We start from the raw sequence: 72,089 nt of genomic DNA, 5'->3' as shown, positions 1-72,089 counted from the left end.
GCTCTCGGCGCGGCGTGGTCAACGTGGTCAATGACCGACTTCCATCGGAAGAGTACTGTACGTGGAGAGGCTGACAGCTGGGTCCAGGCGGCCGCAAGGAAGTGCCTCCTTATTACGCACAAAATAATTATTCCTCCACCTGACAGCAGGGACCCATCGGACGGGCCACCTTATTTCGCGAAAAAAACGTTTCCCCCCTGACTGCTGGGACCAACCGGACGGGCCAGCGTATTTCACGAAAAAAACGTTCCCCGCGTTGTCAGCTCGGACCCACCGGAAGTGCCACCTTATTACGCACAAAAAAATGAATACTCCCCCTGCTAGCTGGGACCCACCATGGTGGGAGGCTGACTTGTGGGCCTACTAAGTTGACTGGGACGGGGGCCTTTGTCAACTTTAGTCAATATGAACGATTATAGCTCTAGTGACCGTACGATGGCCATCCAACGACCGTACTGCTTCTTCAACCTCTGGTGTTCTTGCTCCAGCCGCCCAAAGCAGCGCCGGTCGTGCCGCATGCTCCTGCCTCCCGTGGCCGGCTGTGCTGCCGCGGAGGCCTCACCGCCCCTACTATTCCCACCGCTGGCCAGGCCCTGCGGCGACGGCAGCCTCACACCGCAGCCGAACCAGTGAACCCTCGTACTCCTCTCCGCGCGGGCTTCCACTGCCGCGTCTTCCCCGGCTCCCGTCGTCCCCTTCCTAGGCCTCGCCGTCGTCCACCGCCGTGGTGCTCTCGGCGCGGCGTGGTCAATGTGGTCAACGACCGACTTCCATCGGAAGAGTACTGTATGTGGAGAGGCTGACAGCTGGGTCCACGGCAGCCGCAAGGAAGTGCCTCCTTATTACGCGGAAAATAATTATTCCTCCACCTGACAGCAGGGACCCACCGGACGGGTCACCAGTATTTCACGAAAAAAGGTTTCCCCCTGACTGCTGGGGCCCACAGGACGGGCCGCCATATTTCGCAAAAAAAACGTCGTCCCCCCCCCCCCGCTGTCAGCTCGGACCCACCGGAAGTGCCTCCTTATTACGCACAAAAAAATGAATACCCCCTGCTAGCTGGGACCAACCTTGGTGGGAGGCTGACTTGTGGGCCTACTAAGTTGACTGGGACGGAGGCCTTTGTCAACTTTAGTCAATATATGAACGATTCTAGCTCAAGTGACTGTACGATGTCCATCCAACGGCCATAGTGCTTCTTCAACCTCTGGTCTTCTTGCTCCAGCCGCCCAAAGCAGCGCCGGTCGTGCCGCCTGCTCCTGCCGCCCGTGGCCGGCTGTGATGTCACGGAGGCCTCACCGCTCCCTACTACTCCCACCGCTGGCCAGGCCATCCCTCTACGCACCCACACCCCCTGTTATTCTGCGGCAACGGCAGCCTCACACCGCAGCCGGACGAGTGAACCCTCATACTCCTCTACGCGTGGGCATCCACTGTCGCGTCTTCCCCGGCTCCGCGTCGTCCCCTTCCTAGGCCTCGTCGTCGTCCACCGCCCTGGTGCTCTCGGCGCGGCGTGGTCAAGGAATGGCTTCCACCGGACGTGGACTGTACGTGGAGAGGCTGACAGCTGGGTCCACGACCGCAGCAAGGAGGTGCCTCCTTATTACGCGCAAAATAATTATTCCTCCACCTGACAGCGGGGACCCACCGTATGGGCCATCGTATTTAGCGAAAAAAAGTTTCCCCCTATCTGCTGGGACCCACCAATTACATCTTCGCACGCAAGAAAGTGCGTCCGAAAAAAAATGATTCACCCCCCTGACTGCTGGGACCCACCAGCTACATCTTCGCACGCAAGGAAGTGCCTGACAGTCGGGACCCACCTGGTCGAAGCGTACGTAGCGTTGTCATTCTGGTCGCGAACGTGTACGTACATATATACTGGTGGATGTAGAGGCGCGCACGTGTCGTAGTAGAGGCGCGCACGTAGCATGTACACGTACGTACAACGGCGAGGGAGCAAGAAAGATAATACGTCCACGTACGTACATACGGGCAGGGTCTCTAACGCCTATCGCACATACGTACATGGCTGGGTCGAAACGGAGAAACAGCGTCGTCTCGTGTTCATGGGGAGCCAACCGGCTGGGTCGGAACGGAATGCGTGGTCGTGTTCATCGGGAGGGCTTGGATGGAACAGGCGATGGAAATGAGGCCTGGCGTACCGCACAATGGAGGAAACGGCCTTCTGTTCGACCGGCCATGTTCGAAACGGGGTCCTGTTGATCGGGAGGGGCCTGGCGTACCTCAAAACGGAGGAAACAGACCTCCTATGGTCGAAACGGGGTCCTATTGATCGGGAGGGGTGTGGCGTACAGCAAAACGGATGAAACGAACTTGTGTTGGAGCGCTACGGTCGAAACGGGGGGTAGGGGTGTGGCATACCGCAAAACGGGACTCCACGGGATACTGTTCATCTCCACCGTCGACCTCCTCCAGCCAACACGGGCTACCGTCGACCTCCTCCAGCCTCCACGGGCTCCTGTTCATCCAGCCTCCACCGCGCGCTACTCCACCGGCTACTGTTCAACCACCCCTCCACGGGCACCCCTCCACCGTCTACTGTTCATCCAGCCCTCCACATCACGGGGTCCTGTTCAGCCACCCCTCCACGGCCACCCCTCCACCGTCTACTGTTCATCCAGCCCTCCACACCACGGGTTCTTGTTCATCCAGAGGCAACGCCACCGCTCACTGTTCATCCAACCCCCCCCCCCCCCGCAATGCTCACTGTCATGCTTTTATGTCAATATTTATTGCATTATGGGTTGTTATTTCACGTTATGTCACAATACTTATGGCTATTCTCTCTTATTTTACAAGGTTTACATGAAGAGGGAGAATGCCGGCGGCTAGAATTCTGGGCTGGAAAAGGAGAAAATATTGAAGGACTATTCTGCGCAACTCCAAAAGTCCTGAAACCCCACGGAATACCTTAAAATAAATAAAGAAAAATCGTCGCCAAGATGAAGGCCAGGGGGCCCACACCCTGCTCACGAGGGTTAGGGGCGCGCCCCCTACCTCGTGGGCCCCCTGGTGGCTCTCCGACGTCCATCTTCTCCCATATGAAGTCTTTCGATGAGAAAAAAATAGAAGAGAACCTTTTGGGACGAGACGCCGCCGCCACGAGGCGGAACCTTGGTGGAACCAATCTAGGGCTCCGGCAGAGCTGTTCTGCCGGGGACACTTCCCTCCGGGAGGGAGAAATCATCACCATCATCATCACCAACGCTCCTCTCATCGGGAGAGGGCAATCTCCATCAACATCTTCACCAGCACCATCTCATCTCCAAACCCTAGTTCATCTCTTGTATCCAATTCTTGTCTCCAAGTCCGGGATTGGTGCTAGTAGGTTGCTAGTAGTGTTGATTACTCCTTGTAGTTGATGCTAGTTGGTTTAATTGGTGGAAGATCATATGTTCAGATCCTTTATGCACATTATTACCCCTCTGATCATGAACATGAATATGCTTTGTGAGTAGTTACGTTTGTTCCTGAGGACAAGAGAGAAGTCTTGCTATTAGTAGTCATGTGAATTTGGTATTCGTTCGATATTTTGATAAGATGTATGTTGTCTAACCTCTAGTGGTGTTATGTGAACGTCGACTACATAACACTTCACCATTATTTGGGCCTAGAGGAAGGCATTGGGAAGTAATAAGTAGATGATGGGTTGCTAGAGTGACAGAAGCTTAAACCCTAGTTTATGCGTTGCTTCGTAAGGGGCTAATTTGGATCCATATATTTCATGTTGTGGTTAGGTTTACCTTAATACTTTTGTTGTAGTTGCGGATGCTTGCAATAAAGGTTAATCATAAGTGGGATGCTTTTCCAAGTAAGGGCAGTACCCAAGCACCGGTCCACCCACATATCAAATTATCAAAGTACCGAACACGAATCATATAAGCGTGATGAAAACTAGCTTGACGATATTCCCATGTGTCCTCGGGAGCGCTTTTCCTATTATAAGAGTTTGTCCGGGCTTGTCCTTTGCTACAAAAAGGATTGGGCCACCTTGCTGCACTTTATTTACTTTTGTTACTTGTTGCTCGTTACCATTTATCCTATCACAAAACTATCTGTTACCACTTATTTCAGTACTTGCAAAGAATACCTTGCTGAAAACCGCTTATCATTTCCTTTTGCTCCTCGTTGGGTTCGACACTCTTACTTATCGAAAGGACTACGATAGATCCCCTATACTTGTGGGTCATCAAGACTCTTTTCTGGCGCCGTTGTCGGGGAGTGAAGTGCCTTTGGTAGGTGGAATTTGGTAAGGAAAAATGTATTTAGTGTGCTGAAATTTTCTGTCACTTGTTACTATGGAAAGTAATTGCCTGAGGGGCTTGTTCGGGGTATCTTCACCCCGTCCAGTTGAGCCAAGAGTTGCTCCTCAACCTACTAAACCTACTGAACCTATCGAAAATGAAACTTCTTTTGAAATTCCTTCGGGTATGATGGAAAAACTGCTAGCTAACACTTTTGCAGGTGATGGAACAAAGCATCCTGACGAACATCTATGCTATGTGGATGATATTTGTGGACTATTTAAGATTGCAGGTATACCCGATGATGTTGTTAAGAAGAAGGCTTTCCCTTTATCTTTGGAGGGAGATGCATTGACATGGTATAGGCTATGTGATGATACGAGATCATGGAACTATAAAAGAGTGAAATTGGAATTTCATCAAAAGTATTACCCTATGCATCTTGTTCATCGTGATCGCAATTATATATATATATATATATATATATATATATATATATATATATAATATTTGGCCTCACGAAGGAGAAAGCATTGCTCAAGCTTGGGGGAGGCTTAAATCAATGTTATATTCATGCCCCAATCTTGAGCTCTCAAAATTGACAATTCTCCAGAATTTTTATGCTTGGCTTTCTGATAATAATCGCACCATGCTCGATACTTCTTGTGTTGGCTCTTTTATGATGAAGCCTATTGAATTTGGATGGAATTTATTGGATAGAATTAAACGCAATTCTGAAGATTGGGACCTCGACGAAGGTAAGGAGTCAGGTATGACACCTAAGTTTGATTGTGTTAAATCTTTTATGGATACCGATATTTTCTGTAAGTTTAGCACTAAATATGGACTTGACTCTGAGATAGTAGCTTCTTTCTGTGAATCTTTTGCTACTTATGTTGATCTCCCCAAGGAGAAGTGGTTTAAATATCATCCTCCCATAGAAGTAAAAGTAGCTGCACCTATTAAAGTTGAAGAAAAGACTGTCACTTACAATGATCCTATTGTTCCCACTTCTTATGTTGAGAAACCACCTTTCCCTATTAGAATGAAGGATCATACTAAAGCTTCAACTGTTGTTCGTAAAAGCAATACTAGGACTTATACACCTCCTGAGCAAGTCAAAGTAGAACCCAATATTGCTATTGTTAAAGATCTCTTGTCTAATAATATTGATGGGCATGTTATTCAATTCTCTGGTGAAACTGCTAGAATTGCTAAACCTTGTGATAGAGATAAACATAGACCGGTGGTAGGCGTGCCCGTTATTTCTGTTAAAATAGGAGATCATTATTATCATGGCCTATGTGATATGGGTGCTAGTGCTAGTGTTATACCCATTGGCTTATACAAAGAAATTATGCATGAGATTGCACCGGCTGAGTTAGAAGAAATTGATGTCACAATTAAACTTGCCAATAGAGATACTATTTCACCTATGGGAATTGTTAGAGATGTTGAAGTCTTGTGTGGGAAAACCAAATATCCCGCTGATTTTCTTGTTCTTGGTTCTCCACAAGATAGCTTTTGTCCCATTATATTTGGTAGACCCTTCTTGCGTACTGTTAATGCTACAATAGATTGCAAAAAGAATGTTATTACTGTTGGCTTGGATGATATGGTTCATGAGTTTAATTTCTCTAAATTTAGTAAACAACATCGTGAGGAAGAATTGCCTAGTAAGGATGAAATTATTGGTCTTGCTTCTATTGCTGTACCTCCTAGTGATCCTTTAGAACACTATTTGCTAGACCATGAAAATGATATGTTCATGAATGAAAGAAGGGAAATAGATGAAGTATTCTTTAAATAGGAACCTATTCTGCAACACAATTTGCCTGTTGAAATCCTAGGGGATCCTCCTCCACCCAAGGGTGATCCCGTGTTTGAGCTTAATCATTGCTTGACAATCTTAAATATGCTTATCTTGATGAAAAGAAAATATATCCTGTCATTATTAGCGCTAACCTTTCAGAGCATGAAGAAGAAAGATTATTGAAAACTCTGAAGAAGCACCATGCTGCTATTGGATATACTCTGGATGATCTTAAGGGCATCAGTCCCACTCTATGTCAACATAAAATAAATTTGGAAGCTGATGCCAAACCAGTTCGTGATCCTCAACGATGTTTGAATCCTAAAATGATAGAACTGGTAAGAAAGGAAATACTCAAGCTTCTGGAGGCAGGTATAATTTATCCCGTTGCTGATAGTCAGTGGGTAAGCCCTGTCCATTGTGTCCCTAAGAAGGGAGGTATTACTGTTGTCCCTAATGATAAAGATGAATTGATTCCGCAAAGAATTATCACAGGTTATAGGATGGTAATTGATTTCTGCAAATTAAATAAGGCTACTAAGAAACATCATTACCCCTTACCTTTTATTGATCAAATGCTAGAAAGACTATGCAAACATACACATTATTGCTTTCTAGATGGTTATTCTGGTTTTTCTCAAATACCTGTGTCGGCTAAAGATCAATCAAAGACTACTTTTACATGCCCTTTTGGTACTTTTTCTTATAGATGTATGCCTTTTGGTTTATGTAATGCACCTGCTACCTTTCAAAGATGCATGATGGCTATATTCTCTGACTTTTGTGAGAAAATTTGTGAGGTTTTCATGGATGACTTTTCCGTCTATAGTTCCTCTTTTGATGATTTCTTGAGCAATCTTGCTCGAGTTTTGCAGAGATGTGTAGAAACTAATCTTGTCTTGAATTGGGAAAAGTGCCACTTTATGGTGAATGAAGGTATAGTCTTGGGGCACAAAGTTTCTGAAAGAGGTATTGAAGTTGATAAAGCCAAGGTTGATGCTATTGAAAAGATGCCATGTCCCAAGGACATCAAAGGTATAAGAAGTTTCCTTGGCCATGCCGGATTTTATATGAGGTTCATTACGGACTTCTCAAAAATCTCTCGGCCTCTGACTAATTTATTACAAAAAGATGTACCATTTGTCTTTGATGATGATTGTGTAGAAGCATTTGAAATACTTAAGAAAGCATTAGTTTGTGCACCTGTTGTTCAGCCACCTGATTGGAATTTACCCTTTAAAATTATGTGTGATGCTAGTGATTATGCTGTAGGTGTTGTTCTAGGGCAAAGAGTTGATAAGAAATTGAATGTTATCCATTATGCTAGTAAGACTGTAGACAATGCTCAAAGAAATTATGCTACTACCGAAAAGGAACTTTTAGCGGTTGTATTTGCTTGTGATAAATTCAGACCCTATATTGTTGATTCTAGAGTAACTATTCACACAGATCATGCTGCTATTAAATATCTTATGGAAAAGAAAGATGCAAAACCTAGACTCATTAGATGGGTTCAACTGCTCCAAGAATTTGATTTACATATTGTTGATAGAAAAGGAGCTGAGAACCCCGTTGCAGACAACTTGTCTAGGCTAGAGAATGTTCTTGATGACCCACTACCTATTGATGATAGCTTTCCTGATGAACAATTAAATGTCATAAGTACTTCTCGTAGCACTCCGTGGTATGCTGATTATGCTAATTATATTGTTGCTAAATTTATACCACCTAGCTTCACATACCAACAAAAGAAAAAGTTTTTCTATGACTTGCGACATTACTTTTGGGATGACCCACATCTTTATAAAGAAGGAGTAGATGGTGTTATTAGACGTTGTGTACCTAAGCATGAACAGGAACAGATCCTACACAAGTGTCACTCCGAGGCTTATGGAGGACACCACGCTCGAGATAGAACTGCACATAAGGTATTGCAATCCGGTTTTTATTAGCCTACTCTCTTCAAGGATGCCCGTAAGTTTGTTTTGTCTTGCGATGAATGTCAAAGAATTGGTAATATCAGTCGACGTCAAGAAATGCCTATGATTTATTAACTTGTTATTGAACCATTTGATGTTTGAGGCTTTGATTATATGGGACCCTTCCCTGCTTCTAATGGATACACTCATATTTTAGTTGCTGTTGATTACGTTACTAAGTGGGTAGAAGCTATTCCAACTAGTAGTGCTGATCATAACACTTCTATTAAAATGCTTAAGGAAGTTATTTTTCCGAGGTTTGGAGTCCCTAGATACTTAATGACTGATGGTGGTTCACACTTTATTCATGGTGCTTTCCGTAAGATGCTTGCTAAATATGATGTTAATCATAGAATTGCATCTCCATATCACCCGCAGTCTAGTGGTCAAGTAGAATTGAGCAATAGAGAGCTCAAATTAATTTTGCAAAAAACTGTCAATAGGTCTAGGAAGAATTGGTCCAAGAAACTTAATGATGCACTATGGGCCTATAGAACTGCATACAAAAATCCTATGGGTATGTCTCCGTATAAAATGGTTTATGGAAAAGCATGTCATTTACCTCTCGAACTAGAACATAAGGCATATTGGGCTATTAAAGAGCTCAACTATGATTTCAAACTTGCCGGTGAGAAGAGGTTATTTGATATTAGCTCACTTGATGAATGGAAAACCCAAGCTTATGAAAATGCCAAGTTGTTTAAAGAAAAAGTTAAAAGGTGGCATGACAAAAGGATACAAAAGGGTGAGTTTAATGTAGGTGGTTATGTATTGCTATACAACTCTCATTTAAGATTTTTTGCAGGAAAACTTCTCTCCAAATGGGAAGGTCCTTACGTTATCGAGGAGGTCTATCGTTCCGGTGCCATAAAAATCAACAACTTCGCAGGCACAAATCCGAAGGTGGTAAACGGTCAAAGGATCAAACATTATATCTCAGGTAATCCTATAAATGTTGAAACTAATATTATTGAAACCGTAACCCCGGAGGAGTACATAAGGGACACTATCTAGAACGTTCCAGACTCCGAAAAGGAATAGGTATGTGGTACAGTAAGTAAACCGACTCCAAAACAATTTTTAAGGCAATATTTCTCCGTTTTGGAATATTTAGAAAAATAGAAAAATAAGTAGCAGTCCGGGGAGGACACGAGGCCTCCACGAGGGTGGAGGGCGTGCCCTACCCCCCTGGGCGCACCCCCCTACCTCGTGAGCACCTCGTCTGCCCTCCGGACACTGTTTCCTTGCACGATACGTATTTTGGTCGGTAAAAATTCATTATATATACTCCCGAAGGTTTTGACTCTCGTATCACGCAAATCTCCCCTGTTCTTGTTTCGAGCTGTTTTTCTGACAGGTCTAGATCATCATGATGACCCCAAGTGCTTCCAAGGACAAGTTCATCGAGAAGGTTATCAACCCTTACCTCGCGGAGGTGCTGCAACACCCCCAAACCATTGAGATGCGTGATGGGTTGTTGCACATCCGCGATGTTGAGGGACCAAAGGGAACCGGAAGCGTGGAGTTGAGGCTCGAAGCAATGGAGCAACAAGTTTTCAAGTGCCAGGGGATGGTGGAGCGTGGAATCAACGCTACCCACAAGATGCTCGCGGAGTTCACCAACAACTATGAGCCGGATGCCAAGAAGACCGAGGAAGCCATCTATAAGCTACATGAGAAGATCGAGCACCTCCAAGCCCAAATCTATGATCTGCAAAACCAAAACTATGAGTATGAATATATATTCAAAAGGATGAGTTTGGCTGCATATTTTAGGATTCCGGAGACTTGATCATCCTTCTATGATGGTGAGCCTATGCCATGGAAGGTGGACGACAAGCTTGCATCATCATCAACACCTCCACCGCCAACAACAAGGAAGGAGACATAATCACCTGGGTATGGGCACTCCCCTTGGCAACTACCAAGCTTGGGGGAGGTGCCCTGGTATCGTATCACCATCACAACTCTTATCTTTACCGTTTTTCTTAGTTCGATCCTATTAGTAGTATATTGATTTAGTAGAATAAAGTCATGGCATGATCTAATTTTGAGTTTTGCTTTATGATCCTTCTTTGTAATCGAGTTCGTGAGCTATATAATAAAGATTAGTGTTGATTCAAGGGCTTGAGTATTTTGCCATGATCTTGGGTGATTAGAAGAAAAAGAATCAAAGAGTTCGTATTGATCTTAGTGAAAGTAATGACTCCACATAGAAAGAGTATGATGATTAAAAGTTGTTGGGAGTTGGCAAATATAGCTTTGGTCATTGTTGCAATTAATAGGAAGTAATAAGGAAAGAGGGGTTTCACATATAGATATATTATCATTGACATCTTTTATGATTGGGAGCACTCATTAAAATATGACATGCTAAAGAGTTGAGGTTGGACAAGGAAGACAACATAATGAGTTATGTTTTCTTATATCTGAGATAAAGTATGTTGTCATGGTTCCTCTACTGTGTTAAGCTTGCCTTTCCCCATCATGCTAGCCAAATTCTCAGCACTAAGTAGAAATACTACTTGTGCTTCCAAATACCCTTAAACCAGTTTTGCCATGAGAGTCCACCATATCTACCTATGGATTGAGTAAGATCCTTCAAGTAAGTTGTCATCGGTGCAAGCAATAAAAATTTCTCTCTAAATATGCATGATTTATTAGTGCGGAGAAAATAAACTTTGTACGAACTTGTTGTGGACGCAATAAAAGCGACGGACTGCATAATAAAGGTTCACATACAAGGGGCAATATAAAGTGATGTTCTTTTGCATTAAGATTTTGTGCACCAACCCTAAACGCGCATGACAACCTCTGCTTCCCTCTGCAAAGGGCCTATCTTTTATTATTATCCTCTACCTTATGCAAGAGTCACAGTGATCTTCACCTTTCCATTTTTATTTTATCCTTTGGCAAGCTCAGCATGTTGGAAAGAACATGATATATATATATATATATAATTGGATGTGGGGGAGCATGAATTATTATTGTTGACATTACCCTTGAGGTAAAAGGTTGTGGGGCAAAACTATAAGCCCCTATCTTTCTCTCTGTCCGATTAAAACTCCGTAACCACAAGTATCGCGTGAGTGTTAGCAATTATGAAGGACTAAGTGATAGTTGAGTATGTGGACTTGCTTTTAAGCTCTGACATAGACTCTTTCCGATGTTATGATAAATTGCAATTGCTTCAATGACTGAGGGTATAATTTGTTGGTGCCTGATACGTCCATTTTGCATCATGATTTTATGTCAATATTTATTGCATTATGGGCTGTTATTTCACGTTATGTCACAATACTTATGGCTATTCTCTCTTATTTTACAAGGTTTATATGAAGAGGGAGAATGCCGGCAGCTGGAATACTAGGATGGAAAAGGAGCTAATATTGAAGGACTATTCTGTGCAACTCCAAAAGTCCTGAACCTCCAGGGAATATCTTAGAATAAATAAAGAAAAATCATCGCCAAAGATGAATGCCAGGGGGCCCACACCCTGCTCCCGACGGTGGGGCGCGCGCCCCCTTGGGCGCGTCCCCCTACCTCGTGGGCCCCTTGGTGGCTCTCCGACATCCATCTTCTCCCATATGAAGTCTTTTGATAAGAAAAAAAAAAGAGGAGAACCTTTCGGGACGAGACTCCGCCGCCATGAGGCGGAACCTTGGCGGAACCAATCTAGGGCTCCGGCAGAGCTGTTCTGTCGGGGACACTTCCCTCTGGGAGGGGGGAATCATCACCATCGTCATCACCAACGCTCCTCTCATCGGGAGAGGGTAATCTCCATCAACATCTTCACCAGCACCATCTCATCTCCAAACCCTAGTTCATCTCTTGTATCCAATTCTTGTCTCCAAGTCCGGGATTGGTGCTAGTAGGTTGCTAGTAGTGTTGATTACTCCTTGTAGTTGATGCTAGTTAGTTTATTTGGTGGAAGATCATATGTTCAGATCCTATATGCACATTATTACCCCTCTGATTATGAATATAAATATGCTTTGTGAGTAGTTACGTTTGTTCCCGGGGACAAGGGATAAGTCTTGCTATTAGTAGTCATGTGAATTTGGTATTCGTTCGATATTTTGATAAGATGTATGTTGTTTAACCTCTAGTGGTGTTATGTGAACGTCGACTACATAACACTTCACAATTATTTGGGCCTAGAGGAAGGCATTGGGAAGTAATAAGTAGATGATGGGTTGCTAGAGTGACAGAAGCTTAAACCCTAGTTTATGCGTTGCTTCGTAAGGGGCTGATTTGGATCCATATGTTTCATGCTATGGTTAGGTTTACCTTAATACTTTTGTTGTAGTTGTGGATGCTTGCAATAGAGGTTAATCATAAGTGGGATGCTTGTCCAAGTAAGGGCAGTACCCAAGCACCGGTCCACCCACATATCAAATTATCAAAGTACCGAACGCGAATCATATGAGCGTGATGAAAACTAGCTTGACGATATTCCCATGTGTCCTCGGGAGCGCTTTTCCTATTATAAGAGTTTGTCCAGGCTTGTCCTTTGCTACAAAAAGGATTGGGCCACCTTGCTGCACTTTATTTACTCTTGTTACTTGTTGCTCGTTACCATTTATCTTATCACAAAACTATGTGTTACCACTTATTTCAGTACTTACAGAGAATACCTTGCTGAAAACCGCCTATCATTTCCTTCTGCTCCTCGTTGGGTTCGACACTCTTACTTATCGAAAGGACTACGATAGATCCCCTATACTTGTGGGTCATCAAGACTCTTTTCTGGCGCCGTTGCCGGGGAGTGAAGTGCCTTTGGTAGGTGGAATTTGGTAAGAAAAATTTTATTTAGTGTGCTGAAATTTTCGGTCACTTGTTACCATGGAAAGTAATTGTTTGAGGGGCTTGTTCGGGGTATCTTCACCCCGTCCAGTTGAGCCAAGAGTTGCTCCTCAACCTACTGAACCTACTGAATCTATTGAAAATGAAACTGCTTTTCAGATTCCTTCAGGTATGATGGAAAAACTGCTAGCTAACACTTTGCAGGAGATGGAACAAAGCATCCTGACAAACATCTACGCTTTGTGGATGGTATTTGTGGACTATTTAAGCTTGCAGGTATACCCGATGATGCCGTTAAGAGGAAGGCTTTCCCTTTATCTTTAGAGGGAGACGCATTAACATGGTATAGGCTATGTGATGATACGAGATCATGGAACTATAAAAGATTGAAATTGGAATTTCATCAAAAGTATTACCCTATGCATCTTGTTCATCGTGATCGCAATTATATATATAATTTTTGGCCTCGCGAAGGAGAAAGCATCGCTCAAGCTTGGGGGAGGCTTAAATCAATGTTATATTCATGCCCCAATCATGAGCTCTCAAAATTGACAATTCTCCAGAATTTTTATGCTCGGCTTTCTGCTAATAATCGCACCATGCTCGATAGTTCTTGTGCTGGCTCTTTTATGATGAAGTCTATTGAATTTGGTTGGAATTTATTGGATAGAATTAAATGCAACTCTGAAGATTAGGACCTCGACGAAGGTAAGGAGTCAGGTATGACACCTACGTTTGATTGTGTTAAATCTTTTATGGATACCGATATTTTCCGTAAGTTTAGCACTAAATATGGACTTGACTCTGAGATAGTAGCTTCTTTTTGTGAATCTTTTGCTACTTATGTTGATCTCCCCAAGGAGAAGTGGTTTAAATATCATCCTCCCATAGAAGTAAAAGTAGTTGCACCTATTAAAGTTGAAGAAAAGATTGTCACTTATAATGATCCTATTGTTCCTACTTCTTATGTTGAGAAACCCCCTTTCCCTATTAAAATGAAGGATCATGCTAAAGCTTCAACTGTTGTTCATAAAAGCAATATTAGGACCTATACACCTCCTGAGCAAGTCAAAGTAGAACCCAATATTGCTATTGTTAAAGATCTCTTGTCTAATAATATTGATGGGCATGTTATTCAATTCACTGGTGAAACTGCTAGAATTGCTAAACCCTGTGATAGAGATAAACATAGACCTGTGGTAGGCGTGCTTGTTATTTCTGTTAAAATAGGAGATCATTGTTATCATGGCTTATGTGATATGGGTGCTAGTGCTAGTGTTATACCCTTTGACTTATACAAAGAAATTATGCATGAGATTGCACCTTCTGAGTTAGAAGATATTGATGTTACAATCAAACTTGCCAATAGAGATACCATATCTCCAATGGGAATTGTTAGAGATGTTGAAGTCTTGTGTGGGAAAACCAAATATCCCGCTGATTTTCTTGTTCTTGGTTCTCCACAAGATAGCTTTTGTCCCATTATATTTGGTAGACCCTTCTTCCGTACTGTTGATGCTAAGATAGACTGCAAAAAGAATGTTGTTACTGTTGGCTTGGATGATATGGTCCATGAGTTTAATTTCTCTAAATTTAGTAAACAACATCGTGAGGAAGAATTGCCTAGTAAGGATGAAATTATTGGTCTTGCTTCTATTGCTGTACCTCCTAGTGATCCTTTAGAACACTATTTGCTAGACCATGAAAATGATATGTTCATGAATGAAAGAAGGGAAATATATGAAGTATTCTTTAAACAGGAACCTATTCTGCAACACAATTTGCCTGTTGAAATCCTAGGGGATCCTTCTCCACCCAAGGGTGATCCCGTGTTTGAGCTTAAACCGTTGCTTGATAATCTTAAATATGCTTATCTTGATGAAAAGAAAATATATCCTATTATTATTAGCGCTAACCTTTCAGAGCATAAAGAAGAAAGATTATTGAAGACTCTAAAGAAGCATCGTGCCGCTATTGGATATACTCTGGATGATCTTAAGGGCATGAGTCCCACTCTATGTCAACATAAAATAAATTTGGAAGCTGATGCCAAACCAGTTTGTGATCCTCAACGATGTTTGAATCCTAAAATGAAAGAAGTGGTAAGAAAAGAAATACTCAAGCTTCTGGAGGCAGGTATAATTTATCCCGTTGCTGATAGTCGGTGGGTAAGTCATGTCCATTGTGTCCCTAAGAAGGAAGGTATCACTGTTGTCCCTAATGATAAAGATGAATTGATTCCGCAAAGAATTATCACAGGTTATAGGATGGTAATTGATTTCCGCAAATTGAATAAGGCTACTAAGAAAGATCATTACCCCTTACCTTTTATTGATCAAATGCTAGAAAGATTATGCAAACATACACATTATTGCTTTCTAGATGGTTATTTTGGTTTTTCTCAAATACCTGTGTCGGCTAAAGATCAATCAAAGACTACTTTTACATGCCCTTTTGGTACTTTTGCTTATAGACGTATGCCTTTTGGTTTATGTAATGCACCTGCTACCTTTCAAAGATGCATGATGGCTATATTCTCTGACTTTTGTGAGAAAATTTGTGAGGTTTTCATGGATGACTTTTCCGTCTATGGTTCCTCTTTTGATGATTGCTTGAGCAATCTTGCTCGAGTTTTGCAGAGATGTGAAGAAACTAATCTTGTCTTGAATTGGGAAAAGTGCCACTTTATGGTTAATGAAGGTATTGTCTTGGGGCACAAAGTTTCTGAAAGAGGTATTGAAGTTGATAAAGCCAAGGTTGATGCTATTGAAAAGATGCCTTGTCCCAAGGACATCAAAGGTATAAGAAGTTTCATTGGTCACGCCGGATTTTATAGGAGGTTCATCAAGGACTTCTCAAAAATCTCTTGGCCTCTGACTAATTTATTATAAAAAGATGTACCATTTGTCTTTGATGATGATTGTGTAGAAGCGTTTGAAATACTTAAGAAAGCATTAGTCTCTGCACCTGTAGTTCAGCCACCTGATTGGAATTTACCCTTTGAAATTATGTGTGATGCCAGTGATTATGCTGTAGGTGCTGTTCTAGGGCAAAGAGTTGATAAGAAATTGAATGTTATCCATTATGCTAGTAAGACTCTAGACAATGCTCAAAGAAATTATGCTACTACCGAAAAGGAACTTTTAGTGGTTGTATTTGCTTGTGATAAATTTAGACCCTATATTGTTGATTCTAGAGTAACTATCCATACAGATCATGCTGCTATTAAATATCTTGTAGAAAAGAAAGATGCAAAACCTAGACTCACTAGATGGGTTCTCTTGCTTCAAGAATTTGATTTACATATTGTTGATAGAAAGGGAGCTGAGAACCCCGTTGCAGACAACTTGTCTAGGCTAGAGAATGTTCTTGATGACCCACTACCTATTGATCATAGCTTTCCTGATGAGCAATTAAATGTCATAAGTACTTCTCGTAGCACCCCATGATATGCTGATTATGCTAATTATATTGTTGCTAAATTAATACCACCTAGCTTCACATACCAACAAAAGAAAAAGTTTTTCTATGACTTGCGACATTACTTTTGGGATGACCCACATCTTTATAAAGAAGGAGTAGATGGTGCTATTAGACGTTGTGTACCTGAGCATGAACAGGAACATATCCTACGCAAGTGTCACTCCGAAGTTTATGGAGGACACCACGCTGGAGATAGAACTGCACATAAGGTATTGCAATCCGGTTTTTATTGGCCTACTCTCTTCAAGGATGCCCGTAAGTTTGTTTTATCTTGCGATGAATGTCAAAGAATTGGCAATATTAGTAGACGTCAAGAAATGCCTATGAATTATTCACTTGTTATTGAGCCATTTGATGTTTGGGGCTTTGATTATATGGGACCTTTTCTTGCCTCTAATGGTTACACTCATATTCTAGTTGTTGTTGATTACGTTACTAAGTGGGTAGAAGCTATTCCAACTAGTAGTGCTGATCATAACACTTTTATTAAAATGCTTAAGGAAGTTATTTTTTCGAGGTTTGGAGTCCCTAGATACTTAATGACTGATGGTGGTTCACACTTTATTCATGGTGCTTTCCGTAAGATGCTTGCTAAATACGACGTTAATCATAGGATTGCATCTCCATATCACCCGCAGTCTAGTGGTCAGGTAGAATTGAGCAATAGAGAGCTCAAATTAATTTTGCAAAAGACTGGCAATAGGTCCAGGAAGAATTGGTCCAAAAAACTTGATGATGCATTATGGGCCTATAGAACTGCATATAAAAATCCTATGGGTATGTCTCCATATAAAATGGTTTATGGAAAAGCATGTCATTTACCTCTCGAACTAGAACATAAGGCATATTGGGCTATTAAGGAGCTCAACTATGATTTCAAACTTGCCGATGAGAAGAGGTTATTTGATATTAGCTCACTTGATGAATGGAGAAACCAAGCTTATGAAAATGCCAAGTTGTTTAAGGAAAAAGTTAAAAGGTGGCATGACAAAAGGATACAAAAGCGTGAGTTTAATGTAGGTGATTATGTATTGCTATACAACTCTCGTTTAAGATTTTTTGCAGGAAAACTTCGCTCCAAATGGGAAGGTCCTTACGTTATCGAGGAGGTCTATCGTTCCGGTGCCATAAAAATCAACAACTTCGCAGGCACAAATCCGAAGGTGGTAAACGGTCAAAGGATCAAACATTATATTTTAGGTAATCCCATAAATGTTGAAACTAATATTATTGAAATCGTAACCCCGGAGGAATACATAAAGAACACTTTCCAGAACATTCCAGAGTCCGAAAAGGAATAGGTATGTGGTACGGTGAGTAAACCAACTCCAAATCAATTTTTAAGGCAATATTTCTCTGTTTTGGAATATTTAGAAAAATAGAAAAATAAGTAGCAGTCCGGGGAGGACACGAGGCCTCCACAAGGGTGGAGGGCGCGCCCTACCCCCCTGGGCGCGCCCCCTACCTCGTGAGCACCTCGTGTGCCCTCCGGACTCCGTTTCCTTGCACGATACGTATTTTGGTCGGTAAATATTCATTATATATGCTCCCGGAGGTTTCGACTCTTGTATCACGCAAATCTCCCATGTTTTTGTTCCGAGCCATTGCTGCTGCAGACTAGAGCAAGATGTCTTCCCAAGATTCGGAGGGAGAGAGCTACATGGCTGATTATATTGCAAATCCCAAGGTATATGGGGACGTTGAGCATTATGGCTGGACCACGGAGGAAGAAGAAGACTATGATCCAAAGAGGAAGGAGGAAATGAGTCCCGACGAAGAGGACTATCCCCTACCTCAACCTGGTGACATGCATGTGGAGTTCAAGAAGTCAAGCCTCCATAAGGTCAAATCTATCCCACCTGGTTTTTTGCAGGACAACAAGGCAGCACTATGGAAAAAGATAATGAAACTTGAGCTCGAGAATGAGGATCTGAGGTATGAAAATTTTAGCCTCAGACGCAAGCTAGAGAAGAAAAATGCGACAACTTCATCATCAACAACACCTCCACCGCCAACAACAAAGAAGGAGACATAATCACATGGGTATGGGCACTCCCCTTGGCAACTGCCAAGCTTGGGGGAGGTGCCCTGGTATCGTATCACCATCACAACTCCTATCTTTACCATTTTTTTCTCTTAGTTCGATCCTACTAGTAGTATTTTCATTTAGTAGAATAAAGTCATGGCATGATCTAGTTTTGAGTTTTGCTTTATGACCCTTCTTTGTACTCAAGTCCGTGAGCTATATAATAAAGATTAGTGTTGAGTCAAGGGCTTGAGTATTTTTCCATGATCTTGGGTGATTAGAAGAAAAAGAATAAAAAGTGTCAAGAGTTCATATTGATCTTATTGATAGTAATGATTTCACATAGAAAGAGTATGATGATTTAAAAGTTGTTGGGAGTTGGCAAATATAGCTTTGGTCATCGTTGCAATTAATAGGAAGTAGTAAGGAAAGAGAGGTATCACATATAGATATATTATCATTGACATCTTTTATGATTGGGAGCACTCATTAAAATATGACATGCTAAAGAGTTGATGTTGGACAAGGAAGACAACATAATGAGTTATGTTTTCTTACATCTGAGATAAAGTATGTTGTCATGATTCCTCTACCGTGTTGATCTTGCCTTTCCCCCTCACGCTAGCCAAATTCTCAGCACTAAGTAGAAATACTACTTGTGCTTCCAAATACCCTTAAACCAGTTTTGTCATGAGAGTCCACCATATCTACCTATGGATTGAGTAAGATCCTTCAAGTAAGTTGTCATTGGTGCAAGCAATAAAAATTGCTCTCTAAATATGCATGACTTATTAGTGTAGAGAAATAAGCTTTGTACGAACTTGTTGTGGACGCAATAAAAGCGACAGACTGCATAATAAAGGTTCACGTGCAATGGGCAATATAAAGTGACGTTCTTTTGCATTAAGATTTTGTGCATAAACCCTAAACGCGCATGACAACCTCTGCTTCCCTCTGCGAAGGGCCTATCTTTTATTATTATCCTCTACTTTATGCAAGAGTCACGGTGATCTTCACCTTACTTTTTTCATTTTATCCTTTGGCAAGCTCAACATGTTGGAAAGAACATGATATATATATATATATATATATATATATATATATATAATTGGATGTGGGGGAGCGTGAATTATTATTGTTGACATTACCCTTGAGGTAAAAGGTTGTGGGGCAAAAACCATAAGCCCCTATCTTTCTCTGTGTCCGATTAAAACTCCGTAACCACAAAGTATCGCGTGAGTGCTAGCAATTATGAAGGACTAAGTGACAGTTGAGTATGTGGACTTGCTTTTAAGCTCTGACATAGGCTCTTTTCCGATGATATGATAAATTGCAATTCCTTCAATGACTGAGATTATAATTGTTGGTGCCCAATAAAGTTTCTGATTCATATTTTGGCTTTGTGAAAAGATCATCACTAGAACATAAGTAATCTTATGACCAAATTTATATATGTTGCTGTTATGAAGTAATCATGATGCCTTCATGTCCATATTTTATTTTTATCGACACCTCTACCTCTAAACATGAGGACATATTTATTGTTATCGGCTTTTCGCTTGAGGACAAGCGAGGTCTAAGCTTGGGGGAGTTGATACGTCCATTTTGCATCATGCTTTTATGTAAATATTTATTGCATTATGGGCTGTTATTTCACGTTATGTCACAATACTTATGGCTATTCTCTCTTATTTTACAAGGTTTACATGAAGAGGGAGAATGCCGGTGACTAGAATTCTGGGCTGGCAAAGGAGCAAATATTGAAGGACTATTCTGCGCAACTCCAAAAGTCTTGAAACCCCACGGAATACCTTAAAATAAAGAAAGAAAAATCGTCGCCAAAGATGAAGGCCAGGGGGCCCACACCCTGCTCACGAGGGTGGGGGGGGGGCGCGCCCCCCTACCTCGTGGGCCCCCTGGTGGCTTTCCGACATCCATCTTCTCCCATATGAAGTCTTACGATGAGAAAAAAATAGAAGAGAACCTTTCGGGACGAGACTCCGCCGCCACGAGGCGGAACCTTGGCGGAACCAATCTAGGGCTCCGGCAGAGCTGTTCTGCCGGGGACACTTCCCTCCGGGAGGGGGAAATCATCATCACCAACGCTCCTCTCATCGGGAGAGGGCAATCTCCATCAACATATTCACCAGCACCATCTCATCTCCAAACCCTAGTTCATCTCTTGTATCCAATTCTTGTCTCCAGGTCCGGGATTGGTGCTAGTAGGTTGCTAGTAGTGTTGATTACTCCTTGTAGTTGATGCTAGTTGGTTTAATTGGTGGAAGATCATATGTTCAGATCCTTTATGCACATTATTACCCCTCTGATCATGAACATGAATATGCTTTGTGAGTAGTTACGTTTGTTCCTGGGGACAAGGGAGAAGTCTTGCTATTAGTAGTCATGTGGATTTGGTATTCGTTCGATATTTTGATAAGATGTATGTTGTCTAACCTCTAGTGGTGTTATGTGAATGTCGACTACATAACACTTCACAATTATTTGGGCCTAGAGGAAGGCATTGGGAAGTAATAAGTAGATGATGGGTTGCTAGAGTGACAGAAGCTTAAACCCTAGTTTATGCGTTGCTTCGTAAGGGGCTGATTTGGATCCATATGTTTCATGCTGTGGTTAGGTTTAACTTAATACTTTTGTTGTAGTTGTGGATGCTTGCAATAGAGGTTACTCATAAGTGGGATGCTTATCCAAGTAAGGGCATTACCCAAGCACCGGTCCACCCACATATCAAATTATCAAAGTACCGAACGCGAATCATATGAGCGTGATGAAAACTAGCTTGACGATATTCCCATGTGTCCTCGGGAGCGCTTTTCCTATTATAAGAGTTTGTCCAGGCTTTTCCTTTGCTACAAAAAGGATTGGGCCACCTTGCTGCACTTTATTTACTTTTGTTACTTATTGCTCGTTACCATTTATCCTATCACAAAACTATCTGTTACCACTTATTTCAGTACTTGCAGAGAATACCTTGCTGAAACCCGCTTATCATTTCCTTCTGCTCCACATTGGGTTCGACAATCTTACTTATCGAAAGGACTACGATAGATCCCCTATACTTGTGGGTCATCACTGCGTCTCCGGCCCGCCCAGGACGAAAAGCCCATTTTCTGTCATGATTTTTTGTCATAGAAGTAGGAGCCCACCACATCTATGATGATACCGGGTTTTGTCACAATTATCGTCATAGAAGTGTCATATGTATGGCAGAAAAAAATTTCGTTCGCCCCAAAATGTCATGGATGTGTCTTTTTTTTGTAGTGCTAGTTGGAGTAGGAGAAGAAGGAAGAGGGAGAGGGAGAGAAGGAAAGGGGGCCCGGCCCCCTTCCCAATTCAGATTAGGCTTGGGGTAGCGCGCCCCCACCTAGGTCGGCTCCTCCTCTCTTCCACCATGGCCCATTAAGGCCCATTAACTCCTCGGGGGGTTCCGGTAACCTCCCGATACTCCAGAAAAATGCCAGAACCACCCGGAACCTTTCCGGTGTCCAAACATAGCCTTCCAATATATCAATCTTTATGTCTCGACCATTTTGAGACTCCTCGTCATGTCCATGATCACATCCGAGACTCCGAACAACCTTCGGTACATCATACTGTTAATAACAACCGTCATTGAGCGTTAAGCATGCGGACCCTATGGGTTCGAGAACTATGTAGACATGACTGAGACACGTCTCCGGTCAATAACCAATAGCGGAACCTGGATGCTCATATTGGTTCCTACATATTCTACGAAGATCTTTATCGGTCAAACCGCATAACAACATACGATGTTCCCTTTGTCATCGGTATGTTACTTGCCCGAGATTTGATCGTCGGTATCATCATACCTAGTTCAATCTCGTTACCGACAAGTCTCTTTACTCGTTCCGTAATACTTCATCCTGCAACTAACTCATTAGTTACAATGCTTACAAGGCTTATAGTGATGAGTATTACCTAGAGGGCCCAAAGATACCTCTCCGAAACACGAAGTGACAAATCCTAATCTCGATCTATGCTAACCCAACAAACACCTTCAGAGACACCTGTAGAGCACCTTTATAATCACCCATTTACATTGTGACATTTGGTAGCACTCAAAGTGTTCCTCCAGTATTCGGGAGTTGCATAATCTCATAGTCTGAGGAACTTGTATAAGTTATGAAGAAAGCAGTAGCAAAGAAACTGTTACGATCATAATGCTAAGCTAACGGATGGGTCATGTCCATCACATCATTCTCCTAATGATGTGATACCGTTCATCAAATGACAACACATGTCTATGGTTAGGAAACATAACCATCTTTGATTAACGAGCTAGTCAAGTAGAGGCATACTAGGGACTATATGTTTTGTCTATGTATTCACACATGTACTAAGTTTTCGGTCAATACAATTCTAGCATGAATAATAAACATTTATCATGAATTAAGGAAATAAATAATAACTTTATTATTGCCTCTAGGGCATATTTCCTCCAGTCTCCCACTTGCACTAGAGTCAATAATCTAGATTACATAGTAATGATTCTAACACCCATGGAGCTTTGGTGATGATCATGTTTTGCTCGTGGAAGAGGCTTAGTCAACGGGTCTGCAACATTCAGATCCTTGTGTATCTTGCAAATCTCTATGTCCCCCTCCAACACTTGATGACAGATGGAATTGAAGCGTCTCTTGATGTGCTTGGTTCTCTTGTGAAATCTGGATTCCTTTGCCAAGGCAATTGCACCAGTATTGTCACAAAAGATTTTCATTGGACTCGATGCAGTAGGTATGACACCTAGATCAGATATGAAGTCCTTCATCCCAACTCCTTCATTTGTTCCTTCCGAAGCAGCAATGTACTCCACTTCACATGTAGATCTCGCCATGATGCTCTGCTTGGAACTGCACCAACTGACAGCTCCTCCATTCAATAAAAATACGTATCCGGTTTGCGACTTAGGGTCATCCGGATCAGTGTCAAAGCTTGCATCGACCTAACCGTTTACGACGAGCTCTTTTTCACCTCCATAAACGGGAAGCATATCCTTAGTCCTTTTCAGGTATTTCAGGATGTTCTTGACCGCTGTCTAGTGCTCCACTCCAGGATTACTTTGGTACCTCCCTGCTATGCTTATAGCAAGGCACACATTAGGTCTGGTACACAGCATTGCATACATGATAGAACCTATGGCTGAAGCATATGGAATGACTTTCATTTTCTCTCTATCTTCTGAAGTGGTCGGGCATTGAGTCTGACTCAACTTCACACCTTGTAATACATGCAAGAACCTTTCCTTTGACTGATCCATTTTGAACTTCTTCAAATCTTTATCAAGGTATGTGCTTGGTGAAAGTCCAATTAAGCGTCTTGATCTATCTCTATAGATCTTGATGCATAATATGTAAGCACCTTCTCCAAGGTCTTTCATAGGAAAACTCTTATTCAGGTATCCCTTTATGCTATCCAGAAATTCTATATCATTTCCAATCAACAATATGTCATCCACATATAATATCAAAAATGCTACATAGCTCCCACTCACTTTCTTGTAAATACAGGCTTCTTCAAAAGTATGTATAAAACCATGTGGTTTGATCACACTATCAAAACGTTTATTCCAACTCCGAGAGGATTGCACCAGTCCATAAATGGATCGCTGGGGCTTGCACACTTTGTTAGCGCCTTTTGGATCGACAAAACCTTCTGGTTGCATCATATACAACTCTTCTTACAGAAATCCATTCAGGAATGCAGTTTTGACATCCATCTGCCAAATTTCATAATCATAAAATGCGGCAATTGCTAACATGATTCGAACAGACTTGAGCATCGCTACGGGTGAGAAAGTCTCATCGTAGTCAACTCCTTAAACTTGTCGAAAACCTTTCGCAACAAGTTGAGCTTTGTAGACAGTAACATTACCGTCTGTGTCGGTCTTCTTCTTAAAGATCCATTTATTTTCTATGGCTTGCCGATCATCGGGCAAGTCCACCAAAGTCCACACTTTGTTCTCATACATGGATCCCATCTCAGATTTCATGGCCTCAAGCCATTTCACGGAATCTGGGCTCATCATCGCTTCCTCATAGTTCGTAGGTTCATCATGGTCTAGTAACATGACTTCCATAACAGGATTACCGTAGCACTCTGGTGTGGATCTTACTCTGGAAGACCTACGAGGTTCGGTAGTGACTTGATCTAAAGTTTCATGATCATCATCATGAACTTCCTCACTAATTGGTGTATGAATCACTGGAACTGATTTCTGCGATGAACTACTTTTCAATAAGGGAGAAGGTACAATTACCTCACCAAGTTCTACTTTCCTCCCACTCACTTCTTTTGAGAGAAACTCCTTCTCTAGAAAGGATCCATTCTTAGCAACAAAGATTTTTCCTTCGGATCTGTGATAGAAGGTGTACCCAACAGTTTCCTTTGGGTATCCTATGAAGACGCACTTCTCCGATTTGGGTTCGAGCTTATCAGGTTGAAGCTTTTTCACATAAGCATCACAACCCCAAACTTTAAGAAACGACAACTTTGGTTTCTTGCCAAACCACAGTTCATAAGGCATCGTCTCAACGGATTTTGATGGTGCCCTATTTAAAGTGAATGCAACTGTCTCCAAAGCATAACCCCAAAACGATAGCGGTAAATCAGTAAGAGACATCATAGATCGCACCATATCCAATAAAGTATGGTTACGACGTTCGGACACACCATTTCGCCTTGGTGTTCCAAGTGGCGTTAGTTGTGAAACTATCCCATGTTGTTTCAAATGAAGACCAAACTCGTAACTCAAATATTCTCCTCCACGATCAGATCGTAGAAACTTTATTTTCTTGTTACGATGATTTTCCACTTCACTCTAAAATTCTTTGAACTTTTCAAATGTTTCACACTTATGCTTCATTAAGTAGATATAACCATATCTGCTCAAATCATTTGTGAAGATAAGAAAATAATGATACCCACCACAAGCCTCAATACTCATTGGACCGCATACATCGGTATGTATTATTTCCAACAAGTCAGTAGCTCGTTCCATTGTTCTGGAGAATGGGGTTTTAGTCATCTTGCCCGTAAGGCACGGTTCGCAAGCACCAAGTGATTCATAATCAAGTGATTCCAAAAGTCCATCAGCATGGAGTTTCTTCATGCGCTTTACACCGATATGACCCAAACGGCAGTGCCACAAATAAGTTGCACTATCATTATTGAACTTATATCTTTTGGTTTCAATACTATGAATATGTGTATCACTACTATCGAGATTCAATAAAAATAGACCACTCATCAAGGGTGTATGACCATAAAAGATATTACTCATATAAATAGAACAACCATTATTCTCTGATTTAAATGAATAACTATCTCACATCAAACAAGATCCAGATATAATGTTCATGCTCAACGCTGGTACTAAATAACAATTATTCAGGTCTAAAACTTGTCCCGAAGGTAGATGTAGAGGTAGCATGCCGACCTCGATCACATCAACTTTGGAACCGTTTCCCACGCGCATCGTCACCTCGTCCTTAGCCGATCTTCGCTTAATACGTATCCCCTGTTTTGAGTTGCAAATATGAGCAATAGAACCAGTATCAAATACCCAGGCGCTACTGCGAGCATTAGTTAAGTACACATCAATAACATGTATATCAAATATACCTTTCACTTTGCCATCCTTCTTATCCGCCAAATACTTGGGGCAGTTCCGCTTCCAGTGACCAGTCCCTTTGCAGTAGAAGCACTCAGTTTCAGGCTTAGGTCCAGACTTGGGTTTCTTCTCTTGAGCAGCAACCTTTTTGGCGTTCTTCTTGAAGTTCCCCTTCTTCGCTTTACCCTTTTTCTTGAAACTGGTGGTCTTGTTGACCATCAACACTTGATGCTCCTTTTTGATTTCTACCTCCGCAGCCTTTAGCATTGCGAAGAGCTCGGGAATAGTCTTGTTCATCCCTTGCATATTATAGTTCATCACGAAGCCTTTATAGCTTGGTGGCAGTGATTGAAGAACTCTGTCAATGACACTATCATCAGGAAGATTGACTCCCAGTTGAGTCAAGTGGTTATGGTACCCAGACATTCTGAGTATATGTTCACTGACAGAACTATTCTCCTCCATCTTGCAGCTGTAAAACTTGTTGGAGACTTCATATCTCTCAACTCAGGCATTTGCTTGAAATGTTAACTTCAACTCTTCGAACATCTCATATGCTCCATGACGTTCAAAATGTCTTTGAAGTCCCGATTCTAAGCCGTAAAGCATGTCACGCTGAACTATCGAGTAGTCATCAACACGCGTCTGCCAGGCATTCACAATGTCTGCAGTTGCGGGCGCGGGTGGTACACCTAACGGTGCTTCCAGGACGTAATTCTTCTGTGCAGCAATGAGGATAATCCTCAAGTTACGGACCCAGTCCATGTAGTTGCTACCATCATCTTTCAACTTAGCTTTCTCTAGGAACGCATTAAAATTCAAAGGAACGGTAGCACGGGCCATTGATCTACAATAACATAGACATGCAAAATACTATCAGGTACTAAGTTTATGATAAATTAAAGTTCAATTAATCATATTACTTAAGAACTCCCACTTAGATAGACATCCTTCTAATCATCTAAGTGATCACGTGATCCAAATCAACTAAACCATGTCCGATCATCACGTGAGATGGAGTAGTTTTCAATGGTGAACATCACTATGTTGATCATATCTACTATATGATTCACGTTCGACCTTTTGGTCTCAGTGTTCCGAGGCCATATCTGCATATGCTAGGCTCGTCAAGTTTAACCCGAGTATTCTGTGTGTGCAAAACTGGCTTGCACCTGTTGTATGTGAACGTAGAGCTTATCACACCCGATCATCACATGGTATCTCGGCACGACGAACTGTAGCAATGGTGCATACTCAGGGAGAACACTTGTACCTTGAAATTTAGTAAGGGATCATCTTATAATGCTACCGCCATACTAAGCAAAATAAGATGCATAAAAGATAAACATCACATGCAATCAAAATATGTGACATGATATGGCCATCATCATCTTGTGCTCATGATCTCCATCACCAAAGCATCGTCATGATCTCCAACGTCACCGGCACGACACCTCGATCTCCATCGTAGCATCGTTGTCGTCTTACTACGACTATCGCTATCGCTTAGTGATAAAGTAAAACAATTACATGGCGATTGCATTGCATACAATAAAGCGACAACCATATGGCTCCTGCCAGTTGCAGATAACTTTGTTACAAAACATGATCATCTCATACAACAATTTATATCACATCATGCCTTGACCATATCACATCACAGCAAGCCCTGCAAAAACAAGTTAGACGTCCTCTACTTTGTTGTTGCATGTTTTACATGGCTGCTACGGGATTCTAGCAAGAACCGTTCTTACCTATGCATCAAAACCACAATGATTTTTTGTCAAGTGTGTTGTTTTAACCTTCAACAAGGACCGGGCGTAGCCACACTCGATTCAACTAAAGTTGGAGAAACAGAAACTCACTAGACACCTGTGTGCGAAGCACGTCGGTAGAACCAGTCTCGTGTAAGCGTGCACGTAATATCGGTCTGAGCCGCTTCATCCAACAATGCCGCCAAATCAAAGTATGACATGTTAGTAAGCAGTACGGCTATTATCGCCCACAACTTTTTGTGTTCTACTCGTGCATATAACATCTACGCATAGACCTGGCTCGGATGCCACTTTTTGGGAACACAGTAATTTCAAAAAAAAATCCTACGATCACGGATACGTCTCCAACGTATCTATAAATTTTTATTGTTCCATGCTATTATATTACCCGTTTTGGATGTTTATGGGCTTTACTTTACACTTTTATATCATTTTTGGGACTAACCTACTAACCGGAGGCCCAGCCCGAATTGCTGTTTTTTTTGCCTATTTCAGTGTTTCGAAGAAAAGGAGGTAACTCACTTATGAAGCTCAAGTCCACCCGTGCTTGCTGGCTCCGGTGGGGTGCGTTGCCTCATACCAAATTGCATGGCCACTCGATGTGGTAGATGCCACTCGACATCATAAATGCATATGAGAGGGCACCTGATCCGCCAAAGATGTGAGTCCCTAGTGCACATCTGGTTCAGTGTGAAACCCCTATTTGCCTCATAAGGCCTCCAGTTAACCTGTCAAAGAGCTATTAGTTCGACTAATGCATTTGATGGAAGCTCAGAGAAAATATTGAATCGGTATACCTGACGATTTGTGAGGCTGTCCATCTCGTTGATGAAATTCTTGTACAAGGACTTGTTCTTGCTTCCAAAAATTCTAACCCGGTCCCAAGAGAATGCCACGGTGGGGAGTCGAAAAACATCATCATCTTCATTAAGGCCTACCCACACGTGCGGTGAAGGATGCTTTTCAGGACGCCCAACCGGCAAACGCTCCCACATCCAGACCGAGAGGCCCCAAATACACCCACCCATGCATGGCTTCGAGGTGGTTTTCCTACATGTGACGTCGAGCTGCAACCCAAAAATAAAACTGGTTAAATGTACTAACATAAGAGTAGGAGGAGTGCTCTTTGTAGGAATTCATGAAGATACTACCATGCTTAATGGATATTTGCATAACTTGTTACCTGACGGTATAAGTAGGCGAGCCCAGCAGACCCCCATCTGTACTTCTCGTCCCAGTCGGCCAAGAAGTCAAGAAACATCCAAGGAGCAACGTCTCCAGAGTAGTCTCCAAAGACCACCTGTGATAGGAGGTGCCACACGTACGCTCGAGCATACTGCTCCACGGTCTCCTCATTAGCTTCTGCAGGGCATCCCGACCTATGATGCTGGAGCCAAGGGAATGGGACACCGTTTGTCCTGTTGTCAGTCCTTCCCTGGGCACTAAGAGAGGCCGAGCAGTCACCGATGAGAGCGGTAACCCTTGCATGCCAGTTCTTGCTGTCCACTCGTCCAGTGAGAGCCTTGCCGTCAATGGGAAGCCCGGTGATCACGGCAAAGTCCTCCAACGTCACCGTCAGCTCGCCACAAGGGAGATGGAAGCTGTGTGTCTCCGGCCGCCAACGATCGACGAGGGCGGTGAGAGCTGAATGGCACATCGAAGGCGGCACGCGCTTGAACTGAAGAACAAACGGTAGCAGCCCGGCATGCTCAAAGTACGGCTCGTAGCGCACGTCATATTGCATCTGGTTTTTCGTCGTGTGGCTCCTAAAGCGCACGACAACAAGTTTCTATAACAATTGAGAAAATATGTCAGAAGCTTCCTTCATTCAAAAAATAGCATTGAAATGACAAAAATAATTGTTTGTCAAAATTATTACCTCTCCACGCTCGATAGCACGAGCACGATGATCCTTGTCAAAAGCAAGGTCAAGCCCCATATACAAACGCCCATTGTCCTCATCCTCAGCCATATATATAATTTTTTTCACTTATTAGACACCATCGTCTATACATATGAATTAAAAAAACTAAAACCATACATCTTCAATTATAAACTGCAAAATATGAAAATACCATACAATTAATATGCATTCTCCATCACAACACAAAGCATCTATATGAAAATCACACATTTTCACACTATGCATTAACCACCTACCAATTTTGCAAAACATTCATCCTCACAATTCTGCAATACATTAACCATCTACGAATTTTGCAATGCCTTCATCCTCACAATCTTGCATTCACCATACAGAAAAAATTCTTATACAATTCATATATACATAATAAAAAAGAATGGACCAACATATATGCATTCACCAACATATCCTCACATATCTTGCAATGGTTTTACCCACACATCCTTACATAAGCCTACTATACTAAATCATATACTACTAAACAACTAAAACATCATTAAAAAAATCAACATCAAAACCTAGGTTACACCTAGTGCCAAAAATAGCTTCAAAAATAAAAAAGCATTGCGATAACTGATTGTAGGGAATGGAGGAGCTTACCGGCCTCTTCGATTTGCCCCAAAGATTCACGAAAACGGTGGAGGGAAGAGGGAGATCGAGGGAGGGGATCGGGAGGAGGAGAGAGGCGACGCTCGCCTCTGTTCGAGTCGAGGGGAGGAGGAAGAACGGGCTGGTGGGTGGGATAGGGCCCGCCCGCAGCCACCAAGCACGGAATTGCCTGTTCGGCACCTACCGCCACCCACTCAGGCGATAGGGAGCGACGTCCTACTGCCACGATCTGTGGCGGTAGCCACTTATCCACGTCAGCGCGGCAGACGACGCCGTCGACGTTGACCCAGTCCCTACTGCCAGCACCTATGGCGGTAGGAAAAGGGTCAGATCCGATTTTTTTCCAAAGAGGGGTCAGATGCCGAAATCACTAATTAAGGAGTACTCCTTGCGGAGATCACTCCAACTTCCCCGGGTTGCGACAAGTGGCGCGCTGCATGTGCGCCACTTGTCGCAACCTAGGAGTTTTCCTTTTTTTCTAGATCCGTTTATTCAAAATGTTTTATCTCTTAAACCGTGCGTCCAAATCTCGAACCGCTTTCGCCGTTGGATTCCTCGCGTCGAGATCTTCAAAACTAGATCCCATGTTGATAAGTTTTGACGAACTTTTTTTCATGAAAAGACCGGATGAAAAAAACCCGATGAAAAAACCGAACCGGGAACATGGATTTTTTTCCCTTTCCGAAAGAGGCACGCCCGTACCTCTGACGAAATCACAACTGTGCCTCTCCCGGAAGCAAAACCGTGCCTCTCGCGAAAGAAAAAAAAACAAAAAACACGTTTTTTCCTTTCCGAAAGAGGCACGCCCGTGCCTCTCGCGAAAGCACAACCGTGCCTCTCACGGAAACAAAATCGTGCCTCTCGCGAAAGAAAAAAAAACAGAAAACACATTTTTCCCTCTCGCGAAAGCATAACCGTGCCTCTCGCGGAAGCAAAACCGTGCCTCTCGCGAAAGAAAAAAAAACCAGAAAACACGTTTTTTTCCGTTTCCAAGAGGCACGGCCGTGCCTCTCGCGAAAGCACAACCGTGCCTCTCGCGAAAACAAAACCGTGACTCTCGAGAAAAAAATGCGTTTTTTGCGCAAAATTTTTATTTTTTTGAATTTTTTTTGGTCGAAAAGCTAGGAATGACTAGTAGAAAACCAAAACGTCAAAAAACCCCGAAAAAAACCCGTTTAAAAAGCCGAAAACACATGCGAAATAAAAAAATAAAATTCGAAGGGAGCGTCCAAAGCGCGATACGTGGCGAATGACTGAGAGCGCGCCAAATGGCGCTGATCATTGCGAGGCTCCCGAACAGTGAATTTGGCCCATATGTGCTAGTAAAATGAAACAATAAAATACGTGAACAGGGCCCACGCACGACAGGTGGACGACTCGACCGTACCTTCGTCACCAGGTCGGCCACAACCGTGGATGGTGCTGCAGCTCCCCGTACGGCTCGATCTGAGCCGTCGCTGCAACGCGACCAGAAGAGGAGAAACGCGGTGAAGCCTCGACCCGGCGAATCTCCAACTCATCTCTCCCTTCGTCTCGTCTCTCGTCACAACAAGGGGAAGGACAACCATCAAGCCACCGATCTCTCTCCCCAGTTTCCAGCTCGATTCCCCATTCCTTCCCACCAAATCCCCCATCCCCTCCACCGCGTCTCCCCCCTCCCCCCCAATAATCCTCGGTGGGCAAAAGCGGCACCGCGACCGAACCCGCCATCAATCCCCCTCACCCACCCGCCCGCCCGCGCCCCCGAGCCCAACCGACGCGGCGGCCCAGATCCAGATCCGGCGTCGGCGGCGGCCATGAACCCATCGCGGTCCGCCCCGGCGTCGTTCCGGGACCGCACCAACGAGTTCCGCTCCGCCGTCGAGAGCGCGCGCCGCCACGTCGCCCCGTCCCCAGCCGCCGCGTCGGCCAGCGGCAGCGCCGGGCCCCTCGACGACTCGCGCTCCGCCGCGTCGGCGCACTCCGAGTTCAACCGCCGCGCCTCCAAGATCGGGCTCGGGATCCACCAGACCTCCCAGAAGCTCGCCCGCCTTGCCAAATGTATAACTGACCAACCCCTCCCCTGTTACATTTCCGGTTACCATAGTACCCTCGTGCTTGTGTCGCCGCCGATTAGTTAAGCTGATAGTTGCCCCCTCCGCGCTGGTGGGTTGGGATCTCGGAACACCCTAGCTGTAAGGCTGTACGGCTCATGCTTGATTAGTTAGTAGCCTGAGGAGATGCCAACTTGCATGGATGGCTATGTATATATATTGTGCGAAGCATGCCTGTTTCTTACCCAGTGCTCGTATGACATTTGGATTAGATGGAGCATCAAATCCATGCTTGTTTCAGTGTTTGTGTACTTACTGGAGATTGCGCTGTCGTAGTTTGCTTTGTTGGTATCAGGATGGCTGTTGCACTTGTTGCGATGATAGCAGTGATGGCATCTGCCTCATTTTGTGCCTGTTTATGAATTACTACATCTGATAAATTCTAGTACTTGCTAGTAAGATGCTTCTTTTGTCCATTACCATGTTTGAAGCTAGATGAGCATAGCAGTCCAGTCTCAATGCGATTATATGCATCAGCGATGTGCATGTGTATTGAATGTAAACTGGTACCTTGGTCTCTCAGTAATATATGAAATGTCTGCATATCTGCTCAAGTGCTGTTGAGCGAGGGCTCACTGATTGTTCCTTTTTTTATAATCATTTGTACTAGCATGTATCCCTGTACTACTAATTCTGTTGCCACTTCTAGAGTGCTTGTCAATGCTTTAGATGTCTTTGGTTGGTTAATACCCTCCTCAGAAGATTTTACTGCACTTTCTGCATTGCATTGCATTGGTAACACTGCATGAAGGTAGAAAATGTAGATAGATGTATGCCTACCTCTTCCAAATGTGGATTGAACATAGTTTCTACTTATCTACACCTTCTTTGTGTTCATAAGCACTAGATGAAGCTTACCTTTTTTTTATTGGTTTGACCTCCCACCGAAGTAATATCTTAATAGCAGTGTGATGGCTTAGCTGCTTCCTGATGCAATATTGGTTGTAAATTTACAACTGCGATCAGTTCAATTGGAAAATTCCTAAATGACCTCTTGATACTATTGACTGAGAAAGTAACATTCATAGTTATGTACTGCTTTTTTATTTCACCCGTCACGAAGTTAACCATATTGAACTATGAAGTGTTGATCTCCTAAGGTGCTAACTTGAGATCTAGTTACACAAGTGCCAATTATGTCAACACTTGCTCTGTGTGTATTTACAGTATAAAGTATGGATCGATGCTGATTTTATAACATGATTGTTTACAGTGGCAAAGAAGACATCTGTTTTTGATGACCCTACCTTAGAGATACAAGAGTTGACTGCAGTTGTTAAGAAGGACATTGGTGCTTTGAATAATGCTGTTATGGACTTACAAGTTCTGTGCAATTCACAAAATGAGAGCGGCAATCTTTCCAAGGATACAACAAACCATTCCACTACCGTTGTGGACAACCTGAAAAATCGACTGATGAGTGCAACGAAAGAATTCAAAGAAGTCCTTACCATGCGGACAGAGGTCAGATAAAAATAGTAAATGCTTTCCTGATTCAAATATGTTGTCACCATGTTATCTTTTTCTTTGGATAGTGTCTTCATTATAAATGGTGCACTAAGTGTGTTTCTACCTGAATGTGCAGAATTTGAAGGTTCATGAAAACAGAAGGCAAATGTTCTCCTCCTCAGCTGCAAAAGATGCATCAAATCCATTCATTCGTCAGCGGCCCCTTGTTCCCAGAGAGGCATCCGACGCTGCACCCCCAGCACCATGGGCCAGTGACTCTGCAACTACGCCGTTGTTTCAGAGGTACCATTGCAAGTATTCAGTTGGTGCAGTGTGTACTTCCATTGTGAGCAGTCATGCACAACCACCTTAGCTTAGGCCTGCACATGCTATGCTAGTCAGAGATTGCACCGCCAAATGCTTGGTGCTTCTTATTGTCAGGTGTCTGTTTTTGCAGAACATGACACTCGTAATAAATTCTATTGACATAGTTTTGCAAAACAATTCCCTGCCCCTAATAGAGCGAGTAGTATTTTGAAATTGTACCGTTATTAATACTTATGAGTATTGTGGGGTTGAGACCCTAAACCCTGATGCCCGTGTGCCATAATGGAACCTTGAGCGAATGGTGTCTAAGGAGAAGGAAGGTAGGAAAAGGATGTTGTCATGTAAGGGTAGCATGGTAAAACAGTTCTTATTCCTTTTCTATATTAGAAATGCAATACTCCAAGGCTCATATAACCGTTTGCTAAACAATGGAATACTAAACTAACAAATATATACATGCAGATCAACGAATTAATGTAACCGAATTGGACTACTCTTGCGTTACTGTTGCTTAACCATATAAAGCTTCACGAGTTTGGTTTTGAATCTTCTGCTTCTGTTCACCAGGAAGAAGACTAATGGAGATCATGGAGCATCGTCGTCGTTGTCGTCTCCTGCTTTCATGCAGCAGCAGCAATTGGCAGTACAGCAGGATAGTTACATGCAGAGCAGAGCTGAGGCTCTTCAAAATGTGGAATCAACCATCCATGAGCTGAGCAACATCTTTACCCAGCTGGCAACCATGGTGTCTCAGCAGGGAGAGCTAGCAATCAGGTGAACTTTACGCAAACTAAGTTTGTTGTATATATTTTCAGGAGTAGGCAATCTTAGACTTTTGAGTCATATTCATGTTTCATTTTGAATAATTATTTACAGCTTCAAGCTGTCGGACTTGATCACACCCTAGAGAATCCAATTATAAGGCATTTCCTGAAAATAGTGATAAATCATACAGTTGTTTTGCATGATGGTCTCACTTGAGTTATCTTTAAATCAGAAGGATACATGGTACTCCCTCCGATCCATATTAGTTGTTGCTGAAATGGATGTATCTAGATGTGTTACAGTGTTAGATACATTTGTTTGAGCGACAATTAATATGGATTGGAGGGAGCATGTGATGTTTGTGTAGGCGCTTCTCCTGATCTTCTTAATTGACTACTTTAGTCTGCCCCCTACCGCGACACAAGATTCTGGTCCCTGATCTTTTGGTCAAGTATTATTAAGCTTGCTAGGCATAAATATTCTTTATTATTCACGATAAAATTATTCCAGATGGATTATCTCCAGTAGACTGTTTTCTGTGCCAATACTCCCTCCATTCTATAATGTAGCGCATATAGATTTTCTGAAAAGTCAAACCTCATAAACTTTGACCAAGTTTTGGAGAAAACATTTACATCTAGAATACCAAACATATATCATTAGATTCATCATAAGATGTAGTTTAATATTTTATATATTTGGTATTGTACATATAAATGGAACGGAGGGAGTACTTTGTTCATGGTAAAATTATCTCAGATGGAGGAGACTAGGTTTTGTGCGCCAAACTTAGTTCATGTTTTTCTTTTCTTTTATTCCATTGGGTTAAGAGCCTTCCCTTAATTGTGTACTCGTGTGCTATGTATGGCAGAATCGATGAGAACATGGAGGAGACGGTAGCCAACGTTGAGGGGGCGCAGGGTCAACTCCTGAAGTACCTCAACAGCATCTCATCAAACAGGTGGCTGATGATGAAGATATTCTTCGTGCTGATGGTGTTCCTCATGATCTTCATATTCTTCGTGGCATGATCCCCACCCCTTGTAACGCATGTTGTGCTCAAGTATATTCTTTAATTTTTACCGAACTACATACACCATGTACACAATTTTCACTGGGATGATGATGATGATAAGCGGCAGGCAGCCTAGTAGCCTCTGTGGTCATGTAAATTGGGATGAGCATCCAGGATGGATCTGTTACTACCGAACTGGGGGCGGTGATATTATATTTTAATTACAAGTATGTTTTGTAATACCGTCTCATGGTGCGCGGTGATGTAGGTTAAACTTGTGTAATCTTGCCTGAAAATGTTTGTCGCTGATAATAAATTCCCCTGTCGCCCTTGCGCGCTCTCTGTCTCTAATTCGGGCTCTCCATGTGTTGCCAAATCTGCCCCCTTGAGTCGTCCTTTTGGCTCAGAAACTTTTTCTGTTTTTGGTTCAAACGATGTATACATACTCCTACTATGCTATAGGCAGCGCCGGTTCTGCCTGTCGCGTCCTGTTTCTGAACCCCCTTTCCACTTTCCAGTACGCTCAGTGCCATTTCGCGAGAACGGTGGTAGAATTCCCAACAGCAGCAGCTGAAACTGGTTTTACCGTGCCCTGCGCATCGGACGGAGTACACGTGCAGATGCTGCAGACCGTAACAAAAACTCGAGGACGTAGGCCGGCATCCTACGACACGGCTCCGGGTCGCGCTTGCGCGTGGCCGCACGGATAGACCTCAGCTCGCTCGCTCGCTCGCTGCGGAAAGATAAGCTGGGTCGGCAACCTGCAGGAGCGCAGCGCAGACCAGAAACGGCTACCCGTCCGTCCGTCTCATCCCATCCCTCGCCTCGCTCTATAAACCAGCAACAGAGCACACGCCGTTTTACCTCTCTCGACACACCACCGCAACCCAACCCACCCCACCCCACCCCACCCCTTCCCGTCTCAAAACCCTAATCCCAACGCCGCCGCGGCGCCGCCGATCAAGCCGACGACAGGCAGCCCCCCTATCCGGCCGCTCCGTACGCACGCCCCTGCCCGTCGCGCGCAGATCGGCGGCCGTCCACCGCGACCGTGGGCCGCCGCGGGGCTAGATTTAGATTCCGATTTCGGGGCCCCTAGCCGCCGGGATTTCCTCGCATCCCCGGGCAAGGTAGGAGAGACTATGGTGGGCGGAGGCAGGAGGGGAGGCGCGGCGGACGAGGCCAAGCTCAACACCGGCAACGTGTTCGCGGCGCTCGAGACCCTCAAGAAGAAGAAGAAGGGCGACAAGGCCAAGGGGGGCTCCTCCAAGGGAGGGAAGCAGGGGGACGAGCCCACGCCGCAGCAGCAGAAGGAGCTCTTCTGGGCGCCCGCCCCGCTCAACACCAAGTCGTGGGCCGACGTCGAGGACGACGACGACGACGACTACTTCGCCACCACCGCGCCCCCCGCGCCCATCTGGGGGAACGACCACGCCGCCGCCAAAACGGCCAAGGAGGAGGAGGAGGACGAGGTCGATGCTGTCCACGCCGCCCTGCCGGAGGTCTATCTCTCTCCCTGTTATGCACGCCCCTGTTTATTTGTTTGCGCTGTTCATGATCTGTTTATTTTGCTTGAGACGAAACGTGTGCTGTTGTGCAACGCCCATATGATTACTGATTAGTTTGCATACCGTGGTAGTGTTGATATGCAGATGTTGGATTGAGTGGGGCAGGGGGGCATCTGTAGACTATAAGTGTACTGATGCCTGCTGGGTTAATTGTGAACGCTAGCCACCATTGATGCACAATGTGTGCCCAGTGGACGATTGGGCTTTGAATTTTATCTGTAGTTATTATTTGAAGCAGCGAATCCGAATCGGAAGCGGCTTAGCTGTATTCCGTATGGTGTCCGTATTGGTGTGTACTTGTTTGGTTGATTGAGGTAGGGGACAAGACTGCGGTATTATTGATAACGGTATCTCGATCGTTGTGTACCGTATGTTCAGTGACTGGGGGATTATTGATAACGGTATCTTGATTGTTGTGTGGCGTATGTTCAGTGACTCTGGGATTATTGATAAGGGCATATCCATCGCTGTGTAACGTATGTTCAGTGACTGGGGGATTATTGATAACAGTATCCACATCGCCGTGTGATGTATGTTCAGCGGGCAAGGAGTTTCAAGTTAGGTCTTGTTATGGAAGTGGTGCGTCGCGACAAGAATTCATACACTGTTGGTATGGTGGGAGAGTTGTCGGAGTGAGGTCAGGGGGCATCCTGTAGGCTGTGGTGTACTAATTCCTGCCAGATTAATTTTGTGAACGGTATCCCCTGTTATTTCGGAACGGATGTTCAGTGCGACAAATGGGTTATAAGTGAGTGCATTTACTTCCGCCTTTTGGTGCATTTACGGCCTGTGAATTTCTATTTGCGTTGATGTGATATTCCTTATTTGTCAGTGTATTATTTTTTAATTTATTATTGCACATGGCAAGTGTAGGCATGGTATGCATTAACGTTGTAGCATTTCCTGTACTTGTCACTCATTGATGTACCAGTGTTTTATCCATGTTGCACACTAGGTATAACAACTTTGTGACTAGTGTGTAGAGGCACATAATGCACACAAAAAATGCAATGAAAGACTACCTATTTGATGCCATCAGTATCTCTCTCACTTATTCTTTATTGATGATGTCACACCGTTCTTTTGGTAGTTTTTGTGGAAAGTTGTTGAGAGTTGTTAACATAGGTTTTTTCGGAGCAATTGAAGTCAGGGAGAGGTTATGGCCCCAGTAATTCTTTTTGAGTTCAAGCACCCCAGACACAATGAGAACATATATTTAAAATTGATTGATAGTAATTCGGTCCAAGTTTCTGTTCAGCTTGTCTAGGCAAGTCATAAGGAACTACCTCTACTTGCTAGATTTCTACCAGAATTTATCTTGTTTGAACTTTGTTGGCCAGAGGTTCGCCTGATGTTGGAACATGGCAATAGTTGTGTCTGTATACCTTGGTGATACTATTCTTAGATGCATTACTTCTACATGCTGCAGGAAATTGAAAGTGAGGATGAGGAGCATGATGATGAGGCTGAGGATGGTGCTGAGGATGAACCTGAGCATGAAGTGGAAGCTGCTGATCCTGATGTGAAGAAAGTTGCAGCAGCACCTAAAGAGACAGAAAGGCAGCTGTCCAAAAAGGAGTTGAAAAAGAAGGAGCTGGCTGAACTTGATGCTGTGTTAGCTGAGTTGGGAATTTCTGAAAACACAAGCGATGCTGCGCAAGATGGAAACAACAATGGTAATGCTCCACTTTAAGTGATTCCCCCCTTTTTATATTTCCCTTATGTAGCGCTGTGGAGGACTAATAAAGCTGAGTACCTATACGTGGCTTCATTGCTTTTATAAACTTTGTTTCTTACATGATAAACATTGTTGCAGCTGAGAAGAAAGGTGCGAGCCAAGCTGGTGATGGAGAGAGAAAGGAAGACGCACCTGCCCCTTTAGAGAGCAAGAATGCCAAGAAGAAGAAGAACAAGAAGGACAAGAGCGCAAAGGAGGCAAAGGAAGCTGAAGTGTCGGAGGAGGCTGCCAGTGCAGAACCCGAGGAAGACACGGCTGTGGATGTCAAGGAGCGCCTAAAGAAGATGGCGTCGATGAAGAAGAAGTCGGGCAAGGAGACGGACACAGCTGCAAAGATCGCCGCGGCAGAGGCGGCAGCCAGGACCGCCAGGCTCGCGGCGGCAAAGAAGAAGGAGAAGAGCCATTACAACCAGCAACCCGTGCGGTAAAAACGCGACGGGCCGCCCAAGTTTTGAGATGCTCCTGAGTTTCGATAATGAATGATCCCCTTGTTCGTTTTGGACCCGTCGCAATAAACTTTTTCCCCATCCAGTCCTCCCCAGAGTTGTGTATTTATGGTGACCATGGAGCGCCTTTCTGATATTCGGTTTCGGAATTCTGGAAGGCCTTCGTGGTCACCAGAACGGTCGTTGTAATTGTGTTTTGAATTGTGTTGATCCGGTTGAACTTATGATAGACAACAACATGGCCAACAGGGCCTCTTGGGTACTTTTCCTCTCGCTCTGTGTCTGTGGATGATGCTTCATGGTTGTCTTTAGGTTTCCGATGCCTTCTTTGGTAGGAGTATCTTTGTTATTTTTGCCCTCTGAAAACATTCATTCCATATGCTGCTGGTAGGCCATTTTGTACGGGAGAGAGAAGCGAAATAATTAGCTTGTCTGGTCTTTCGCTTTCATCACAAAGAGGAGGCGAGACAAGAAGAGGCGAAGGGAAGACAAATCATCTGCGGCAAAATCCAAAAAGAAGCGAGCACGGCAAGTAGGCAACGACCCCAGCGAGAGGCAAGCATCTCTCCCCCGCCCATCTCTCTCTCTCGGCTCGCCCACTGCCGGTGACTACTATTCCACCCACCCGTCCCATCTCTCTTTCTCCCGCCGCACGCAAATGGTCACCTAGGCGGCCAGCCCGGCGCAATGTCGCACTGCCTCCGCGTCTCGCCCTCCCTCGCGCCGCCGCCCCTCCTCGTCTGCCGGCCTCGCCGCGCGCGCGGCGGCCGCGGCCGCCGCCACGCCCCGAGGCCCATCCTAACCCTCGCGCGCCTCGACCCGCCCCCGCTGCTCCGCCTCAGGGTCTCCGACTCGAGCGACTGCCTCCCCAGCCACGGCCACGACCACCACCGCCCGCCGCCGCTGCGGGCCCTGATCGGCTCCCTCGCCTCCGTATGGCGGGAGGGCCTCTTCCTCGTGCGCTGCTCCGCCTTCGCCGCCGTGCTCTCCGTCGCCGCAGCGCTCTCATGGTACGCGCAGCACCGTGCGCGGGCCTTCGTCGAGGCGCGCCTCCTCCCGGCCGCCTGCGCCGCGCTCGGGGACTACCTCCAGCGGGAGGTCCGCGTCGGCGGGGCGCGCAGCGTCTCGCCGCTCGGGATCACGCTCCACACCTGCTCCGTCGGCCCGCGCGCCGACGAGTTCTCCTGCGCCGAGGTGCCCGTCATGAAGATCAGGGTCAGGCCCTTCGCCAGCCTCAGGAGGGGGCGGGTCGTCGTCGACGCCCTGCTCTCCGACCCCACCGCGCTCGTCGCGCAGAGGAAGGATTTCTCCTGGCTGGGCATCCCCGCGCCGTCCAAGGAGGGGAAGCCCAAGAGGAATTCGGCGGAGGAGGGCATTGACTACCGTACCAAGACCAGGAGGCTCGCCAGGGAGAAGGCTGGGGGGCAGTGGGACGAGGAGAGGGACAGAGCTGCTAGGGAATCTGCTCGAAGGGGATACGCAGTTCCCAGTGGCCAATCCACTTCACGTTCGGCTGACGAGATGCTGGAGGACGATGGACCTGTCGGAAATGGGAAATCCAGTAGCCCGCCCCTCTGTGCTGATGAGATGCACAGGAACGATCGACACATGGATCCAGGCATTATTGACTCTAGCTCAAAGCATGCGGATCTGGAGAAATCATTCGGTGTGAAATCGCGTATCCCGGGCATCAACTTCTGGTCTAGGATGATCCCGAACCCTAGAAAGCGAAGATACAAGAGGAAAGGTCACAACAAGGTGGTATCAGGCATCGACAATTCCTCTCAGGAAAGGATCCTTCGGCGTAGTGCACAGGCTGCTGTGGCATATTTTGAAAACATGGAGAGTGGTAATCCTGATAACTCATCCCCTGGTTCTGGGAATAATTCATCTAACGGAGGAGGTCATGCAAATGCTGGTTCTGGCAAAGCCACTTCAAATTATGCACCAATTGTCAGCTCTGCTACTGCACCAGAGAATTCTGGTGAATTTCCATTAAATAGTAGTCGTTGTCTGGACTGTCTAGGTGAAGGCAAATCTGCAAGTGCAATGCCAATCATCGATGCAAATGATGTGCATGCGGAGCATTCTCATAATCAACAACCTAGTCAGCATAGTTTGCATCACTCCGATAACAAAATGTTGGTATGCAACCATTTGGAAGATGTGCAGCATGGCGAGGGCAACTTGTACCAAGGCCGCATGTTGGAGGAATTTGAGAGTCTTTCTGAAGATAATATTAGTCAGTCATTTTGGCCTTTGCAGGCAAAGGGCTCCCGTGTTCATTTTAATGCACCATATGCTTCTCTGGGTGTTGAAATTCAAAAGTTGAAGTCGCGATTTGCTATCGGTCTTGAAGATGCCCCTGCTGGACTCGTAGAAGGGGTTGACCAGATAAATCCTGGTGGGGCTCAGCATATGCTTCCTATCACACTGGATTCTGTTTATTTCAGTGGAGGGAACTTGATGCTTCTAGGATACGGTGATCAGGAACCAAGGTTTGACCTCATCATTTGCCATTTCTATTGCAAATATATGCTCTTCTCCTTTCTTGTGCATTTTCAAAATGTATTAGTGTATCACTGTTGGAACTTATATTGGGGTAATTTTGTGATCATCTGTCTCTTCCCATGAATTTACTGCATTCCCCAACAATTAAATTTCTGTGAACAATAAATATTCTCATAACCGGTGTTCGGATTTATATTGTTAATTCTTATTATCAGGAGTTATATTGTCAAGTAAATTACTGTAATGAGGGTGCAGTATATTTCAACTTATCTTACTTGTATTATTCAGTGCATTATTATAGGCTCTTCCAAAAGGGGGCTGGGGTGCAACTGCGGCATTATAAATGAACATCAACTAAGTTTGTAGTCGTTGCCTTACTATTGTAGGGAAATGAAACAGGCTAATGGACACGTCAAGTTCAAAAACTCCTATAATCGTGTACATGTGCATGTCACTGGGAACTGCATGGAGTGGAGACAAGATCAAACTTCTCAAGGAGGGGGTTATCTTTCTACAGATGTCTTTGTTGACATAGCGGAGCAAACATGGCATGCTAATCTGAATGTAGTCAATGCTTTTGCCCCGGTAATGCACCTACTTTTATTATGTATACAAGATGCTACAGTTCTTAGTTCTTGTATTGAAGAGCAATTTTTCATGTGCAGCTGTTTGAGCGTATCCTAGAAATACCAGTTGTCTGGCACAAAGGAAGAGCAACTGGTGAGGTGCTTTTCTAAACTTAATCTCTTGCATGTTCAATTTCACTATTAATATCAGCCACTTGTGCATACAATTTAGACAATACCTGGACATGACTTCCACATGCACTTAACGAATAACTGAACTTGCCACAAGGTTCATGCTACATTGCTACATCTAGAGTGCTAGACATACATGCCTCACGGGAACTGCTTTTTTTCATGCTTGGAGATACTAAATGCGTACAGCAATATTTCTCCTTTTCCTTCTCCAGGTGCATATCTGTATGTCGAAAGGTGATAGTTTTCCGAGCATTCATGGCCAGCTTGATGTGAAAGGCCTAGGTTTTCAGATATTAGATGCTCCCTCATCATTTTCGGTATACTTATACCTTATCTCATTTGTTTTTCCAACTCTGCATGTTTGTAATAAGTAGGGTCTTGCGCGGAATCAGTTTTCATAGGCACAAGACAGATTAACATGGCTTTAATGTCTTCTTGTTGATTTGCCATTAACCTGAGCTACCAATATTCTTGTAGGTCATTGACCCCTTACTTTACCAAACTAGAGTGTTGTGTTGCGGGTGAAAAATGAGTGCCTAGTTACTTCTTTAAAAGTAAACACAATTGGTCGCTGGTGAATATTGTTGAAATGACTAGAATCAGGGGTATATCTAGAAATTCATGAGGGTTTCCAGGAATAATAGATGAATCATCAGTGGGCCAGTTTAATTGTTGTTGAATTTCCTGAAAGAACTTCTGTACTATGTGGGTTTGCCTAGCATTTTCTAAAACGTGGAAATTTTATCGACTACCAAATTTGATTTTGATGTGCAACAATTGGCATACTTCATTATAAGCAACATTTTATACTTATGGTTTCCAGTATTGACAAATGATATCCATGGTGTTGAGCTTCGTGCACTAGCCAACACAACAAAAGTCCGAACTCATGGAAAGGGCTAGGCAATCCACATATACCATGTTAAGCTTCATGCACTAGCCCAACCGCAACCAAAGTCTGAACTGATGGAAAGCCCAGAAAGGGCTAGGCATACACTTCAACACATGTATGCTGGATGCAACAAGTTTCTGGCATAATGTATTAGCTAAGGGAGAAAGAGACTGAAGAATGAGGTGTTGGAGAAGCGATATTGTCATATTAGCGGCTGCTCCTGCTATATAGCGTGTTTCTCAGGGCGCCTCAGGGTGGGTGCTGTTGATCTGCAGTGTAGTAAGAAACAGATCAGTCATTGGCATTTCAAATTAAGCATCTATTTCAGACGCTGACATTTAGCTCTGATGTGAAAACTAGGCCACATGTGCTCAGATGTCTTCCGAATTTCCGTACTTTGATATGCAAATAGTAACTACTTTCCAAATATTGCTGCTGCAAACATTCCAAGTGATTATAGTTTTTAATGGAAGCCTCAACATATTCAGGAAATAGTGGCAACTCTGTCATTCCGTGGTCAAAGAGTATTTCTGCATAATGCAAGTGGTTGGTTTGGTGATGTTCCGGTTGAAACTTCTGGCGATTTTGGTTTAAATCCTGAGGATGGAGAGTTCCATCTAATGTGCCAGGTATCTTTAAGTTGATAATTACATTGTATATACATGTAGTCCCCTAAACAGCAACTCATACATTTACTTGATATCTTTTTTTTCAGGTTCCATCTGTTGAAGTTAATGCGCTTATGAAGTCGGTGAAAATGAAGCCTCTGATGTTTCCGGTTCGACATACTTTACTCGACTTATTTGGAAATACTAGATTCCTGCATGCAGCGAAAAACAACAGACTCTATTTTGTACTGCCGATTCATTGCGATGATCTATCTGAACTCATATCTGGAGTTAGCTATACTGAAACCACATATATGGCACAACACGAAAAATAAGTTTGACTTGAATATAAAATGCACTGCACAACCTGACTTATTTATGTAGTTGTATGATAGATGGTTTATTCCACTCATTTGAATTGCCCGACAATGACACTTGTGATTTATCTTAAAATACCAGTTATCATGGTTCTTAGCATTAAAAATCAACTTCTTGATGAAGCAAAATGACCACTCTTATGGATAGTGATAATTCCGTTTGTCTGACCAGCTTAATATTACCATTTCTTCAATCAACCTTTTTTTTCTGTAGCTATTTTCTGCAGTACATATAAAATATTAAAATATGATCAACACATCGCAGTTCAGCACCGCAAACTGTTCCTGAAATACCATTTAAGCAGTTCTGTCTCATTTGTTTGTTAACAATAGCTTAGGATGATCTCTATCAATGATGTATGTGTTTAAAAAAATCTTTTGGCTAAATTTTCATGTTCATCCACTTAACTGCTGGTACACTTCTTATCTTATTTAGGTGGCTGGTGCTGTTACTGCTGTATTTAATTGTCAAGGACCTCTTGATGCTCCTGTTTTTGTTGGAAGTGGGATTGTCTCAAGGAAGTCCCTTTCAGTATCTGGTATGCCTCCATCTGCAGCTTCTGAAGCTGTGATTCAAAACAAGGAGGCTGGTGCAGTTGCTGCGTTTGATCATATTCCCTTCTCTCATGTATCAGCGAATTTCACTTTCAACCTTGACAACTGTGTGAGTAGAAATAGAGCCACTATTTTTTTCCGTTATTGAAGTTTGTGAAATTGGAACAACTAATTTCTCTTTGTTATGACTGGCTGCAGGTTGCAGACTTATATGGTATTAGAGCATGTCTTTTGGATGGTGGAGAAATTCGAGGGGCTGGTAATGCATGGATTTGCCCAGAGGTATTGTGACTATTGATTATTTGATTACACTTCCAGCCAGCCATCTTTTCATGTTTGCGCTAATTTTCAGCAGACTTTTTTCTACATCTATAGTCATCCAAGCATTTGTTCTTCCTGTATCATTATCAAGAATAATATTCGAAAACGTAGAGTAGCCATCAGGACTTTGTAAATTGAAAATACATATGGAAACGAACTATGCAAATGCATTCATGAAGAACCTTCCAAACTCTTAGGTCCATTATTCACAACTTTGGCCTCGCCATAGACATCATAATTACATCCTAGCTAAGCCATTTGTTTGTTTATTTCTCTGGGCTTACAGTGAATGTCTACTATTGAGCCCCTGGAGCATTGGAAATAGCAACTACCCCCTCCATCCCAACATAAGTGTCCTTTGTACTAAATCAGCGGCCCTTATTTTGGGACGGAGGGTGTATAACTTATCAGTTTGTACTCTACCGAAATAAATGGAATACTAGCAGCGTATTCCTAAGAGCTTACACAGATTTTTTTGTACTAGCTGTACAAATCCAATAGATACTCTGCTGTTCTTATGATGCAAAATAAATTTACCACATTATGCAAGTATAATACATATTTAGATCTCTGCAGGGGGAAGGTGATGATTCTGCTATGGATATTAATTTATCCGGGAGCATTTTACTTGATAAGGTTTTGCATCGGTACATACCTGGAGGCATTCAGCTGATCCCACTGAAAATTGGCGAGCTCAATGGAGAAACTAGACTTTCTGGCCCGCTTAATAGACCGTGAGTATCTTACATTACATCTATCATCTGGAGTCCTAATGGCCAAGTAGGCTATGTATTTTCTGGTATTCTAACGACAACAAAAACTTATGACAGGAAATTTGATATCAAATGGGCTGCACCAAATGCAGAAGATTCCTTTTCTGATGCACGGGGCAATATTGTTATTGCACATGATTATATCATGGTTAACTCATCATCAGTTTCCTTTGACTTAAATACTCGTATTCAAACATCATATATTGATGACTACTCGCTGTACAAGGAGATGTATCAAATGAAAAAGATTATGCCACTAGTTGTGGAGAGTGTTGATTTGGATTTACGTATGCGAGGCTTTGAATTTGCTCATATAGCTTCTTCAATACCTTTTGATACACCGAGGCCATTACATTTGAAAGCATCTGGAAGGGTCAAATTTCAAGGAAAAGTGGTGAAACCTAGCCAGGTAGTTGATGACAAGATATATGGCGCTTTACAAAGTATCATGGACCAAAGTAAGCTTGAGAGTGATGTGTCAAGGCTTGTTGGGGAGATTTCTCTGTCAGGAATAAAACTTAACCAACTCATGCTGGCACCTCAGTCTACTGGTTTTCTTTCCTTGTCACGAGATTCTGTGATGGTAAGTTGCTGTTTTGTTGTTTCGTCCTCTGAATTTGACTTGCATTGCTTGTATGTGATTTTATAGCCTAATTCAATTTGTTTGTATGTGCCTCGGTTGTGTGCACTAAGTGCTATAGTTTGGATCATCAATAGTGGCATGCACAGACAGATCTGTAACAGTCTGTAAAGTGGAATTTTGGATTTAAACACTTCCCGTCTTTTACTTCTTCAAATTACTAAAATCTGTGCACATTACCTTGCAATACAAAACGAGAACCAAATAAAAATAGAAAGAATGGATGTATTTAATACATTCACTATTTTCTCCAAGGCTCGAGGGCCATTCGTCCACTTAAAGGTACACTTCACTATCCAAATTGATTCACTTCTGTTACCATTTTATGCTGCTTAACAGATTGCATTGCAATAATAGCATACTCTGACAAATCACAGCAATTTTTAACCCACACAAACTATTCTGGCAGCAACTATTTTACTTATGAGAGCAACGGGCATAAGTTCAGTAACTTTAACTCTTTAAGAGGCTTTAATTCTAACTCCATGGTTCGACACAATATAAAGATTTTCTCCTTGGATATATATGATGTGATGATTTTCTATGTCAAGCGCACCTTCCAAATAATTGAAGAGAGTGCTGTATGCATTTGGTAGTTATGTTGATTTTTATTATTTTTTATCTGCATAGACTACATGTTGTTCTCTTTCCCTTACATCTTCCTCTTACTATCCCTATTCCCCTGCAACATAGTTAAATGCTACCGGCAGGCCTGATGAAAAGATTTCCATAGAAGTGAACGGGCCATTGTTTTTTGGTACAAATGACGCCATTCAAGATGAAAGGCTTCTATCAATTTTCCTCCAAAAGGGGCAGCTGAAGTCTAATATATGTTATCATCCTGAAAGTTTGACTAATTTGGAGGTACTCTACTACTGTTAGTGTTGTGTTAGTGTGTGTATTTTCCTTGCCAGCAATCTTTCTTGAACATTATAAGACTTGTAGAGTCCGTTTCGATATTGTTGATACTTGTCTTCTGGTCGTAAAGGTTCGGAATTTGCCACTTGACGAGCTGGAGCTTGCTTCATTACGTGGATTTGTTCAGAAGGTAATATTGTCCTAGATGAGAGTATGGCATACTCCGTGTTTTTTTGGTTAGGTAATCTGTTTTCAGGTTCTGTATTGTTGGTAGCTCTGTTTGGTTGATTCTATGTCTCATACACGTGAGTTGTAATTAGTCATGATGCTTGCATGCCGTCAGATAGTAAAGCACTTCTGCAATTTAAATTTCGCAGGAGAGATGTTAGTTCAGTTAACTACATGATGCAGTCTAATAAAATGTTATATTGTGCTGATGTAGTTAATGGAGTTTTCGGATTGAAAATATGCATCTGTCATTTTCTGTGCTGCACCTTCTGGTTTTCTGCTATTTAATGCTATGCTATTTGTCCATAGCTTATGTATTCTGTGCCATATAAATTTTCTGTAATTGATGTAAACTTTTTTGAACTACAACGTGGTCTTCTGCTCCTTAAGTAATAACTAAGTATTCATACTTTTTTTTCTTGCATTTCATGAGAAGTTGTATATGTCGAATGTGGAGGCTCCAATTCTGCTCAAAAAATAAATAAATGTGGAAGCTCCATTCTCCAGTATTTGTTGTAAATCAATTGTGATCAATTGCTAAATGGAGAATCCACCAATGATGTCTAATGTAACAGATCTTTTCTTGTTACAGGCAGAAGTTCAGCTTAATTTCCAGAAAAGAAGAGGTCATGGTTTGTTATCAGTGGTCCGTCCCAAATTTAGTGGTGTGTTTGGTGAAGCACTTGATATAGCTGCTCGATGGAGTGGTGATGTTGTGAGTTTTTTTTTCTCCCACATATATTTTCTTGTTTTGTGTGGTTGAAGCCATATCTCATGTGTTACCTTTAGCAGGTGTTTGGTATTACTTGTAAGTTGTAATCAAGAATTTTGCCACCTCTTTGGTAGTTGTTTAGTAGAATTTTTGGAGTAAGGAAACTTCAAACACTGTTATAACTCAGTTTCATGGTTCCTAGCATCCCCCATGTTAGCCTTTCCCAGATGACAAACATAAAACAATTGATGTATAACATGCATTTGTTGTTTTTCTTGACACTAGTTATACATTCCAGTGAGGTTCTTATCTTATTTTTAATAGCTACTCCCTCCGTCCCATAATGTAGGACGTTTTTTGACACTACACTAGTGTCCAAAAACATCCTACATTATGGGACGGAGGGAGTAGTTGTGAGTCCTTGCTGTGTTGACTTACTAGCTATTCTTTGTATTTTCAATACCCAGATTACAATGGAAAAGTCAGTCCTAGAGCAACCTAATAGCAAGTATGAGCTTCAAGGGGAGTATGTGTTTCCAGGAACACGTGATAGATTTCCTATGGAAAGTCATGGTAATGGGTTTATACAGAAAGCAATGGGAGGGCATCTTGGTAGCATTATGTCTTCAATGGGCAGGTGGAGGATGAGACTAGAAGTTCCCGATGCTGAAGTAGCTGAAATACTTCCCCTGGCAAGACTTCTTTCACGAAGTACAGATCCAGTTATTCGTTCTAGATCGAAGGTGTGCAGTTTGTTCTGTATTTGTGATTCTATCTTTCTTTTCCTTTGTTGGTTATAATATTCGTTGGTGTTTATGGTCTGCTAGATGGTAGCAGCCATTTGATCCTATATTTGTTTGCAGGAACTTTTCATGCAATGCTTGCATTCTGTTGGGTTCAATGCTGAAAGCCTACGTGACCAGATAAAGGTACTAAAGATAGTGAGTTTAGAATATTGTATCACAGGCATAGAGTTATGGTTTCCCTTATTAGCGGGTTCCCTTGTTATTATGACATGCTACTTATATTAACTTCATCCCATTCCTTGCAACAGGCAGTTGAAATGTATCACGACTGGTTGGATGATGATACAATTGAAGATATAACTCTTCCGGCCTTAGCTGAACTGAGAGGTTACTGGCGTGGTTCTCTTGATGCCAGTGGAGGAGGGAATGGAGATACTATGGTGAGCATGTTCAAATATTAACTCTATCAGACTTTTGCCCCGGTAATTATTGATGAACTCCTAATAGTGGTCTTTACACTAACACTTCTAGCATTTTGGTCGAGCTTCACTGACCCCCCCCCCCCCGCCCCATCCCCCCATTTGCACCATGTTTATTTCCTTCAACCTTGTTTTGTACTGTATTTGTGTTAGCGGTTTATTTCCACTACATCTTTTGGTATGTTGGAAGAAATATTTACAGAAGCTTGACTTTGTAAATGGCACTATCAGCAAGACAATCTTCTCTGAATTATATGTAAACATGATTCCTAATGGCTTTATTTATACAGGCTGATTTTGATTTCAATGGTGAAGATTGGGAGTGGGGCACATACAAGACACAGCGTGTTCTGGCATCTGGTTCTTATAGCAATAATGATGGCCTGCGTCTTGATAAGTTATTTATTCAGAAGGATAATGCCACCCTTCATGCTGACGGATCGATTCTTGGCCCGCTAACAAATCTTCACTTTGCTGTGCTTAATTTCCCAGTTGGTCTTATACCAGCTCTAGTTCAGGCTCTAGAATCATCAACTACAGATTCAATTCACTTTCTGAGGCAATGGGTGACACCAATAAAAGGTATTTTACACATGGAGGGAGATTTGAGAGGCACTCTCGCAAAACCAGAATGTGATGTTCAAATTAGACTTCTTGACGGCACCATCGGAGGCATTGATCTGGGAAGAGCTGAAGTATTGGCCTCTGTAACCCCAACAAGCCGTTTTGTTTTTGATGCAAATATCGAACCAACTATACAAAGTGGACATGTAAACATTCAAGGTAGTATTCCTGTGACTTACGTCGACAGCAGCTCCACGGAGGAAAATTTGGAAGCTGGAGATGGTAAACATGGTATTATAAGAATCCCTGTTTGGGCGAAAGACAGAGGATCATCTAATGATATCAGTGAAACAAGAATCGTGAGGGACAAGCCAGAGGATGGTTGGGAATTTCAGTTAGCTGAAAGTCTAAAAGGTTTAAGTTGGAATTTGCTAGAACCAGGTGAAGTGAGGGTAAATGCAGATATAAAGGATGGTGGCATGATGTTGATAACTGCACTTAGTCCTTATGCAAACTGGCTTCAAGGCTATGCTGATGTGCTCCTTCAGGTGGCCCATCCTTTTTTAATTCCCATAATTCCACTAAGGACAACGTAACATATTGCTCTTTTTCATAGATTAATTGTGATTGATGAAAATATCTGTTGATTTAAACTATGAAGCATAAATGTTGTCTTTTATAGGTAGTTCTTTGTTCCACCTGTGGAATCCACAGTTTTTTATTTTATTTTGGATCTAACATGAAGCAGTTGATTAACATTTTCCTCCTCTTTTCTTTGCCATTTTGATGGAAGGTTAAAGGCACTGTTGATCAACCTGTTGTTGATGGGTCTGCATCATTTCACCGAGCAACTGTGACTTCTCCTTTCCTTCGGACGCCGCTTACAAATTTCGCTGGTAATGTTAATGTTATATCCAACAGACTATTCATCAATTCCATGGAAAGCAGGGTTGGGAGGAAGGGAAAATTGTCAATGAAAGGGACTCTACCTCTGCAAAATAGTGAGCCATCAGCCAGTGATAAGATTGAGTTGAAATGTGAAGTTCTGGATATACGAGCAAAAAATGTTTTAAGGTAATTATTTCTACTTTATCCTTTTTGATTTCTGTACTATATGTTGAAGCTTAGTTTCTGACTAGCAGCTTCTGAGTGATGTAAAGCACCCCACGATCTGGTTGATTGTCTTCTAAAGCTGGTTTATGGAAACAGTTAACAGTACTGTGCCAAAACCTGAAAAGCATCTCATAAATTCATATTGAACATGCAATATGTAGGATCCCAAATTATGTCTTCTTATCATTTGCTAAACTGTTTTTGTTTTGATTTGTACAGTGGCCAAGTAGACAGCCAGCTGCAGGTTACAGGCTCAATATTGCGGCCAGATGTCTCTGGGATGATCCGGTTAACCCATGGTGAAGCATATTTGCCTCATGATAAAGGCAATGGTGCTGTGGCGACTAGGTTGGCTTCAAACAAGTCCAGCTATCTTCTTGCTGGTTTTGGTCAAACAACTACTTCGCAGGATGTCTCACGTTTCCTGGGTGCATTGTCAACTTCGCCAGATAGTACGTATTCCATTAATTTGACATTCACTAATATTTCACAGCAAAGCTTGACCGATACATATAGCTTAACTAGTTAACTGGTTACATGTGACAATTCGTTACATTTGATGTGAATATCTAAAAGAAGCGTATGCTTCTCCCTCTCTCTGTCCTGCTGTTTTTCTAATTTTCTTTATGGGTTTACTGGAGCTTTCAATTTTTTGCATCGTTGGTCAACAAACAGAAACAGAAAGGACTCTTGAGAATGGAAGTTTTAAGCCAAACATTGATGCCCGACTCAATGACTTGAAGCTCACGCTGGGACCAGAATTAAGAATTGTTTATCCTTTAATTCTGAATTTTGCTGTCAGTGGTGACCTTGAGCTTAATGGCATGGTACATCCAAAGTACATAAGGCCGAAGGGTATATTAACATTTGAAAATGGTGAGGTCAACTTGGTAGCTACTCAGGTAAGCTTTATAGTTTGACCCTTGTTTGGCACAAGTTCATTTTTCTTTCCCAGTTTGAAAATGGTTTATGATGAGTTGCTTCACATTTCTGTACCTGATTGCAGGTTAGACTTAAAAGTGACCATTTAAATGTAGCAAAGTTTGAGCCTGATCTTGGTTTAGATCCTGTTCTGGATCTCGTCCTTGTTGGATCTGAATGGCAATTCAAAATCATGAGTCGAGCCAGCATGTGGCAAGATAATCTGGTTGTAACCTCGACTCGCTCCGTGGACCAGGATGTTCTGTCACCTAGTGAGGTAAGATACATCTACAAATGAGTTACAGCTTAACTTTGCTGTAGTCCTGATAATCTCATGATTTAATTTCTTGTCTTAAAAAATTGAACAGTTTTTATGATTAGCTAAATCTGCCTTTTGCTGGTTGCTTGCCAGTTCTCTACTCAAGAGTGGAATAAGGAGATTAAAACATTGACTTAACTGAGCCTGAGTTATTTTGTTTTCCTAATTATGTGTAACTCTTACAACTCTGGTTTCTTGCTGTGCTATAGGCCGCAAAGGTTTTTGAGTCGCAGCTTGCGGAGTCGCTATTGGAAGGTGACGGACAGCTTGCATTCAAGAAACTCGCAACTGCAACACTAGAAACTTTGATGCCAAGAATCGAAGGCAAGGGTGAGTTTGGACAAGCACGGTGGCGGATGGTTTATGCTCCACAGATTCCAAGTTTGTTGTCCGTAGATCCAACGGTTGATCCACTCAAATCACTGGCAAACAATATCTCTTTTGCTACGGAGGTCGAAGTGCAGCTTGGAAAACGCGTTCAGGTATGATTCTTTTATGTCTTCCTGAAAGCTTAATAAACAATTTGAGCCAAACTGCGCAGTGTGCTGCACGAATAGAAACTGATCTGGATTACCACCGTCGTTATGCAGGCCTCTGTTGTGAGGCAAATGAAAGATTCAGAAATGGCGATGCAGTGGTCGCTGATATACCAGCTAACCAGTAGACTCCGCGTAATCTTCCAATCCACACCGTCCAATCGGCTTCTCTTTGAGTACTCGGCAACGTCGCAGGATTGATAAATTTTCTGTCATTGCACAGAGCTAGGGCTGCTGTTTTAGCCAAAAGGTTCCGTGTCCCGATCAATTGTTTCTGTAGATAAAGCAAGTATTGGCAAGCTACAGTTGCTGCGTTTTTGCTCTTTGTTGGTAGCTATATTCTTTCTCTCGGAAACAAAGTTTCTGAGGTTGTACATATGTAGCAAGTTGAGCTCTCTCTCTTAGCGTCAGAGATGTAAATTACACCAGTATAAAGGACAGAGTTTTCCGTCGTCTTGGTTGCGTTGAATTCTCTTATGTGGCTAACAAATGCACTCCCTCTGTAATGTTTATGTTAGTTTACACAGTGATTAGCACTCTAGCAATGTTGCCTATCACAGGTAAAGGAAATCGGTTCACAATTTGCCAGGTCTAACTCATCACTAGTAGCAGATCGCTTGTTTTCATTGATCATTTGCATATTCTAGTAAGTTGCAAGCTTCATTCGTACAATTTAATCTATACAGAACTTGTGCCAAACAAGGGTCACGGTATAAAGCATTATCAGGGTCCTAAAACGTTCGGAGTTGTCATGCGTTTGTGCCAACTTCATTCGTACAATTTAATTGTCGTGTTCATGCCTGATAGCGCGGGAGTACCTAATTGAAGGTTAGACTTAAAAGTTACCATTCAAATATAAAAATTGTTCGGAGTTGCCATGTATTCATGCCACATGTGTGACACTTACTAGGGTCCAAAATAAAAGAAATAATTAGTTTTATGCCCTTAGTTGTGTCTGACTCAGCAGTTTTATCCCTAATTTTCAAAAAAACATGAGTTCTGACCAAGCCACTTCGCTCCTCTTATGCTTTTGCCAACATCACCTATATGTGCATGTCATTAGCATTGATGACAAAACTGTTGGAAAGTCCCCGTCTAAGTTTGAGCTCTTATGGTCTCAGCATGAACAGTAAAATATGAAAAAATTGAAAAACAATTCTAAAAAAAATTGTGGCAAACATGAGGCCCAACTCCAAGCAAGGAGGCCTTCAAATAGTATGTGGGGATATCCACATTAATGGAACCTCCTATTGGGCACCTTAGGCGCTGGTTGAGCTTCTTGGTACCCACGCACATAATCAAATGGGCATTTCATCAGTCAACCATTGACCTTTGGAAATAATGCGAAAATATAAAGCACAAAAAAATCCAAAAATTTTGTGAATTCGAAAATGTTCACTGATTTTAAAAAAGCTCACAAACTTAAAAAATGTCACGAATTTGGGGAAAAAGTTAATCGATTTTGAAAAAAAAACAGTTCATTTAATTTGGAAAAATGTTCATCGAATTTGAAAAAAAGTTTATGGATTTTTAAAAATAGCTTACTAATTTAAAAATTACCAATTTAAAAAAAGTATCAGGAAATTTGATTTTGGAAAAAGTTCATAGATTTGAGAAAAGGTCATTGATTTTGATAAAAAAAGTTCACGCATTTTGAAAAAAAGAAAAGAAATAAGGAACAGAAAAGCAAAAGAAAGAAGAAAGAGTAAAAAAGATGTAACTAATCACATCATAGTGGGTGTTTGGTTGACTACCATAGCTAAACTAGGCGCGGAGGTCGTGGGTTCGAATCATACCTAGCGCCCTTTTTGGGGGTTAAAAACAGAAGAAAAAAAAGGAGTAGATGTGTCGGCCTAGAGTGGAGGGGGTGTACGCCAAGTTGCAAAATACAGGTGCTTAACACGCAGTATAGGAAATGCCCTCATTAATGGACTACAACACACCTCCAAGCCCAATTAGAGGTCTTCAAAGGACACAAATGACCCAGCTCTCTACCCACACACCTCCTTTTTTTAAGGATGGCCTTGATCATTTGTCAGGTACACGACACTATATAAGCTCCCCATATAGACATGTAACTCCAGCTGAATATCAAGTGGTTGAATGTGTGAATTGGGGACCTCTCTTTGGAACGGTGATTGAGAATGATACGGATTCAATTGGTAGTGAATTTGTTAGGGTGAAACTTGGGATGAGAGACCCGAAGAAGATTCATGGTTCTACTGAAATAACTACAAGAGAGCTTTGGGTTTCTAGAATGACCTTTGAGGTTGAGATAGTGGCGGAGCAGGGTTGGTTTTCTAGGCCTGGAAAGAGAGGTGGAGATGATAGTCTACTGCATAACCCTAAAGAAGATGATACCGATGAGAGAAGATTGCCTAAGAAAAATAAAGGGTCAGAAGCTAAGAAGGAGATTATCAAATTGGGAAGTCTTTCTTTGGCTTATGAGGCTTTGAATGTTGACAAAAATAATGTAGAAGCATGAAAAGTGGCTAGTGACAGACCCCTCAACTGATGGTTTAGTGGATGAGTAGAGTTAACTGCTAGAAAGAAATAGGTGGAGGAAGAGAAAGCTAGACAAGCTGTTCAAATTGCTATGGATGGAAAAATAATGGGAGACGATGAAGTTGAAAAAAGTAAGCTACAAGTGGAACTTGAGAAGCAGAACAAGCACTTGCAGAAATTACTACAATAGGTCTTAGACAAGAATGAAGCTAATAAAAATAAAGGTGATGTGCCTCCTAGGGAAGAAGGAGAGGATGAACTAGAAAATTGTATGGAGGAAAAGATTGGTGACACAAGAGATAACTATTTGGAACATGTTGATTACAATGCTAGTCAGACCGATATTGTATCTTCATAGGAGTCCTTTGGAACCGTAATAAAGAAAATTACAGGCATTATTGACCACCGTGGTCCAATAGTGCCATGGTCAAGTGGAGGAGAATGGTGAGGATGGCCCCTAGGCTCATAGACAGGGAAGATGTTAGAGTGGAGGACATGGCTAAAGAGAGGGCAACATCAAAATATAATTATGGCAATGAATCTTTTCTTGATCTTTTAGACTTAATAACCCCTCCCTTTTGACTATGTCTTATTGCAATGGATGTACTATGGATTTGATTGGACATAACCTAGAGATTATGAGGAAATTCGAGATGGCTAGATTAGATATGCTTTCTAGTCATGATATCACTACTAGAGATGTTGACTTGAATGAGTTATGTTCTGACAGAGATAACCCCGTCATTGAGTTGGAGAAAAATATACTTAGAGAACTGAAACAAGTTTTCCCTCTAAGAAAAATAGGGACCTTTTTGCCCGCAATTGTTAGGCTAAAAGAAGGCATACCTGTAAATAGGTATGCTATCAAGAATATAAAAACATAAAAACTCCTAATGAAAGGTTTATTTTGAATGTTGGATATATTGGTTGGGAGATTAGAAAAAGATTTATAAGAGAGTGTAGTGTATTACTCTTTAGACTTCGTGGGAATTCATGATACCATGAAGGACCACTTATCTAATAAGGAATTGCACTCCTTTTGTGGAGGAAAAAAACTTTAAATGGCATTGGGCTCCTTCTAGAGGGAAGTCTGGAGGTATTCTGGTGACAGCTAATAATGATTCTTTGGAGGTTTTGGATTCTGAACATGTGTATTATTTTGTTAGTGTTAGTGTATGAAAAAAATAGATCTAGCCTGGAATTCAATTACTGTTTATGGGGCTGATCAACCTGAGAGAAAAATTGGGTTTTAGCTGAACTTTCTAAGATTTATCAGAGAAGCACTTTACCATGTGTGATAGGTGGTGATTTCAATATTATTAGGAAGAGTTTTGAAAAAAAAATAAACTTAACACACCTGATCATTAGAGCTTTGTTTTAATAATACTAGTAGAACTCCCGTGCGTTACTACGGGCTAAAATGCATATAGATAAATCAAATAAATGATTAAGGTCGTCTTCAAAGTCAAAGCTCATTTCTTCCTCATATGTCTGGACATATTCGGACATCAAAGGGGCACCCAGCGGGCTCCAAATCGAACCGTCTGGACAGTCCAGACTTCCGAATCCATCCCATATGTGGGGTGGAAATGTGTTTGTCCGGACTATCCGCCATATCATCTTCAACACGTGGCCCGAACACAAAAAAACCACCCCACAATGCACCATTCCTTTTTCCTGCCGGACCCTCCCCTTCCCACTTGGTTTTCTATCGGAGCGAGACATTTATCGCTGGAGCCCTCTCCTTTAAAGTTGGATGATGCCCACCTCACCTTCATCATGGTGCCCTCTCTCTTTTACACCGTACCTCCCCACAGACTGCCAAGGAGTCCCCCACCAACCGTCCCGTTCTCCGCCCTGATCCCCTACCCCCATGTTCGTAACGATCCGTCACCGCCATAAAAGGAGATGAGGCATGTGCCGCCCATGACACCCCCCGAGCCAAGAAGACAAATCCGATGTCTCCGTCACCATTTCCACGTTGTAACATACAGTTGAATGTCGTGCATTACCATGAAACAAAATATAAAATGTTCCTTGTTGGCATGCAACTGATATGCCACGGCGTCCGTTATTAACTCTTGAAGCAACCGACGAATGATGACCCTTCTATCCTAACCAAAAAGTTGTATGACTTGGCAAAATAATATATGAACCACTCGCTCATGCAATTTGCTGCAAAGCCATCTCTAATGAAATGCAATTTGCCATGTTCTCTAAATTATAGAAATTATTCCACTCAGACAACCATAACCGAATAGAACAACCCCCATCCCGCTCACTCTCAGCCCTCACTCATATCATAAATTTCACTAACCCGTGATCTAAGTGAGCTAGTGACCGGCGCTGCCATGGATGATTAGTGGGAACTAACCTATTGACCTAGTGCCAAGTGCTAGTTTATGTTTTTTTTGGCTATTTTCTGTTTCGTAGAAAATTCATACCAAACAAAGTCCAAATGCCACAAAAATTTACGGTCATTTTTTTGGAACATAAGAGACCCCCGAAGCTTCGAGGAAGGATCAAAACATAGACGAGGGAGTCACGAGCTCACCCCATGCGCCCTGAGAGGTAGGGAGTGTACTCTGAGATCATGGGTCCCACGGGACCCCCCTAACGTGAAACCATGCCAAAAATTCTTATAAATTGGGAAATCTTCAGAATAAACCTATAAATTTCACGTCGGTGCAGCAATTCTCTGTACCGAGGCGATCTCATTTGGAGCCTTTTCTGGCACCCTACCGGAGGGGGGAATCATCACCGGAGGCCATCTTCATCATCCCGGTGATCTCCATGATGAGCAGTTCACCCTCGAGGTTGAGGGCATGTACCAGTAGCTATGTGTTTGATCTCTCTCTCCCTCTCATGTTCTTGATTTGGCACGATCTTGATGTACCACGAGCTTTGTTAATATAGTTGGATCATATGGTGTTCTTCCCTCTCTATCTTGTTGTGATGAATTGAGTCTTTTCCTTTGAGATTCCGTTATTATCAGATTTAATAATGGATTTGAGATCACTTTGATGTATGTCTTGCATGTGGATACTGCTAGTTGTGAGCTATGTTGGTATTTCCTCGAAGAGGAGAGGATGACACAGTAAAGTAGAGATAAGTATTTCCCTTAGTTAAGAACCAAGGTTATCGATCCAATAGGATAACCACGCAAGACCTCGTGAACAACACCTACACACAAAAGAACAAATACTTGCACCCAACGTGATCAAGGGGGTTGTCAATCCCCTCGACAGTTACTTGCAAGGATCAAGTCTGATAATGGTAGATAGATAAACAAAAACACAAAATAATATAACGGTAAATAAATTGCAGCAAGGTATTTTTGGATTTTAATATATGATAAAGATAGACTCGGGGGCCATAGTTTTCACTAGAGGCTTCTCTCTCGAACATAGCGTACGACGGGTAAACAAATTACTATTGGGCAATTGATAGAGAAGCACATAGTTATGACAATATTCAAGGCAATGATCATGTATATAGATATCACGTCTGAGATAAGTAGACCGACTCCTACCTGCATCTACTACTATTCCTCCACACATCGACCGCTATCCAGCATGCATCTAGAGTATTAAGTTCATAAAGAACGGAGTAACGCCTTAAGCAAGAGGACATGATGTAGACAAAGTAAACCCAATCAATATGAATAAATCCCTTCTTTTTATCCTTAATGGCAACGATACAAATACGTGTCATGCCCCTTTCTGTCACTGTGATTGAGCACCGCGAGATCGAACCCATCACAAAGCACCTCTCCCATTGCAAGATACATAAATCTAGTTGGCCAAACCAAGCAGATAGATCAGAGGGAAATACAAAGATATAACAATCATGCATATAAGAATTCAGAAAAGACTCAAATAACATTCATGAATAATCTGATCATAAATCCACAATTCATCGGATCCCAACAAACACATCGCAAAACAAGATTACATCGAATAGATCTCGAAGAACATAGAGGAGAACATTGTATTGAAGATCAAAGAGAGAGAAGAAGCCATCTAGCAACTAGCTATGAACCCATAGGTCCGTGGTAAACTACTCACACATCATCAGAAGGGCAGCAAGGTTGATCTAGAGGCCCTCCGTGATCTATTCCCCATCCGACAGAGTACCGAAAAAGGTCTCCAGATGGGATCTCCGAAGAACAGAAACTTGTGGCTTGTCAAGGGTGGCTCTTTGTTGTACTGGGAATATTTGGGAATTTATAGAAGTGGAATTAGGTGAAGAGATGCCACGAGGGGCCCACAAGCCTGGTGGGCGCACCCTGTGGGCTTGTCGCTCCCTCGTGGCTCCGCATGTCTTCTCCCGAAGCTTCCAGGGTCCCTTCTGGTCTAGAAAAAAATGTCAAAAAGTTTCATAGCGTGGACTCCGTTTGGTACCGATTTCTTGAAAAGCCAAAACAAGCAAAAAGCAACAACTAGCACTAGGCACTAGGTTAATAGGTTAGTCCCAAAAATGATATATAATTGCATAATGAATATCCAAGATTGATACTACAATAACATGGAATAATAAAAAAATATAGATACTTTGGAGACGTATCAGATACCCGTGGTGATAATCGGGGTATTCTATTGAGTCACTTGATATATGTTTTGGTAATCAACTTGCGAATTCCCGTGGTGACATTTTGGTAATCTAGGCACATAGGTTGATACACATTTTCGTCCTACTTTCTCTGATAGAAACTTTGGGGTACTCTTTGAAGTTTTTGTGTTGGATTGAATGTTATGAATCTGAAATTGTTTGATGCATGTCTAATAATTAACTCACAGATACTTGTGGTGACATTGGAGTATCTAGGTGATATTAGAATTGATTGATGCGTATCATATGGTGTTATTCTAGTACGAACTCTAGGGTTGTTTGTGGCACTTTGATACGTCTTCGCCGTATCTATAATTTTTGATTGTTTCATGCCAATATTCTACAACTTTCATATACTTTGGGCAACTTTTTATGTTATTTTTGGGACTAACATATTGATCCAGTGCCCAGTGCTAGTTCCTGTTTGTTACATGTTTTTTGTTTCGCAGAATATCCATATCAAACGGAGTCCAAACGCGATAAAAACTTACAGAGATTCTTTTGGAATATATGTGGTTTTTGGAAAAAAGAATCAACACGAGACGATGCCCGAGGGGCCCACAAGCCCTAGGGGCGCGCCCCCTACCCTGGGCGTGCCTGGGAGGATTGTGGTCACCCTGTAAGGCAGCTAGTGCCCTTCTTCGGCCGCAAGAAAGATAACATCAGAATAAAAGTTGTGTTAAAATTTCAGCCCAATCAGAGTTATGGATCTCCGGGAATTTAAGAAACAGTGAAAGGCCAGAAACAGGGAATGCAGAAACAGAAGGAAACATAGAGAGAGATCCAATCTCAGAGGGGCTCTTTCCCCTCCGCCGCCATGGAGGCCAAGGACCAGAGGGGAAACCCTCCTCCCATCTAGGAGGGAGGTCAAGGAAGAAGAAGAAGAAGGAGGGGGTCTCTCTCCCCCTCTCTCTCGGTGGCGTCGGAACGCCGCCGGGGCCATCATCGTGACGGCGATCTACTCCAACAACTCTGTCATCTTCACCAACACCTCCATCACCTTCCCCCATCTATCTATAGCAGTCCACTCTCCCGCAACCCACTGTACCCTATACTTGAACATGGTTCTTTATGCTTCATATCATTATCCAATCATGTGTTGCCATCCTATGATGTGTGAGTAGATTTTTGTTGTCCTATCGGTAATTGGTGAATTGCTATGATTGGTTCAGTTTTCTTGTGGTTATGTTGCTGTTCTTTGGTTCCCATCATATGAGCGTGCGTGTGGATAACACCATAGGGTTAGTTGTATGTTGATAGGACTATGTATTGGAGGGCAAGGGTGACAGTAGCTTCATCCTAGCATAGTAATTGATGCATACAGGATTGAAGGGGGACCAATATATCTTCATGCCATGGTTGGGTTTTACCTTAATGAACGTTAGTAGTTGCGGATGCTTGCTAATAGTTCCAATCATAAGTGCATAGAATTCCAAGTAAGGGATCACATGCTAGCAGTGGCCTCTCCCACATAAAACTTGCTATCGGTCTAGTAACGTAGTCAATTGCTTAGGGACAATTCCGCAACTCCTACCACCACTTTTTCACACTCAATATACTAACTTAATTGTTTATTTATCTAAATAGACCCTAGTTTTTATTTACGTGCTCTTTACTATCCTGCAAACCTATCCTACAACACCTACAAAGTACTTCTAGTTTCATACTTGTTCTAGGTAAAGCGACGTTAAGCGTGCGTAGAGTTGTATCGGTGATCGATAGAAGTTGAGGGAATATTTGTTCTACCTTTAGCTCCTCGTTGGGTTCGACACTCTTACTTATCGAAAGAGGCTACAATTGATCCCCTACACTTGTGGGTTAACAAGACCTTTTTCTGGCGCCGTTCCCGGGGAGCAATAGCGTTGGGTGAATATTCTCATGTGTGCTTGTTTGCTCTATCACTAAGTAGATTTTATTTCTTGTTCTTAGTTGTTATCTATCTTTAGTTATGGATTTGGAACATGAAATACCAAAAAAAATTAGGTGTATTTGCTACTCATGGAGATGGGGAACCTCCTAAAACCCTCGATGCTCGTTATGTGAAAAATATTAAACACTATGATAATCCTGAGAAAACCCCATTCAACTTGATAATGGGAGATACGTTGGATCAACGTGAATACTTTAGGGATTCTTGCTTGATGCAAAAAGGGAAACTGTTATGGGATCAAATTCATATGTTGCATTGGTATTCTTGGAATTTATGCTTGAGATATGATTATACTTATTGCTCTAGGATGAAGGCTCCACACCTTCCCTTTTCATGTAAATTTAGTGGTAATGAAACCTTGGCTTCTTATGCTAATGGTATGTATGATTACTATGATGTGGAACAAATAGAAGAATTTGTTGCTTTTAAGGGTGCTTACGAAATTGAATCTTTGTTTGCAAAGTGTGAAAATGATGATGATGTTGTTTACAGACCTAAAAATTATGCTATACTTAAATATTGCTACGAGAATTATGAATATAATGCCGATATTAATGGTTTTATTGAGAAAGTCTCCGATGTCCAAGAAGACACTAATATTTTACAGGAAACTATGGAAGAAGAAATTGATGATACAGTGAGCTCATTAGATGAAAAAGATGATGAGGAGGGCGAAGAACAAAAGGAGGAAAAGTGGATTAGCTACCCGTGCCCACCTTCTAATGAGAGTAACTCTTCAACTCATACATTGTCCCGCATGACGGTTAGTGCATTTAGGCCAGCGGACAACTCAGATCAAATACCCAATCTCGTTAATGTTTTATTAGAATTTCGTAGACACAAACATGGCTCCTATTGCACCGACTTACACTACTAGGAAAAAGCCTAGCAGTAGCGCGGGTCAAATGCCTAGCGGTAGCGTGGGTGGCCACACTACTGCTACAACGCTACAGCTAACTTTTAATTAGTAGTAGCGTGTGTTGGCCCGTGCTACTGCTATCTAGAGGTAGAAGTAGCATGTGTTACAAGAATGCGTTGTTGCTAATAGCTGTAGCGCCCTGTTTTAAAGTGCACTACTGCTAATCTCTCGCTGCTGCTAAAATCATACCCCGCGATACTGTTATTAGTTTCTAATTTTTTTCTGCTACATATTTTCTTTTGTATTTGTACAGGTTTTATACATTAGTCTCTAGCATATCATACACATGCAAATCTAATCATATCATACACATACAAATAGTCTCATCAAATCATGTCACCATCATAATCATCATCAAACACAAAATGATGTCTCTTGTCATCATCTCGAAATAACGATACAAGTTATGACATGCCTCAAATACTTGCAACTATACATCGTCGTCCATCTAAACAATCATGTAGAAGAGAAGAGCTATCACTATGAGTGAGAGCGGAACTATGCAATACATGAGGCGGCGGTTCTGATTCCTCTCTCGCGCTAGCGTGAACCTCAAGTAACTAACTTCTGCTTCTTGTCTGCTATCGAACCCTTTATGGCTGGCGCTTGAGAACCGCTCCACTTGAGCCTGACACTCGGGCCACTCGTCGTACACTCCTGGAATCTTCCCTATGTACACGACATAGCACTTCTTTGCCATCAAGGATCTATGTACCTGTTAGAGATGCATCTTCATGAAGAGAATCAACAAAAATCTGCAACATAATATAATTGAGCAACACAAAAATAAAGGGTGTTAGCAAATAGATGCAACATATAGTAAACATAATTAATCAACGCAGGTCCATCATACACAAACTAATTAACTAGAGTTATGCAGGTCATCGTACTCAAACTAACAAACTAGCATTACGCAAGTTCGACATGCACCACTTACATCACAAAGTTTGATCGCTACATCAAGTACCAGTTCAACCGACACATCATCATCAGCATCGTCAATCATTACTAGAAGTTCCATCCATCTAGATCATCGAGGATGCACCCTAGCTTCTTTAATGGCGTTAGGTCCTGACGTTGTAGGCCTATGCAAGTTAGGATGTTAGCTCGCGATATAGGGCCATGGTAGAACATCCAATTCTTCTCGACGACTTCTTTCATGACGATCGTTGCAATGTCCCTTTGGATGCGAAAGAAGTCATTTCTAAGTTTATAATCTGATTCTGATTCTTCTCCTAGGGATTTTGCCCATTTGCGGATATGTTCATCGTTTTTGGTTCTCATGCGAAGCTATTGGTGATCCCTTTCAAACTCTATCATGAGATGGAGGAGGTAGAATCCATCATTTCTGCTTGATGTTGGTTGATGGATCCCGCAAAAGTTAGTTTTATGCAAGAAACCTGGCTTGCGGTTCCTTTGTTTCCCGATCTCGAGGTGGCCACCCCTCATGCTGAAGCCGTGTAGAGCATCATCTAGAATATCCATTATGTGGGTGTAGTCCTTCTTCTCGTAGTTTTTGGAAGGGTCGAAATACACGGCATGGGAGACTCGTGAGAAAAGAACTATAAGGACGGTGCGCGCATTGCTGCAGGAAAAAACACCTCAAATGATTCTCCATATGAGCAAGAAGGAATGATTGAAATGTACAAAAGGGTTGTCCAACACTGACTTACATTGGATGATAAGGCAGGAGGACCGTTTCCTTGTCCTTATTCCTTATCATGAAGTTTTCGATGTACTCCCTAGCAGTTTTACGCTCAAAGTCGCCGAGACTCAAGAAGCACTCATGCATGTAGTATGGATCCGCCACACAGATTTGCGAGATTTGTTCTCCCGTGATGACAAAGTTCATATGTAGCGCAAAAAGGTGGGCGATTGTAAAATCGAGCCGCCTTGTGAGAAACATATCAAAGATATAATCAAAGCACAGGAAGAACACCTCTGTGGGCAGTGTGTCAACGTAGCACTTCCCCTCAGGCACACAAACTGTGTATAGCAGATATCCTAGATCCTTCAAGGCTAGAAGGCTTTTCTCAGTCGACAGCACATGGTCGTGCAGTCTCCTGAGATCCCCTGATATGCCCTCCAGTGGTTTCAGCGGTAGGATTGGCTTGCCCATGACATGGAAGACCGCCACAACTTTGACCGATACACAGTCTGCAAAATTGGTCGCCTGGCTGCTAGAAGCTTTGGCAGCTTTGGCGGCACCAGAGCTTTTCTTCGATGGTATCTTCCTCTCCTTTTTATTGGGATGACCTTCCAGACCCTTCCTTAACCCCGCCACCAGTGTTGTCGGGCTAAGCATTGTATGACCCTTGGCTAGTTGACATTGCGTTAAGGCGGCATCTTCAAGCGTGTCCTGTGAGGATTGCTTGAAGAGACTTCTTGCAATCAACCCTAGGATGTTCCTTCCCGGGCACATCATCCATCTCCTCATCAGCATGCTGATAGCCCGAGTCATATGGCTGACTCATCATTTCTACGTCGTTGTCATAGGCACCTATATTGAGGAACCGAAGAGGGTCATCCTCGTCCATCTCATCATCCATTCTTTATTATACGGGGGCGACTACATCATCCACTACTGGACCCCCTTCCTCGCGTTGTCTATCGTTCTCACCCGGCACTACAGGCGCTGGTAATTGCGTAGGCGGGGTGGTGGTGTTCATACCTGCTTGCTGATGTGTGGTTATTGGTGTGCTCTCGGCTGTCTCCAGACGAAGAAGATTCTTCGGCCATAGCAACATCCAACCCTTGTAGTTTCCAAGCCGCATCGGGGTCTCGTCCTCCTCTCCCCCGAGCCGTACTAGAGGAGGCAAATCCTCGTGCCCCGATTTCACACTCGACAAGTTAACCCTGAAGGTGCCAACGGGGATCGGCTTGCCCTGGAACATGAGTTCCAAGGGCTTCATTATCACTGCCTTTCCCACGTCCACCTTCTGGCCTTTGATCACGTAGAGTACGGTGCATGGGGTTTCGTCGGCCTACAAAGACATGTCTGCGGCGTAAAACATCCGAAAGGCAACGAAAACGGAATATTCTAGATATATGTTGGTGCAACGTGTAGTTATCGTGAGGGCGTCAAGCATAGCCAAAGATGAAGGCCCTCCTAGCACGCTAGAGACAGAGGACACGCTGCTATGAGCTGGTGTGGGTGCAGGTGCGGGAGCTGGCACGGTTGCGAGAGCAGGTGATGGTGTCATTGTGATGTTCACCGAGTTGCTCCCGACGAAGCTGGGCATGGGAAAATCATGTGCCATCTTTTCTGGATTTTCCTTCATCCAATTGATGACAGTTAGGATCAAGTTAGTAGCCAAATCATTTCTGCAGGCAGCTAAAGCTGCAGCGACTGCCTGTTGGACCAACTCATTTTTCTCCTGAGCTGCTTTTTTCTCATCCTCAACAGCTTTTTTGTCGAACGCAAGCTTCACCTTCGCGCCGATGTCCGCCTGACTGAACTTTTGTTTCTACTTCTTGGCCTCCGGGCCCTCGTTGTAATAGACCTTCCACGTGGCGCCATATCCGATGCCGTGCACACGTCCATATTGCGGCGGCTGGTCCAAAGGGAGTCCCTTCAGGTCGTTCAAGGTCCGGTTGAGAGGGGTGTCCCACTTGGACCTCATCAATGAAGACTCGCTTTCGGCTGCAAGCATGTGTTGCTTCTCCCACAAAAGGAACGTGAACCATTTACGAATGTGTAGTCGACTTGATCAAAAGCTAAATGTAAGGTGGTAAAAGAATAATTACCAGTATTCGAATCAATTTTGTCGTGATCGGGTCCATGTAAAAAACCTTCTTTTCCTTGTCCCACTTGTACTGGGCCCTAATGAAGTCACGCTCCAAGGGGTCGGTGAATTGCACAAAGGGGTCTGGGATCCCCGCGGCTTCACGTTCCGCGTCCTCCTTATCCCATATGGGTCTTTTGCCAAGGTAGACACAGCTTCCGAGGCGTTGGTTCCCCATGTTCCTTTGCTGAAGCCCCTTGAATTTCTCCGACTTAGCCTTGGTTGCGTCGGTAGCGCAAGTGTCCTTGAACTTTTGGAACTCCTCTTCCGTAAGTGTCGGATTTTCCTCCAGAATCTTGGACAGGGGTTCATTAGCCTCGATAGCTCATTTCACCCTCCCTTTCTAAGAGGCCAAATCATTGTTGAACATGCCCATGGTGTGGTTGTTAATCTTTTTCATGGCAGGATCATCCCACGGCTCTTCAATGCGGTCATTCCGTTCGGGGAACTGGAAACTCTTGTGCAGCTTCGTTTGGGAGCAAGTGCTCCCAATTTGTTTACTCCTTAAGTCATTGTCGTTGATGCTCGCGGTTTCCCGTAGGATGCATCCGACTTGGTTCTTGTAGCACTTGCGAGGTTCATCCGACTCTATCGGCTCAAATTTGTCGGGGTGCATCTTTGTGACCAGCAGTCTTCCGATGCCGAGTTTGTTAGGTTTTCGTGTCCTCTGCTTCTTCTTTTCGTTAGCGGCTTCGGCACCGGTGCCTTTCCCGCCAATCACACCACCGTCATCGGTGTCGGTGCCATCGGTGTCGATGTCGGCGTTAGTACCATCATCGTGGCCGCCCTGCAAACCTTGATTGTGCTTACGAGACAAAAAGTTGAGCCACTTATGTTGATGGTCATAATCCATCTCGTCTGCACCATGGTCAGAAGGCCCGGTTTCTTCGTTGTTCGACATATTTCCTATGATTAAGTCTCATAGTTTAATTCTTAAACTATAATAAAATGAGTAATGACATAAAAAGAGGTCTATGGTTTACCGGAATGTCGTTTCATTCCGGTTACAGTGAATCCCGGCACTTGATATGCCTACTTTCTAGCACAAGTCATGCAGAATTTCACGAGAAATTTTGGCATGGCCTTTGCTAAAACATGGACATATAAAGTGCCTAAAATTCACCGGAACGGAAATGAATCAACATTCCGCGGAAACATAGGCCACTTGGATCATTTACCCCGCACATAACCATCATTTTCCAAATATCACATGTCCAAATCACATGTCCACATATCACATGTCAATTTCAAATTTGCATATACCAGGAAGAAAAATATAGAACTTGAAGAAAAATGCAAGCTAGCTAGTGGATTGCAAGAAGTCATTTTTCTTCATAATATTTGAAACTAAATTCAGCACTTGTCAAATTTGATAGTAAATTTAGCACTTGTCAAATTTCATATAGGGTTCATATACCCTAGAGCATTCTACGACTTTTTTTGAATTTGATCCTAGGGTTCATACACTCCAAATTTGATTCCTAGGTACATTATGAACCCTAGAACAGTGATAATACATTAAAATTCTAAAAATTCATTTACAAAAAATTAATTTAACTAAATTCATCACCGCAAAAAAAAAAAACTAAATTCACATCTAGAACCAGTATCTCTGTAGAACCCTAGAATTCACCCCAAATTCTGTAGAACCCTTTTCACATCTAGAACTAAATTCACATCTAAACCCTAGCTAGAACCCTAAACTACACCGAGGCACAGAGAGAGGGGCTGGGGGATGGGTGGGGGCTTATAGAGGGGGTCAGGGGAGACGACGGCACTGAAGAGAGCCGGAGGCGAGGCAGGGTCAGGGGAGACAGCGGTGTCGAGGAGGCTGCAGGCACCAAAAAGGTCGAGGAGGAGGAGGCAGGTGCGCGGCAACATCCAGGAGGCTGCAGGCGCCGGCGAGGTCGAGGAGGAGGAGGCAGGCGTGCGGCGACATCGAGAAGGTAGGCGTGATGAGGACGGGCTCCGGTGACGGTGGGAGGAGGCAAGGGCGACGAGGGCTCCAGCGATGGCGCAAGGAGAAAGGGATGGAATGGGGGGACTTGTGGCAGAAAGGCCCACGCAGTGCGGTTAAGTCAAAATAGCAGTAGCGCGAGTTAGCCCAACACGCGCTACGGCCAAGTTAGCTATAGCGAGGTTCAATAAACGCGCTACTACTATCTTGACTTAGGAGTTAGCTATAGCGCATGTCCAGAAACGCGCTACTGCTATTCCTATCATTTTTCTTTTTTCCTTTCATTTTCGTTTTCTTTTTTCCTTTCTGCCTTTTCTTTTATTTTTCTTTTATTTTTATTTTTATTTTTTCTCCTTTTTATTTTTCTTTTCTCTCCCCGCTCGTTGCTATGCTTTCCTAGATATCTCTTGCGTGATTGTAGGAATTTTTTTGAATTACTACGTTCCCCAACAATAGCAGGGGTGACAAGGGGAGCACATGAAACTAACATTTACAAACATCAACGCCTTTTAATATAGTAAACAATATGGAGTTTGTATCTAGATGTTTACTTTTGGTCTTGGCGGAGTTTGCATGTTAGCGCTTGCCTGACAATCAAATCTACATATTACATATGATAATTTGTGTTGAGATTAAATGTGTCGCCTCTTAACTTCACTTTCTACTGTATTGCATAACAAGACTGGCTAAGATAATTGCTCACTGCTCTCACACTACTATGAGACAAGTAGCAGTGCCTCCTGAGGGAGTCATGGATTAGGGGGTATTTGGACAACCGGACTATATACTTTGGCCGGATTGTTGGACTATGGAGATACAAGATTGAAGACTTCGTCTCGTGTCCGGATGGGACTCTCCTTTGCATGGAAGGCAAGCTTAGCGTTTCGGATGTGTAGATCTCCTTCTCTGTAACCGACTCTGTGTAACCCTAGCCCCCTCCGGTGTCTATATAAACCGGAGGGTCTAGTCTGTAGGACGAGGACAATCATAATCATAGGCTAGCTTCTAGGGTTTAGCCTCTATGATCTCGTGGTAGATCAACTCTTGTAATACTCATATCATCAAGATCAATCAAGCAGGAAGTAGGGTATTACCTCCATCGAGAGGGCCCGAACCTGGGTAACATCGTGTCCCCAGCCTCCTGTTACCATTAGCCTTAGACGCACAGTTCGGGACCCCCTACCCGAGATCCGCCGGTTTTGACACCGACATTGGTGCTTTCATTGAGAGTCCCACTGTGTCGTCACGATAAGGCTTGATGGCTCCTTCAATCATCTTCAACGACGAGGTCTAGGAGGAGGTTTTCCTTCCCCGACAGAACTTCGTATTCGGCAGCTTCGCACTGCGGGCCAATTCGCTTGGCCATCTGGAGCAGATCGATAGCTACGCCCCTGGCCATCAGGTCAGGTTTGGAAACTTGAACTACACTGCCGACATCCACGGATACTTGATCTTTGACGGATTTAGGCCCATGTCAAGTGCGCCGAATATTCACGACGAGCATGACCTAGATCTGCCATCGGATAGTATCCGGGGGATCACGCCTATGGCTGCCTCGAGAATCAATCCAGAGCAGATTGCGCCATCCGAGGATGGGTGGATGGACCCCTCCACGGAGGCCGCACACTCATCGGCCTTGGAGCCGAACACTGATCCCACCTCCTATGAGGTCGGTACCATCGGACCCTCGGACTCGTCTCCGGCTACAGGATCCGAACCGCGTACGCCCGTGCCTATCGAATCTGATTGGGCACCGGTCATGGAGTTCACCTCCGCGGATATCTTTCAGCACTCGCCCTTAGGTGATGTGCTAAGCTCATTAAGGTCTCTCTCTTTGTCAGGAGACTCTTGGCCGAACTATGTCCGGCTCGAGTGGGAAGCGGACGACAAAGAAATTCGTTACCTACCCACCACCCACTTCATAGCCACAGTCGATGGCTTAACCGACACGCTGGATTTCGACTCCAAAGACATCGACGGTATTTACGGCGATGCAGGAGAAGAACAGGAACCACCGCCACCGGGTGCTGGACTGCCACCTCATCATATGATATATATATGGCGGACACGCCAAAAGAAGGCGATGGCGATGATACAACGAAGGATAATCCCCTCGATAAGCCACCAAAGCGACGCCGTAGGCGCCGCTCTAAATCCAGCCACAGTAAAAACAATGCAAGAAAGATTAATACCCCGGTCGACTCCAATGGAAACGACGACCCCATGGACCCAGCGATGGAGCAGGATGAGCCAGGGGACGGTGAACATAGTCCAGAGCCGACGTCAGATGACGCTGATCCTGAGGGTAAAATTCATCAACCTGTCTCCAGAGAAGAGAACAATCCGGACGATGACGCGTTCATCATCCCGGCAAAATACTTGGAACAAGAGAACCTCCATCAAAGGCTTATTGCCACGACGAGGAGCTTGAAGAAGCAGAAGCAAAGGCTTAAAGCCGTGCAGGATACGCTCAACCGCAGATGGAACAAAGTGCTCAACATTGAAGAAAAATCTGGCGATGATCGCCACACAAAGAGCTACCCAAAGCGCAAGCTGCTGCCCGAATTCGACGATGAGGCCATAGAGCCCATTCCGCTGAAAAACAATACGGCCGACCAGCCGGACCGACCACCCCATGGCCGCGATAGAGCGGCTACTGATGCCGCACACAAGTCAGCACACGATTTACGTGAGCTCCTAGACAAAAAAGCTGGTGTAGCCAGGTCCATCTATGGA

General features: G+C 43.1%; 3 protein-coding genes across 3 annotated transcripts; all 3 read left to right on the top strand.

Moving 5' to 3' along the window:
- The first annotated feature begins 31,859 nt into the window (after positions 1-31,859).
- On the top strand, positions 31,860-36,331 carry LOC123069003 (syntaxin-32). The gene is made up of 5 exons (XM_044491719.1): positions 31,860-32,371; positions 33,638-33,888; positions 34,010-34,176; positions 34,768-34,974; positions 35,837-36,331. Exons 1-5 carry the CDS (start codon positions 32,128-32,130, stop codon positions 35,994-35,996), a joined length of 1,029 nt encoding a protein of 342 aa, XP_044347654.1. The 5' UTR covers positions 31,860-32,127; the 3' UTR covers positions 35,997-36,331.
- Positions 36,332-36,862: 531 nt separating this feature from the next.
- On the top strand, positions 36,863-39,994 carry LOC123069002 (nuclear ubiquitous casein and cyclin-dependent kinase substrate 1). The gene is made up of 3 exons (XM_044491718.1): positions 36,863-37,482; positions 38,978-39,224; positions 39,365-39,994. Exons 1-3 carry the CDS (start codon positions 37,123-37,125, stop codon positions 39,712-39,714), a joined length of 957 nt encoding a protein of 318 aa, XP_044347653.1. The 5' UTR covers positions 36,863-37,122; the 3' UTR covers positions 39,715-39,994.
- A 282-nt stretch (positions 39,995-40,276) lies between these two features.
- Positions 40,277-54,099, top strand: LOC123069001 (protein SUBSTANDARD STARCH GRAIN 4, chloroplastic). Its single transcript, XM_044491717.1, has 23 exons — positions 40,277-42,230; positions 42,630-42,828; positions 42,909-42,968; positions 43,217-43,321; positions 44,385-44,525; positions 44,612-44,674; positions 45,318-45,545; positions 45,635-45,718; positions 46,334-46,491; positions 46,588-47,113; positions 47,864-48,034; positions 48,159-48,218; positions 48,849-48,971; positions 49,436-49,711; positions 49,832-49,897; positions 50,023-50,154; positions 50,484-51,305; positions 51,551-51,831; positions 52,090-52,322; positions 52,546-52,772; positions 52,877-53,068; positions 53,320-53,592; positions 53,701-54,099. Exons 1-23 carry the CDS (start codon positions 40,420-40,422, stop codon positions 53,845-53,847), a joined length of 6,378 nt encoding a protein of 2,125 aa, XP_044347652.1. The 5' UTR covers positions 40,277-40,419; the 3' UTR covers positions 53,848-54,099.
- Positions 54,100-72,089: the final 17,990 nt, after the last annotated feature.

The sequence above is a fragment of the Triticum aestivum genome, chromosome 3B (assembly GCF_018294505.1).
Source record: "Triticum aestivum cultivar Chinese Spring chromosome 3B, IWGSC CS RefSeq v2.1, whole genome shotgun sequence".
NCBI lineage: Eukaryota > Viridiplantae > Streptophyta > Magnoliopsida > Poales > Poaceae > Triticum > Triticum aestivum.
The sequence above is the reverse complement of the archived record's forward strand: the minus strand, read 5'-3'. Positions and strand labels throughout refer to the sequence as shown.

Coding starts and splice junctions, on each gene's coding strand:
- LOC123069003 (XM_044491719.1), top strand. CDS start 32,128: ATGAACCCATCGCGGTCCGCCCCGGCGTCGTTCCGGGACCGCACCAAC. Junction 33,889..34,009: donor TCCTTACCATGCGGACAGAG/GTCAGATAAAAA, acceptor CTGAATGTGCAG/AATTTGAAGGTTCATGAAAA. Junction 34,975..35,836: donor CAGGGAGAGCTAGCAATCAG/GTGAACTTTACG, acceptor TATGTATGGCAG/AATCGATGAGAACATGGAGG.
- LOC123069002 (XM_044491718.1), top strand. CDS start 37,123: ATGGTGGGCGGAGGCAGGAGGGGAGGCGCGGCGGACGAGGCCAAGCTC. Junction 37,483..38,977: donor TCCACGCCGCCCTGCCGGAG/GTCTATCTCTCT, acceptor TACATGCTGCAG/GAAATTGAAAGTGAGGATGA. Junction 39,225..39,364: donor GCAAGATGGAAACAACAATG/GTAATGCTCCAC, acceptor ACATTGTTGCAG/CTGAGAAGAAAGGTGCGAGC.
- LOC123069001 (XM_044491717.1), top strand. CDS start 40,420: ATGTCGCACTGCCTCCGCGTCTCGCCCTCCCTCGCGCCGCCGCCCCTC. Junction 44,526..44,611: donor AGTTCCATCTAATGTGCCAG/GTATCTTTAAGT, acceptor CTTTTTTTTCAG/GTTCCATCTGTTGAAGTTAA. Junction 52,323..52,545: donor ATTGTCAACTTCGCCAGATA/GTACGTATTCCA, acceptor GTCAACAAACAG/AAACAGAAAGGACTCTTGAG.